The sequence below is a fragment of the Equus caballus genome, chromosome 1, assembly GCF_041296265.1.
Source record: "Equus caballus isolate H_3958 breed thoroughbred chromosome 1, TB-T2T, whole genome shotgun sequence".
Classification (NCBI taxonomy): domain Eukaryota; kingdom Metazoa; phylum Chordata; class Mammalia; order Perissodactyla; family Equidae; genus Equus; species Equus caballus.
The window spans coordinates 190,620,537-190,685,240 of record NC_091684.1 but is presented as its reverse complement, the minus strand read 5'-3'; the positions used below and the strand labels follow the sequence as shown (position 1 = coordinate 190,685,240).

The window sequence follows — 64,704 nt, the reverse complement described above, 5'->3', positions numbered from 1 at the left end:
ATAATATAAGACTTTTTAATGTTAAAGAAAATGAGAGTAGGAAATTGGAGCTGGTATTAAAGCTAGTAAACAAACGCCCAAATAAGTCCCAGGCCCTACCACATGAGGGCATAGTGTGCTAATATCGTCATTGGTACCTGACTTCTACACATCGCTTAGCTGTCACCCTTATAAGTGCAGGAACTCAAGTCTGAACTTCTCCCACACTGCGGAAACAGTAACTCAGCCCCACACCACCACGTTGGAGCACAAATGGGAAGAGAAATGCTCCCTCCTGCCATGTTTTCTCCTCGGTCCGGAGCAGCATTGCCTGTACCAAGGGACTCACGAGATCTCTCCTGAAGAACAAGTTTCTGAGGGTTTTGCTCATCCCTCCAGAAGGACTCACAGACTCAAGGCCAGTGCGAAGGCTGGATCCGGGGAGCAGACCAGCCGCTGTCGAGTCCCGTCACTGTGCTGCTGCGGTGCCCTCCCATCTGCATCTTTCCCCTTCACTCGCTCCAGGAAAATTGACCACAGTTTTTTTTCTGTAAGTTTTTTGCACTCACTGTAAAGAGGAAAACTCTGTAAGCTATGAAGTTCATAGTAGCCAAAACAAACAAACACATTTTTTTTCTTAGGAACATCACAACCGCTCTTGGCATCGAGACCAGTGAAATATTTCTCCTGTTGGTTCACGTAAAAACAACACTGCTGTGCAATGTGGTTGATATGGTCAAGAATTTCTCAGGTAAATCTCTCATAACATCTCGAAGCAGGCTGAACAGATCAAAATAAACGCGGCGTTTACATGGAAAAGTTTTTAAAATATTTCAAATGATGTTTCCTAAAGTTATGGTCTTTGGAATATTAGTATTATGTGAAATAAGGATAAGTGATTCCCGTGTGTTTGGGGATGCAGTGGAAATGAATACATTGGAGTGTGGCACACTTTATGCTTCTCTTGAAGATTTACAAAGCACGTTACTTTCTTACAAGCTCTAAGGAATACTAGAGTACAGCATTCTGTTTAACTTAGTTTAGCTCAGCATATTCCTGACATATTTCATCACAGAAATTTTTCTTTGTGTTTCTCTACTAATAATTCTGGGAATATTTATGTCCACATGAACACAATTTGAGGAATATCTGTCTATAAAATTGGATGGCAGTACATCCTACAGAAAGTTCTCCATAAATATTGTTTCGCAGAGTCACATTTTTGAAATTTCTTGAGTGGAAGCAAGTTCCAATTATAGTCTGACAAAGTCTTCAAATGTAGCTATTCAACTGAGGTTAGGATTAACTTTCCTCGTGACAACAGAGCACCCAGTGCAGACATCACCTAAGTGGAAGGGAGGTCGTCGCCTTCACACAGGAAACACAATTTGAGTATGAGATTCTTAGAAGAACATATTTTTCCTCAAATTTTTGTATTGACTGTTATTTAATTTCAAGCATGTACAGATGCAGGAGAAAGCCAGAGTTTGTCCTGGTTGGTGTTCATCCATGAGTAATCCAGTTTTACTTTCTTCATTTTTTTCTCACTAAATACTTGCAGTTCTTTGTGTCCAAACATCTCGTCACATGTACTGGGAAAATGGTAAATTAGTTTGTTCTATATATTTATATCATTTTCAAGTCAATAGGATTTCCTCTGTTTTATCTTTGATTTCTGCTTTAGTTTCTGTTCTGCGTTTTCCCCTCAGGAACAACTGTTAGGAGGCCCCCATTTTGCTGGAAGGAAATCTATCACTTATCACCTTCCCGTGCAGCCATGTTATCCCTTTGTTCTTTTCTGCTTAGTTCTAGGAAAAGGAAAACTTAAGCTTATCTTCCTCAAAACTGCTCCACAGGCACTCCAATCCTTGCAGTCTTCAGGGTAGTGTAAAGGAAATGAATGTCTCATTCTCAAAACAGAATATGGTTTTTCATATGGTCATTATGTCCCATTTCACTCTCTTTTCATCTTGCTTTGTGTTATCCTCTCATCTTCTTGAACTTGGCCTGTTACATCCTTTTGCCTGTTTCTTTTGTTCCCAAGAAATTGAGAACTCTTACCTTCTATGAGGATGCAAAAGCTTTATAATTTTTTTATCCTCATTGTTTTTTCAAGTAATTTACATAGCTACCATATTTCAGTGAATCCAAAATACCGTCAACTCAAAGACACATCTTTGTTTTTTGTATAACTAAGGGAAAAAATGTTGTCAATTAAATTATAACATAAAATTTCTTAACACTTACAAATAGAAATGGCAAGCAATAGGATATATTAGAGTACATGAGGAAGCCATTTGGTGTAAACCTAATTCGGCCTGACTTTGTGTTTTTTTTTCCCAAAAGGGCCTGACCATGGCCATTGAGCATACGTTGTATATCTGCTTTAAACATTTACTATGGCAAGAAACAAATGACCTTAAGATAAAGGGACAACTTCCCCCCACAATGACATTTCCTTAAGAATAAGCATCTTTCCTTAGGCTAAGAACTGATTGCTGTGCTCACCTTTGACCACCCAGCTCACCTGTGACCACTCAGCTCGAGACATCAGACCTGCCACCCTGCTGTGTCCACTGAGACAGCAGACCTACCTGCTGTTCCATCAATCAGAGCAGTCTCGAGACTTATAAAAGGGACATTTCAATCATATGTGAAACATCCTGTTTGGGGGTATATAACCACTCTGTGCACCCCACTTCTTTGGTGCCCTTTCTTCCTTCGGGAAGAAAGGCCCTGGGCCATGGTCCTCAGATTTCAGCTCAGAATAAACTTACCCAAATTTTCATTTATAGATTGGTCATGGATTATTTTTGTCAACAATACATTGATTGCTATCTGAATCCCGATTTCTGACATGTCAAAATGTATCAAAATTATACGAATTAGAACAAATAAAATACAATATATTATTCCTCTGAAGTTTCAAAATATTATTCCTGAGTTTTTTCCAGTTTTTTCCCCAAGACCCATGTATTATTTGTTTTTACTTATTTTGAAAAGTAAAATTTATGGTAACTGTTTGACAACAAGAGGGTATGTGGATCTCCCTTGCCTCTAATCACTGTACAATTGGTGCCAGCGCCCAGTAGGAGAGTGCTCTCACATCCTACCTCTGCATCTTCACATGAAATTAGAAACCCAATGGGGACTTCCTTGCCTCCTTCCATACATTGTTCAAATGTCACATTCTTATTATGGGCTTCCTTAAATGCCTTCTTAAAATTTCAGTATTCAATACTCCCAGAAGTCTCTAACCTTTGTCTCTGCTTATTTTTCTCCATAGCACTTCTTGCCTCCTTTACATTAGCTGTTTCCTCTAAAAGTAAGTTACATGTGTTTTGTCTGCTATGTTTAGTACTCTATCTCTGACATATAGAATAATGTCTAGCATTTATTCAACAAATAGGTTTTTTTGGAGTAAATGGATAGGTCCTATTATCATTGTTATCATTTTACAAGTGAGAAAACTAGGGCTCAGAATCATAGACAATGAGTAACAATACAGGGATTCCAACACAAGTCAGTCTGATTTCAAAGTCCATGCTCTTAGCTGCTAGTCAGCCTTGTCAATAGTAATGGTTTAGACAACTTTCTCTAACCTTTGAGTTTAGAATAACAAGTAGGTCTTGACATGTGTGTGGTTATTTTCTCAGTTGCCTAAAACTTGAGATGTGGATCAATATTCCTGGTGGGTAAGGATGTTCTACTAGCAGCAAATAACTCCCCACCCCTATTTCTCAATCCTACTTAGCACTAACTCTCCACTCGAAAATCTTCCTCTTCATATCGTCAGATGGGATCAGAGAATTTAAACGTTTTTATCACCAGAAAAAGATTATTTAAGTCTTACTTGGAAAGTCTTGGTGTCTAAATGGCCTTCATGAATTAAAAAATCCATTGGATAAAATATTATTTCAGGCTCAGTGATAGGCAGAAATAAAGATAATTTGGCACCTGCCTTTATCTCTGCACAGACACCAGGTCCTCCTTCTATTTGTAAAACTGTCTGCATGCCTTGTGCGTAGTATGATGTACTTTGACATATCAATGCCTTCTTCATGCTAAGTGATCTTTTCTAGTTTCCTATTTAAGACCATTATTTATACACACTAATGAGAGAAGCTGCCATTAAAAAAAAAAACAGGATAGTAAGATGTTTTCTTGAGAGAAAAGGAAGGTGAAAATAAATGTAAGCAGAAAATGAGAAAGGAAAAATAAACCAGGTGCTAGCTTGGAACATTGTTGCCTTTGAAATTTAACTTTTAAATCTGCTTTCTAAATTTGAGTTTTACTGTGAGTATTTGCATCTGGAGGTCATCAGAATGCTTGCTGTTTGTGGTCTGGATAGAAAGAGAATCCCCTAGGGAAGTCAACATGGTGCTGGGACTCAAAAGAATGAACGAACATAGATCATACTCAAAATGCTTTTTAGGGATACTGAAGAAGAGTTTCTACTCTCTTAGGTACGAAACCATTTAAGAACGACGCATTATGGGGCCGGCCATGTGGCTGAGTGGTTAAGATTGCACTCTGTTTCGGCAGCCGGGGGTTTCGCAGGTTTGGATCCTGGGTGCAGACATGGCACCAACCATCAGGCCATGCTGAGGTGGCGTCCCACATAGCACAACCAGAGGCACTCACAACTAGCTTATACAACTATGTACTGAGGGCCTTTGAGGAGTAGAAGAAAGAAAAGGAAGATTGGCAACAGATGTGAGCTCAGGTGCCAATCTTTAAAACACCCCAAAAAATGGTGCATTAAAACTTTTAAATATACAATTGTGCACTCTAGAAGAAAACAGAAATAGGATTACAGAAACATACTTAATTCATTATACTGAAATATTTTACTGAAATATAAGTTCAGTTGTTACTGAGGTTTATTATAAATTGTCTAAGCCCCATTCCACGCCCCCATGAAAGGTCTACGGGGGCAGGAATTTTTATCCCCTTACTATCGGATCCCCAGTTCCTAGTGCTGAGATTTGCTGTATTTGTTGAATGAGTAAATTAAAGAATTAAGAACATGGGCTTTGAGTGTGACTCACGCTAACATATTAGTTTAGAGGACTGGCTTGACGTTGAACTCCCTTGAGGTTTATATTGTCTTCGCTATCATAATTTTGAGTCAGGAATCTGGAAAGGGCCTCAGCTAGAAAATGTCTCATCTTCCTATGACATTGCCTGTGGTTTCCAAGTGACCTGGCAAGCAGCTGCTCTGGTCTTGGAAAACCAAGTTTTTTTTATTCACATGTCTGATGCCTGATGAGGGTGCCTGGACCTCTCTCTGTTTCCATATAGTTTCAAGGCCTCTCCATGGCTGACAGAATTTTTATATAGTCCAGCCGCACAACTTCCTGCTAGTGAGATTCTGGGCAAGTTGCTTAATCTTTCCAAACCCCAAATCTCCTCATTTGTAAAGTAAGGTTAATAGTTGTGTACCCACCACATTGGAATCTTGTAAGTGGTAATTTGGAAAAATGCTTGGAACAAGGTCTTGCACGTAAGTGATCACACCTATGAACAGTTATTGTTGAGCTGGACTTTATAGCACAGGGAAATTTTGCTGGGATAAAGGAGAAAGGTGTCCTGTCTCGAGTGAGTGTTTTGAGCCAAATCACTGCAATGGAAACAACATGGAAAAATACTGAGGGGGTTGTTGAAGGAAACAGAATATGGGGTGCAGTATTAAAATCATAATTTAGGGATAGGATGGGGATGGCATATGATAGTGGGTCTTGAATTAGTAAAAAGAGTACAGCTTGACTGGGATAACAATGGCAAATTTTAATTAGCACTAAAAGCATACTGGATCACTGCATAATCTGAATTCCTATGCCTGCTAATGAAGACTTTTCTTTAAATATTGACTACAAAATTGACTTCTTTCAACCGTCTCATTTTTCCCAAATATACAAACGTGTGCCGTGACCTAACAATTGACATTGTATTTATGGGTCAACGTGTAGATTCACACTTCATGGAATAATCTATTAAAATAATTACTAGGTCATTGCCTTTGACATTAACTTTCCAAAATCCTTTCTTCAAAGAGTTGCCTTTACTGGATACAGAGATTGGCTGTCTTGCTTTAAGAAAAGAACAGTTATCTAAATTTGACTCACGGATTTCATGAGTCAGTGAGATGTTCTCTATAAACCAAAGGCAATTGCTAATACTGACATTACAATTGGAATTTCATACTCCTGGAGATGGTTGCAATTTAATCAAGATGACTCTGGAGCTTTGGAAAAAATATGCTAATATGCAGCTTAACATGGGATTAGTGGTTCAAGTTTTATCCTCTAGTCTATAATTTTACCAATTCTCTCCAGTCATTAAAAACAAAACTTATTTTGTAACATTTTTTCTTTCACTGTCTACAAAATTATAGTAGCTTCTTACCTTCTTTGGTAGCTCCAAATATTGCAATTTATTTCTCTGTAATTCGTGCATTTATTCAAATCTTTATCAAACATCTACTACTTGAGCATTATCTGTACAGTGCTCAAAGTTCTGAAGAAAATGATTTGTTCCAAAATTATAATGTGTCTAAAATAGCACACTCATACACACAAACGTGTGCATAAACACACACACACACACAGACACACGACAGTAACCACTGGTCACGTTTTCACTTCTCTAAGACACAAGATTTAGTGGAAACAGTGTGCTTTTGGATTTTTCCCATAATAAAAATGTTTATATTTGAATATGGAAGTGTTCAAAGTATTTTTTAACATTTTCTTAGCAAACAAATATGGATTAAAAATAGTTACTTGTTGCATCATTCATAAACTTTCAGGTAGAATGACTGAAAGTAGTGTCTATATGATTCTCAAACAAAAAATATTGAATGTTTGGAGTAACGTAGAGTAGTCAGATTTTATAGGAAAATTATATTATATTTGAGAAATTTTATTATTGCTTATATTTTAAATGATAATAAAACATAAATCAACGTTAAAACATTATATTCCTATATTTCAGAAATTCTTTGCCTCAAGTTTCTTAATTCCCCTAATCCCATCCTATCCTTTTAACACTAAAATTGTTTATTTTTTGTCTGACATCAGAGATAATAGAGCATAAAATGCTGCAAGCCTTGACAGAGATCAGGGCTCAAATGAAAATAGATATTATTTGACATGTCAAGCTAAAACCAAGATTTAATTTTCATTTAGGTTTTGCTCAGCAGGTGCAGTCCTATGAGGAAGGTGGGAACCAGGATGAAGGAAGCACGCTGTTTATGCCTCACTGCCTGCCTAAGAGTGGTGCCTCTGGTGTGACTCAGAAAGAACTGTGATTGGGATAAATGATACCTGTGTCACGAAGGTGCCTCGTCTAAGTGAGTTTAAATCCAGGCTTTGCAACTTACTAGTTGGTGGTCTTGGGAATACTACTCAACTTCTTTTCACCTCAGTTCTGTAAGGACGCCTAACTCAAAGGGTCTCGTAAGACCTGAATGGAAGCATCCATGGAGAACTCCTAGCAGAATATCTGGCACCTAGTAAACATGGTAAATATGAACCATTATTATTAATTTATATATTATTAGCATTATCATGATGTTCAGATGATAACCAACAGAGAACAGTTTCATTAAAATAACATTTATAAGTTTGGAATTATTATTTTTATTTTGAAATAATTATTGACTCATAGGAAGTTGCAAAAGAATGTACCAGGAAGTCCCATGCACTCTTTGCCCAGTTTCCCTGCAGGACGATCTCAACACCAGGAAGTTGGCTTTGGTCCAATCCACAGAGTTTAGTCAGGTTTCATCAGTTATGTGTGCACTTGAGTTCCAAGCTAGGCTGGAAATCAGATGCATCTGTGGAGCTTCCTACATGCAGATGGTAGCTTCTCTGAGGGGGCTCAAAAAATAGCATCCAGGGGCTGGCCCCGTGGCCGAGTGGTTAAGTTTGCGCGCTCCGCTGCAGGCGGCCCAGTGTTTCGTTAGTTCAAATCCTGGGCGTGGACATGGCACTGCTCATCAGACCACGCTGAGGCAGCGTCCCACATGCCACAACTACAAGAACCCACAACGAAGAATACACAACTATGTACCGGGGGGCTTTGGGGAGAAAAAGGAAAAAATAAAATCTTTAAAAAAAAACAAATATTAAAAAAAAAAAAAAAATAGCATCCAGGGGCTGGCTCGGTGGAGTAGTGGTTAAGTTTGTGCTCCACTTTGGCAGCCCACGGTTTATGGGTTCTAAACCCGGTTGCGGACCTACACACCGCTCATCAAGGCAGGCTGTGGCAGCATCCCACATACAAAATAGAGTAAGATTGCCACAGATGTTAGCTCAGGGACAATCTTCCCCAAGCAAAAAGAGGAAGATTGTCAACAGTTGTTTGCTCAGGGCCAATCTTTCTCAGCAAAAAAGGAAAAAAAAAAAGCACTTCTGATTTCTGACCAAATTAGCAGAAAAATCCCAAAAGTAGGTAACAGATCCCCAAATATCACCTTTGTTACTCATCAAAGCAAGGTTGGAGAATGTTTTATTTTCAAAGTGTTCCTTTTCTGGAATGTTGGAATATTCTGGGTTTTTTTCCAGGTCCTGTTACAAGAGTGTGTTCAGTTTGTGAAAATTGATTGAGCAATTTACCTGTAAGTTGTGCTTACAAGATTTGTATATTATGTTATATTTCAATAAAAAGTTTAAAATGAAAAAATATAGAGAAAAGACTTTGGGTGTTGCTTTTTGGGGAGGAAGCTTTAAAGAACGAGGAGCAAGCTTGAGGGGACTATGGAGGGGTTTGCAGTGCAGAGTGTGGCCTTCCGGACTGATGCCCCACTGGCTGTGAGCGTTAACTCACATCGGTGCGTAAAGCTTCCTTTGCTGTTGGATGATGCTTGTATTTTGCTCTTAGCCGTGGAGCGACTCTTGCTGAATTGACAGCTGACTGCTGTTCAGAGGTTTGAGATAATAGGGATATTTTCACTGAAAATAGCACAAATACAAAATTTTGACCCATTTTCCCCCTCTTCCCTTCAGCGGGTTTTTAAAGATGTCTGAGCCTCTGAGAGTAAGATCTAGTCTTTAGGTTTTCAGTTATATGTTAACTGTCTCTGCAGCAATGCAGCCTACTGACCTCAAGCTTCAAAAGTTGGGAAAGCAGTCTGAAAAGTTACAAAATTGAGAAATGAGCAAAAAGAAGGATCTGGGTGAAAATACAATTACTAACATCAGCTATTACATTCAATTTTGGTAGTGTATATTTTTCAGCACATGCTACAGAGCTTTTTTTTGACAATAAAAACAAAGCCCTGGTAAAGTCAGGATATGGAGAATAATCTACAAAAAGAGGAATTTTGACACTATTCATAGATGTGTTACATGGAAGATGGCTATTTGAGGCTCTCTAAAACCTGTTGAAAAAGCTTGGTTACCTGAATAATTATTGGCTTGATACCATGTCTTGCCACAAATTTCACCCTTTTATAATTATCTTCCAAAAATCCCCATCCCTCATGGTGAGGGAGTGTGCCCATGACGATATTTAAACTCTACCTTTAAAACTCAAGACCTAGAGGCTGGCCCCATGGCCGAGTGGTTAAGTTCTCGAACTCTGCTTTGGCGGCCCAGGGTTTTGCCAGTTTGGATCCTGGGCGCGGACTGGGCACCACTCAGGCCATGCTGAGACGGTGTCCCACATGCCACAACCAGAAGGACCCACAACTAAAATATACAACTATGTACTGGGGGGAGTTGGGAGAAAAAAGCAGAAAAAAAAAGAAGAAGATTGGCAACAGTTATCAGCTCAGGGACCAATCTTTAAAAAAATAAATAAGTAAATAAATAAAACTCAAGGCCTAGATGCATATGGCTATACGCAAATGTGTGACGTTAATTTTCATACTTTGTCTTCCTTTTCTGATTGACTGTGTCATGATTATCATGCCAGTTTATCAAACACTATTTCCACTAATATTACACTCTTACAGTAGCAAATATTTCATGATAAGGTTCTTTTGCCGTCGATGGACTCAACTAGCCCAGCCTGAGTACACAGCCTTATGCGTCAAGGTCAGGAACACTTTTGATCTTATTTCTGGGACTTATTATTTTCCAATGTAGACATTTTATACTTTTATCAGAAATTTTCATCATTTTTTAATTGTTGTTTTCAAGTAAACTTTGACATCCCCAGCTTACCCTGAAATCTTTCACATTTCATTTGTGTTTATAGAAATCTTAGCCTTTCTTCAGAGTAAAGAGTAAATAGCAATTCATTCATGATACTTTCCCAGATGACTCAGATAAATATCATTTTTAAAAAATCTGTTCTCACGTAAAGTCTTTGAGCCGTAGTCATCGCTAAGTCAGGAATCAATAAGAAGGCCTCACATCATCATCCCCACCATCAGCTTTAATACTGACAACACTGTACATGTCCTTGTATACCTGTGCCTCTGCCCGTACTTCATGTGCCTTTAGAAAGTAGAATTCCAACTCATCTAGGTGTCTCCCAGTGGGCTCACACACAACCACATCTTTAAAAATTAAATTATTGCAATTAATTTGCCACATTAGATGGCTGTTACCAAAGCAATGTGTTGAGAAAATTGGATCTATGTGATTTTCCTAGGGAGAAAAGAAAAGAGAGTTACGTAGCAGAATGATGAATGAGGGATAACATAGCAGCGTGTACTGCCATGCCAAGGGTGCGGGGGGGGGCCTGAATAATCACTGAGTAATTGTGAAGGTTCTGGTTGCCTGAGGACAAGGTCACAAAGAGGTGAAGATAAAGCAGAAAATGTAAGTGGGTGGATTACTCAAAATAACTAACTTTACTTAGGCAATTTTCCTAGGGTTAGATTTCACAGGAGAAAACAAACTTGTGGTAATGTTATCAGTGCTGAACATTATTCAATATGTAATTGAATGTCATTTGTATTTTGGATAATTGAATTTTGATTTCTAAATAATTCAAGCAGAATAGAGTACAGCAGGGAAGCAAAGATCAGATCCCAGTGTATTTTCATACGTACTTTACTGCTACGATACACAAGGAGTTGTGTGGTTCTATTACATCATGGCTAGGCGGCCATATTAAATCATGTATAATTGTAAATAAGCAATTGAAAATGCAATATAAGAAATGAAAGTGCGTTAATAACATGAACTGTAGTTTTACTACCATTAGGTGAAATAGATTAGTTTTACAGCATATGAAAAATAGTGCATTAAAGGGGCTGACCCCGTGGCTGAGTGGTTAAGTTCGCGCGCTCCGCTGCAGGCGGCCCAGTGTTTCATTGGTTCGAATCCTGGGCGCGGACATGGCACTGCTCATCAGACCACGCTGAGGCGGCGTCCCACATGCCACAACTAGAAGGACCCACAACGAAGAATATACAACTATGTACCGGGGGGCTTTGGGGAGAAAAAGGAAAAAATAAAATCTTTAAAAAAAAAAAATAGTGCATTAAATATTTGGAGTCAGTGTGTATTGGCCATGTTAAAAGATCAATAAAAATTCAACCTGATCAATCATTGCTAATATTAAGTATATATGAATCAACAAAAAGCTCAAAATCTTAGGCTGGCTGTAGGTATAAACTGTATATGACCTTTAGCAAATTAATATTTTGAAATGTCTGAATCATAGAATTTAATGTTAAAGTTAATTCTGTTTCATTAGAAATTGTTTTGTAAAGAGAAGGCTCTTGCATTCCTTTTTAATATTCTCTATTTGAAAATGCGCTAGAATTAATTTTTTTAATTCAAAGCACATATCAAATTAATGTGTTTTTAAAATGCAGCCAAAATAGAAAATAGCCTTCATTCTTACATATGCAAGGGGGACTGGTTTCTATTATACCTAAGTTTTATTTTAGCACTGTGTAATCTAGTCCACATTTCAAAGGTTATTAGCATACTTCATGCCAAAAGGTCATCCGTATTAGTGGTAATTGGCTTTTATAAATATTGCTCATTATGCAAATGCATTATTTACAAGCACCATTAGGCCAAAGTGGATTTGAGAACTTGGGTAATAGGTTCCCTGCATTCATTATGAGGCAAAATATTTGACAATAGATAAATTAGGAGTTGATCTTTAGATATCAGAATACAGTTTAGAATAAAGAAAATTTGTGCTGTTTCCTGGCTGATAGGAACTAAAACAGGATCAGTTGAGAGATAGATGTGAAAATAGATTGGGTGTGTATATCTGAATTCCGGAGACTCACGGCTAACCGTCTAAGCTGGAAGCCCCCCGCAGTGCCTGTAACCAATCTAAGACGCTGCCGTATTACAGCAAGTTGGTATCAGCTAATTCTGCTGGAAGTAACACTAAAATATTTGGTTCTTGATCCACAGAGTACTGGAAGCAATATTGTTTTCAAGTTTTAGAAACGTAAATCTCACTTTCCTTCTTATAGATTGAAAAAGCCGGTTTCTGCTTAGCATTATGATTTGAAAAGTCATTCTGATATACAGCGTGATGGTTATAGTTGATAATACTGCACTGAATACTGGACACCTGCTAAGAGAGTAGATTTCAGGTGCTCTCATCTCAAAGAAAACATGATAATTATCCCAGAAGGAATGTTAGTTAGCTTGTAGCAATCTAATCATTTCACTATGTATATGTATGTCAAATCCTCATGGTGTACACCTTAAATATATACAATTTTTATTTAAAAAAATTCATTAAATAAACATAATAAAAAAGTCACTCTGCAAGAGATCATAGGGCTAAAGAAGCAAGCAGATTTCTGCCCAAACGGCGACTTTAGACCAGGGTGAAAGCTGCTATCGTAGGGCCGAATTGGGACAGGTACTCTTTGATTATTTCTTTTAAGTAGCATTTATCGAACCCTAGTACTGGCAATAGGAATAAAACCATGATTAAGACAGAGTCCTGGGCTTGTTGAAGTTTAAATTCCAGCAAGAAAGACACACATAAATTTGATCTTAGGTCATAAGCAATAGACTCTAGGAAGCGCTGTGGGAGCAGGACTCCTGGGCATTAGTTCTTCCTAGAGGGTTGGGGAGTTTGGGGAAGGACCGTCTTTGCTTAGTTCCACGCTCTCAATTTCATTTCTGTACAAGATAACAGCATCATGACTTATGTTTAGGAGAAAGAGAGAGAAAAAGAGGGAAAGAAATTTCAAGGTAAGGACCAACTGAAGAAAGTTCTCCCTGAAGACTGGAGAGGAGGAGGAGGTCTCATCAAAGGAGACAGAAAAACAATGATCAAGGAGGTGGGAAATGAACTAAAAAAGACTCCTGAGAACTAAATGTGATTGAGGCTTCAAAAGAGAAAGGCTGGTTGTGGCCAAATTCTGCAGAGATAAGGCAGGCAGGACAACCGAGAACAGGATTGCAGTCATTAGGTTGTCATTGGAGATTTTGCCCAGATAACTCCCAGGAAAACTAAATTTATAGTAGAAAATAATTTCAAGCAAGATATTTCTACAAAAAGATGTTATATCTAACTAGGTTCACACAAAGCCTTATTTTGAAAGTATTTTTTTTTTTTTTAAGGAAGATTAGCCCTGAGCTAACTGCTGCCAGTCCTCCTCTTTTTGCTGAAGAAGCCTGGCCCTGAGCTAACATCCGCGCCCATCTCCCTCTACTTTATATGTGGGAGGCTTAGCACAGCATGGCTTGCCAAGCGGTGCCATGTCCACACTCAGGATATGAACCAGCGAACCCCGGGCCTCCGAGAAGCAGAACGTGAGCATTTGATGGATGCACCACCAGGCCAGCCCCTGTAAGTATTTTTCTTTTTTTGATAATGAGAAAAGTCCAAAATCTTTTTACTTCATCTATTCAATAGACATACTAAGAGAATGCCAGAATGACACAATAATCATGTCAATAACTATCCCCAGAAAATTAAGGATAGATCTACCATATAATCCAGCTATCCCACTGCTGGGTATTTAGCCAAAGAACTTGAAAATGCAAAGGCATAAAGATACATGCACCCCTATGTTCACTGCAGCATTATACACAATAGCCAAGACTTGGAAGCAACCTAGGTGCCCATCAAGGGACAAATGGATAAAGAAGATGTGGTATATATACACAATGGAATACTACTCAGCCATAAGAAATGATGAAATCTGGGCATTTGTGACAACATGGATGGGCCTTGAGGGTATTATGCTGAGTGAAATAAGTCAGAGGGTGGAAGTCAAATACCATATGATCTCACTCATAAGTAGAAGATAAAAACGACAAACAAACACATAGCATTGCAGATTGGATTGGTGGTTACCATAGGGAAGGGGGGAGGGGGAAGGCAAAAGGGGTGATTAGGGTCACATGTGAGGGGATGCACTATAATTAGTGTTCGGGTGGTGAACATGATGTAATGTATACAGAATTCGAAATATATTATGACGTACATCCAAAACTAAACAAATAAATGAAAAAAAAACTATTCCTCTAAAGTTTGCATTCTTTTTTCCTTGATTTTGAAACAGATTTTAAAAAGACTTTTTGAATATTGACTACATGACAGATTGAACTTAATGCTTTCATGCATTGTATTTGGTTATTATAATATTCCTCTGAATTAGAGATTGTATAAGAGGAATAAGAGCCAGGAGACAAACCACTTGCCAAGGTCATACGGCCGATGAGTGAAGGAGCTGGGAGGTGAAGTCACATCTGTTAGAGCCAGTAAGTGCTCTGCTGAGGACAGAGGCTGCACGCTCCTGTGTGCCCCCGCAAACCCACAGCAGTGCAGATGGAAGCAGCATCTCATCCATCCCTACTCTCAGTGTCATAATTCACACTCTTCCTCCATCTCGCCTGTTCTTTTTCTCCTCCACTGATCTCTCTTCCCCACCTCTAATTTAACTTACAAACTGCTGCCTCCCTGATCTTTTTCAAGCATAATAGTGATCATCAAATCAAAGACAAAAGTACCCTTGCCTCTTTCTGTGCCATTGTATTTTTTTTTAACATTTTCTTTAGTATTACACCACATTTCTTCTTCTATTTGTCTTATTATCTACCTGTCTTACCCCTTGTCCTGGCTTTTATTTCCACACAACTACATTAACACTAGATTGTAAACCATTTAACTGAAAAAACTATGTGTTGTTGAACTTGATGTCCCCATTCTCCCCAGATTAAAATAAAAAGTGCTTGCAATATTCATTGGATTTGCTGAAGTTTGTGAATGGCATGTATATTTCATTAAATACCTCAGTGTCCCGCACCTTTTCCTTTCAGATTCTCAGTACATATGTACTGAATATATGACTGGACGTGTGAACAGGTGAAGGAGACATTCCTAATTGGCCACCAGAGGTATGTTGGTCAGCAGATATATATACTAGAGATTTTCTCTACCCACTCTTGACAAAACAGCAGGATAGAGGAATAACATGGTATTTTTTGTCAAATTGCAATTTTTAGAGGTCCACAGATGTCTTGAGAGTGCACTGTGTGCGTGTGTGTGTGTATGTGTGTGCCTGGGGGGGGGGGGGGAGTGTGTAGCAGAGAATGATATTAAAGAGAACAGAATACTGCAGTTTCAAACTTAGGCCCAGCACATAATTGTACTTGTTATAACTGAAGTTTTTGGTAACATGGAAGCAAAAAAGGGTCACTTCGGTCAATTTAAAGAAAGATCAGTCACTTAATTAGTTATTTTCTTAATGATTGCTGTTAATAAACACAGCTTTTGATTATCTGAATTTTCACTTTTTAATCAGTTGTATTGAAGATGTGTACGTGGTGCAAAATAGTCAACTATTTTTATTGCATCCTTACATAATCACACTAATTGTAATTAGAAATTACACCCAAAACTCTATAATACTTCAAATAGCATTTGGAGATCATTATGAATACTGATCTTCTCTCCCTACAGCTAAACAATAGACAAAGTGGCCAATAACAAATTTGGAATAAGACAATAAAATTATTGGTTGTGTTCTGAGACTGGGACCATCGTCACCTACAGAATATTTTTGCTTGGCTGAGTGCTAATGGAATTGCTCAGATCAGCAGGTGCTTCCTTTCTGTGCCAAGAAATCTCTCATTGAAATTCACTAAAGAATTAGAGCTGTGTAATGGGGAAAAAAACCTATAATACAAAGCACCTGGATCCAGATCTAGTTTGATTTCCAGGTTGGAGGAGGGTAGTTGGGGTGGATGGGTGAAAAAAGACAACAGAAGGCTGGAAATATTGAGTAGGTGTGTGTCTTGGTACCCTTTCCATACTTAGTGTACACAAAACTTTCATGAATGTAGTTAAAGATTGAAACATGAAGCATTTTCAAGATTATATTAGGATGTTACCAATATTAATTCCAAATCAATTAAATTGCCTGACTGGGCACACGTACCCTTCCAATCCTTCAAATTGTTATTCTCTTAGTTTATAAAATTCCTAGTGATCAATGACAACGAACACTTCATCTATCTGTAATTGTTATTTCATTAATTATTTTTTAAAAAAGAAGCACATCTGACACAATGTTACCAATTTTCAATTGTTGTTGTTGATTCCTAGATTCATGTTATATAACTTTCTGGACTTACTCGAAAAAATATATATGTATAAGCAAAATTATTTAAATATTTTCAAATGCTTTATTAAAAATTGTATAAACATTAAAGAAATTTGTCATTTTGATATAATAATGATATTAAGAATGTTGCAAAGCATTTTGATAATTTGAGGGAGCAGTTACACTTTTTTGTCTTCAGGCTCTCAATAGAGAGAAGTCTCCGTACACTGAAATTGCAATACCTCAAGCAAGAACCAAGACTTAGGGCCTTCGGAAGGCCCTGGCTTCCGTTCTCCTGTCTTCTTTTGCTGTACCTAAGTTTGCTTATTGGGATGCAATCTCTTTAAATCAAGTGTTCCTACACCTTGAAGGATTAGTACACATACTACTTTTAATTCATTACAAAGATACCAATTTGTTTCAGCAACTATCCTAAAATAAAATAAATGCTACCAAGCATATATCTTTGTATAATTTTCCCTTCTTAAGTTTTCCTCACCTGTCTTTCTCCAAATTCTTCCTTGGAGTATTTAATGAAAAGTCTCATGTTTTTTTTTTTAAGTTAAATATGCATATATAAATAACTAAATCTTTCTTGTTTGCTTTATCAAGCCCATTATGGAACTACACATTAGTGTAAAATTGTGTTTTTTTAAAAAATTATATACATTATAATTGACTTTCATATCATCACTTTTACTATATTAACCTGAGTAATAAGTACAAAAAAATATATATCGAGAGTAACTTTCTGCTTCCAAGGATTATCGGTTTCCATTCTCTCATGCTGTTTTGAGGTTTATAATGACAAGTCAAATGTATCAGTTAGGACTCTTTCACAGCTTTTATTAAGTAGATAAGTACTTGAATAACATGGCAGCACAAAACTCAGTATTCAGTGTGTTGGCAAGTACTGGATTACTGATTCCCATATTATCAACATTGGGAGAATTTAATCTGCATACCACATTCTATATTGTCTACTCATATATCTTATTTTGGCAAAGATGCTTCCCTTCCATTTGTTCTATGCATTGTTTCAAGGTTAATCTGTATTCTTAATCTGCTGTTTGATCTCTATTCTTCTGAATAGGAAGATGAAACAACATGGATTTAAGTTATATTGAATACACAGAAATAGAGACTTAAAGGCAAATATCTTTTAGGAAGATGATTCAGAGAATGTGTGTGATACAAGATTCCAAAGAATGTTTTTATCCACATGGTACTCCTTTGTACTTAGGACATGGTGTTTCCTCAAACATATGATCTCAGCACAGTGATGTTGCATTTATAAAAGGCAGGAGCGCTAATCGATGCCCAGCACTTGAATACAGGAAATTATTTATGAAAAGAAACAACTCTATAAGCTATTATTATCCTATCCTCAATTTTCAGATGATAAATCTAATGTACAATAAGTATTATAAATATCCAAAGCCATACAGCTGTAGGAGGCAAAGTTGGATTGGATTCTGTGTTTAAAACCAATGATCCTCCCTTCTTACTCTATCACGTAACCTGGGGGTATATTGAAAAAAAGAAAGATATTTTAAGAAACTAGAATAGAGTATTATGTTGGTGATAAGAGTAATCACATTTATATCATCAATCACATCATCTCACTTGAATCTTACAACAAATCTGTGTGACAGTAAACAAACTGACTCATCACTGCTATGGCGTACTTATTTTCATACTTCTGGTAAACAGTGGAACCAGGACTCAGACTCACGGGGCCTGTTACCTAGACACTTGCTTTCTCCTCTATATCAGAGCTGCTCACGGAGCCCATCATCCACCCCCTCACTGAAGCCATCCGCCAACATTGATGGGAAGGTACGATAGGTATTATTGACTCCATCCCGTAGAGTGACAACAGGCACAAAGAGGGTCAGTGATAGAGGTTAGTGGCAGGGCCAGAATTAGAATTCTCTAAAGTCCAGCTATCTTTCAAAAGGATAATAATCTCATATCAAATAAAATAATTATTCTTTACTTGAATTATTGCATTTCCTCTGAAGGCCATATACTAATGTTTTAGGTAGATAATCTACCATTTCCTGAACATGTATTTAATGCTTAGACTAAGATTATTATTCACACTTGATAGATAAGAAAATAAGACTATTTCTAACTTCTCTGTGTGTGTTTCAATCCCAAATCTCAGTGACTTATGATGAGAAATATTTTTTCTTCACATTATTTGATCATAAGCGTGAGCCAACCACTTATTCAAGGACTAGGTGTGAAGAAGCAGCCCCTATTTGGAAGATGCAATTCTCATTTCAGAGGAGAGAGAGCAAGTCAGCTTGTGAAACAGACTTTTAAAGCTTCTGCTTGGACTTTGCAAATGGAATATCCGCCCACATTCCATTAGTCAAAGCAAGTCACACGACCAAGTCTAGCATCAATGGGTGGAGAGTTATTCACCTCCCACAGCAGGCTCAGCAACTGCTGGGAATATAACCCTTTTACCATAAGGAAGTAAATAGTTGTGAACAACAATATCCACACGTAGTGTTTCAGTCAAATTACTAAGTGATAGAATTGGACTTGTAATCTAGGTCTGCAAACTTCACAATCATATTGTCTTTCAAAGATAGCTTATTTTATAAAATAAGATAATGAAATATGCATATTATTTGTTCTTGATTCATACTTATTTTGATGAAATGGACAGAGCTGGAATTTCAGTTATCACAGGGACATGCCCATGTTTAATTACAAATTCCAATGTTGGTTTTCTTTAATGAATCATTTGCTTTACTTTTTCTATTTTGGCAGAAATTGTATTTGCACATTTCATATGACATTAAAGAAGATGTTTAGAAAACAATAAGTGGTTAATATGACAGTTCTTTTCACAATTTCCTAATTTAACAAAGGTTCTATTTTTGTCAAAATAGCCAACTATGCCTGAGAATATTACCAAATAATTAAATTAAGGGTCTCTGTTTGTTTTCTGTGTTGTGACTGTCAAAAAGCTGTCACGCCAGATCTATAAATAGGATGTATAAAATATGAAGCTTGAACGGATTAACCACGCATTTCAAGAAGCCCATCTCTTGCTGAAGCACTGAGTGACCAAATGTATAGAAGTCATGAGGTTAGAAATTGGATACAGTCAAAGTCAATACAACAACCTTCTCTTTCATGTGTCAGGAACACACTGCAACACGGTGAAGCAAAAGTTCGTGTCCACCCTTCTTGTCCTTCCTGTCCATCTCTCTGCAGCCGTCTGGTATAATTAGGCGTAATTAGTACTCTCCCTCCACTGTGAGTGTACCTCCTCTGTCAGTCCCGGCACATCACAATTTATGTGTCTTTTGAGGATGGTCTGGGTGTTGCTGGGCAAACTCAGCTAGCTAGATGCAAAGACAGTAGGAAGGGAGCATTCAGCGTAGTGAGTTCTTCACTGTGTGGGAGGCTCAGAAACTGATTTCTTCCTTCATTTTTGTGGACAGAGAGGTACTATAGTTCAGTGGTTAAGAACATGTACTCTCAGTCCAGACTTCTCCAGGTTTGAATCCCAGTTCTGATATTTTCTAGCTGAGTGACTTTGTCTAAGTTACTCTCTGTGTCCTGAATTTTGCATTTACAAATGAGGGTATGAGGTTTGTTTTGAGATTAAATGAGTTTCTACATCTACAATAGTTTAGAATATTTCCTATACAGAGTTAGTACTATTTAAATAATAGCTAGTAGGTAATAGCCATAACTGAGAGGAGTTTAAATCAGAAGACAGTATATTAACCATCTTAATTATCTAATGCTGCATTAAAAATCGTTCTACAATTTAACGGCTGAAAGCAATAATAATAACTTATTATTCCTCAGGGCTCCTGTGGAACTTGAGACTGACTCAGCTGAGAAATTCTGCCTTGGAGTCTCCTGTGAGATCATAGTCCGAGATCAACTGCTGCTATAGTCGTCTGAAGGTTGGAATGGAGCTAGGGGATCCACTTCCAACGTGGTGCATACATGTGGGCTGGAGGTGGGGGCTGGCTGTTGGCTGGGGCCCGTTTCTCTCCATGCATGTCTCTCTTTGGTGCTGCTTGGGTGTCCTCCCAGCATGGTGGCTGATTTTCTCCAGAGAGAGGGATCCAGAAGACCAAGGTGGAAGCTGCAATGCCTTTGATGACCTATCCTTGGAAGCTATGTGCTGTCCTTTGCACTGTATTCTCTTGGTCACTCAGTTCCCCTCCATGTCAGTGTGAGAAGGCCTATAGAAAGGCAGTAATACCAGGAGGGAAGGGCCACCAGGGGCCTTTTGAGGTCTGGGTAACACCCTAACCAACCTCATAAGGGAGTGAGGCATTAGGAGATTGATTAATTTGCAACGTGAAGTATAACTGCATTTGGAAAAGAACCAATATGCTCACGTTAATGTGATCACTGCATTCTCCTTTTCACAGCATTTCTAAAGGTGAACTTTAATAATAATTAAAATTCTGCTTCACTGAATGTGCACTTAGAATAAGGAAAATTAGACAGAAGATTTGAATATTAGTTGCATGAGGCAATGATAACCTGATACATCCAACTTTTCAGTTGAGGTTATACCTTCCCAGAATTAGCTCTGTGAGCCAAAGCACAGCCAGGCACTCACAGGCTATTCCCGGCTGGGACTCGTCAGTGTGCGCTTCCTCAAACATCTCCTTTCAACAATGACTAAAACAACACAAGGGCACATCTTCTCTTCATTCAAACCTTTCCTTGGGAGGTATTCTGTCCCACTAAAGCCAACTGAATACCATTATTTGATCAACTGCCTATTGATCTTACAGTTGACTGGGCAGAGGTCAATCTCATCAAAAATGATAGCAGACATCTCATCGTCCCCTCCAGGTGCTGTATATACATCCTATGCTCGCTTCTGCTCTTTCCCATTTTTCTTGGCTTCATCTGAATTTGTACCTCAGGCTCCATTAGGATCTTTCTTCCCAAACCGAGCCTTTACTTCCTGTGATGGGAGCCTATTCATAGACTGTCACTCTTGGGCTCTCTCACCCCCTCACTCATTCCTCCTCGGGGAAGGAAGAAGGACGAAGGACTGAATCTCTCCTCTTTCTCTCGGGGGGAGCTGCATGGAGGAAGCATGTTTTCTTCCATGTTTGAAAGCACGTCAGGGGCAGGGCCTCAGGACAGGAAACTGGCTCCACTCTTTGTGGGGCTGCCAGGTTGGGGGGTAAGTGAGCCTAATTTTGGTTTTTGTTTTTTGTTTTTGTTTTTGTTTTTTTTGTATTTAGAAACCCAATTACCTTCAAATAAAAATCCTGTTCCTCATCAGTAGTAAAGGTGATGTTCGGTCCCCTTCTATCCTACTTCTTGTCTTATTTTAGAATTGATTCAACCTCAGGCAGGTGGGCATTAACTGTTGGCCTGCTAAAATTCCCTGCAGTGTTCCTTTCCCTCTTGTTTCTTCAGGAACTTTCTCTCTGCTATTGAGGTGATAGACAAACAAAGGATTACAAAGCCAAGATAGCAATTGCATTCCGACAATGGTTTTTCTCGTCAAAGTGTCTTTATCTATGATAAACACCATGTGTGCCTTTGGCCTCATGAAATCCTTTCACATGTGACTTGCTTTTCATTTTCTGTTACAGAACATTATTTATTAATGGATTTATTTATTATTTATACTTTACCTATGTCTGAAAAGGATTCCGTTGCTGTTTAAATATTATGCTAGACAAATTCTAAATGGCTTATGAACTCTTATTCTTCCTCTCCTACACTTCCACATAATCCTATTTGTAACTTCAGAGTCTTTCAACTGGCCTCCATGGCATCGCGGTATAGTATCAAGACAACGGGACTTGTAGTCAGAGACTTTAATTCCAGTCCCAGCTTGTGAGTCTGGATGACTCATTTATTCGTACATAACTGAATTTATTTATAATTGTATCTACAAAACATGGTTGTTAGTAGGATCAAATGAGATAATATATATGAAAAATTCAAAGTTACTGTGAAAAATTACAATTATAACTAAAGCGTTAATATTATGAAGTATATCTCTAATAATTGTAATTTTGAGGCATTGCCTCAAATTTGATGGTTATGGGAGAGCTTATCATATATTCCATTCTAGAAGATATTAATAGTAATTATTAAAATAATATTTTAAGCATTCAAATATCATGCAAGGAAGACAATTTGAAATCTTATTTCCAAATATGGTATACTCATCAGACTCTTGAGAGAATAACATATAGTTGTCTTTGACAAGTAACAGGCTTTAGAAAGTATAAGCAGATTCTATGATCTATTCTTGTGACTTGCTGATAACGGTTACATGCATAAAAAGTTGTTTTTTGGGTGTTTTTTGTGAGGAAGATTCACCCTGAGCTAACATCCATTGCCAATCTTCCTCTACTTTGTATGTGGGATGCCGCCACAGCATAGCTGACAAATGGAGCAGGTCTGCGCCTGGGATCCGAACCAGCAAACCTGGGCCACTGAAGTAGAGTGTGCAAACTTAACCACTATGCTACGGGGCTGCCCCCTATTATTCTTTAATATCAAAGAAATTGTTGTACTAAATAGAACAAGAGGAATGAGAATGCTAATCAAGTATGTTACTGTTGATAGCTGTAGCTCATAGTTTATGTTATTCAATTCCAAGTAAGTTGCAGATTCTTGATTATCAACATCCAGTACTTCTAATTGATTATTCCTACAGTGTTTTGCTCATTTTATTGTGATTCTATCTGTAAATGTTTTTGCCTGTCTCTGTTTTCTTCTGGAGATAACAAACTTGTGACCTAAGCACAGAATATAGCCCAGAGATAGGTTTGATTTAGGCTGCAGAGTGCTCACACTACTTAAGCCAATACTTAAAATCTGAACATTTTACAGAAAAATCCATATTACTAGATTTGATGGAAAAACTAGAAGGGCTAAAACAGAGAGCGCTCATTTCAGCATGGCCAAAATTCACGGGAGCCAATTTTCCTCCTTTGATGATCAGTTCTCTCTAATTCACCATAGCCAGCCCCCTCCCACATGTCCCACTTTCTAGCATCTCCTCCTTGTCTGCTTCACCTGTGTATTATCTGCCTGCCTCTGAAAGCATTTGCATTTTGGACCTGATAGAGTTTTCATTTATTTGTAGTCATTTTTTGGGGGGCGGGGGGAGAAGAAAGATTGGCTCTGAGCCCTGCCTGTTGACAATCTTCCTCTTTTGGCTTGAGGAAGAGTGGCCCTGAGCTAACATCTGTGCCCATCTTCCTTTATTTTGTATGTGGGACGCCTCCACAGCATGGCTTGATGAGTGGTGTAGGACTGTGCCCGGGAGCCAAACCCACGAACTGGGTTCAGAGAAGTGGAGCATGATGAACTTGACTACTATGCCACCCGTCTGGCCCTATTTATTTGTAGTCTTGATCTCTCCTTTAGGTATTTTTCTCTTTGACTTTTGTTTACTATCCTTGGAATACTTATTTTGAAGTAGTCTTTCTAATTTAAGTTTTAATTGATGAAATTTTAACACAGCTATTTTTATTCTTAACATGTAAAATTCTTCCTATTGTTATTTTATGTGTTCTTTGGCTAAATAAAGCATGCACGTGTGCACACACATGCCTATCAGATCTTCACAGCTTAAGAGAAGGAATTATGTACTGAGAAGTTTGAGGGACAGGAGTGTTCTTGAGAAAACCAAACTGAGATCATAAGCATGGAGCACTTACAATAGTGTGTTGGCTAACTTGAAATTTGCCCATCTTGTGTTACCCTTTTCAGTGTGGCTAGTCTGTCTTCTCCTGACCAAAGCTGCCTTGCAAAGTGGCTGCTGTAAAAAAAAAAAAAAAAAAGACAAAATATTATCCATGAAATGAATTCAATGGATAACATCTGGACATTTTTAAAACAAATGATCTTAAATTATAGGAGGAAATTCAACAAGTTGTGCTCAAACTATCAAGTATCTTATCTTGTCATTTCTCAGAAGAGGGTTTCTTAGGCAAATTCCTTAGAGTTCTTGAAATATTCCTACTGTTACAGCTTCTTTGTTGAGCCTACACATTTTCTCACAAACGGGCTGTGAAACATCCTGGAGTGATCTGGGTTTAAGAAATATCCCGATAAATGGCTCTAGTTTAGCTTATTGGGGTGGACTGAGCTTGTACCTAATCACCCTAACTAGGTCTAGGTTGAGGGTTCCACTGGCACCCTTCTTGTCTGGGATCATTTTTGAATGAGACTCAAGGAATGCCACCACCATCAAATGAGCACGGCTTCAGCATCTGGAAGAAGCTGTCTTGCTGCCTTCTAGAACTCCTGGCTAGTGCAAGAGAGAAACCTCTTCACATATGCACTGCATCCTTTCATCCTTGCTTCTGTCTGAGTTTGGTTAAAATAAGGAGATCTACTTATTTTTTAATTAACTAGAATTTGGTTTGGGATTCCTGAATTTTAGTTTAGGATACATATTACTCTTCCATGTGTTTCACATATAGAAATGCATTCTACCTGGCATTTCACACAGACTATTATCTATTTCCATCTGAAAATTCTTTAGTCTCGTCAAGGCTTCATTCTTTATCTGAATTTCTACCCTCTGCTTCAACTCACCATTTATTACCATGAGATCTTAAAGAAGCATTTTGCTTTTCTCGAAAATGGAACAACTGGACACATCTCCTATCATACTTTAGAGTATGCATGTTTAGGCGAGTGTTGAAAGGGAGAAAGGGCAGACTTGACACGCTGGGTACCAAGGTTTTACTTGTCGGGAAGAGGTGAAAGGAAGATACCATAACTCAGTCCTTCTGTTATCCACTATTACCTCACAGGGCAGGACTCTGAGTTGAGTGCTCATTTCCCTCAGTTATTAATGGAACACTATTGGGGCAAATTGATTCTGTTACAAAAATCTCCTGGGAATTAGTGATATGACCCTAAACATTTAAGAGTGTCTTCAGCATTTTCTGAAACTCTTTCTCTGTTCCCAGCTCACTACTATGATGCTTATTAGGACCGAGTATGAGCCACATGAACTAGGTGGTCTGGTTAAGTAATTATGCACAACAAAATGGTGTGGAATAGAATTATATTTGATTTCTCCTTAATAATAATAATAATTTATAAACTAATACCTATTTTGCTAAATTTGCAGGGAGGGCGTTATCAAATGTTAACAAGTAATCTCTAACTATTAAAGATAACATTTGTCTACAAAATCTGACCTATATGGTAAAGTTCTTGACAGGATATCACAACACTTTTACAGAACTCTATTCAGTCACTCTGTTCACAGCACACGTTCAACTGTCCTTTGTTCCGTCTCTTCTATAGCAAACCCTCAGACTCCTTGCTTTAGATGAACCTCCATTCAATAACGTAGCCAGTTTAGACATCTTATGTTCTGATTGCATCCAGCCCAGTCAGCTCGTAGAGATTTCGCCTCCAGCACCGACCGTCAGTCTCCTAACATTCTTTCAGACTGCCTGTCACCAGAGTGTTCCCATTTTTGATAACATTGCTTTCACCTCAGAAAAAGCCCCTCCAGAGCCTCGGCTGCTTTGATGTTTTCTCTCGATTAACTTCTTTTTCCAACAGCAGTGATAAACTTTCTCTTTTATCTCCAAAGAGGAGAAATATGCATTCAAAGTTGTGTATCAGGGGATTTACATTATGTTTTCTATTAGCATGTGTATATTCTTTTTAACAATACAACATATCTCTTACCGCATAAAATTAAGTTAAAACATAGTAAATATAAACAGGTTAAATATATATATAACTTCATTTAAAAAACTACTCTATATGAAACTATAGCTAATTATATTACTCCGTTATCTTATAATCTTGGTTGATATAATTTTGTATATATACATATACATATATATATATATCTCTCTCTCAACATTTTTCTTTTCTCCCTCATTCAGCCCTTATAATTTTCAGAACTCTCTGAAGGCTGTTTCACATATACTCACAGACTACTCTCAGTAATGATGTGGCAACTCTAGTTTTATTTCTATCCTCTTCCTCAACCAGCTTTGCACGGGCACAGAAAGTTACCACTGGGGCATTTTTTGGGTCCATTATATTTCCCACACACCACCAAATTTTTCAAGCAGGTTCTGTGGTCTCCTGCCTTCAGAGTTTCCAGAGTCAAATCTTTCAAGTGGGGGAAAATGCCTCGTTCTCCTTTCATGTTACTTACAATACATGGGCCTGTAGGATAGCTGGGTTGGCAGTGAAGACTTTGAGTGTCTCTAGTGTAGTTTATGTGGCTAAGTGCGGTTTCCGAGTTAGGAGAATTTCACAGTCACAATCTGTGACTTCATCAGGTAAGAGGAGGAGAAGACCAGCCATGAACTGGTGAGGTGTGGTTATCTGCTGATGAGGAGAAACTGAGAGATTTAATGACCATCTGTCAAGTCAGAGATTTGGGAACGGGAGCCGTGGTCAGAAGACAGGGGTTGTCATTAAGTAGTTGTGATTCATAAGATTGCTGGTAGGAGGCAGTGCTTTGATGGGATAGGATAAAGCTCAGAACGTGAGGCCTGTTTAACTCTGCTAAACTTTGATAATACGTCAAGCTCACGTGACTTTTTTTTGTCTTGTTTTAGACTGAGTTCTCTCTCCAGGAGTCCTAAGTAATTTATGCAAATAGGCTTCTGTTGGGCCTGCACCAGTTGTTCCCAAATATGTCTGGATTGAGCTGCAAATGAAGTTGAAACCACAGGAGAGACATCTGACACTTTTATATTGTTTGAATACATGGCATTTATTGATGTGGGTCACATAACCACCATATTTAACAGCTCTGTCAGATGTCTTTGATTACCTACACATTTCTCTATGTAGCTTTTGAATGTTATTTACAAATTTCATCTAAGTAGTAAAATATATTTTTTAGTTGCTTATTGGTGTCCTATCTCCAAAGTGGAGTGACTAGAGTAAAACTTATGATTTATTTTATAACATTTTATATTCTTCCTTCTTTCATTGAAAAAGTTTATTAAGCAATATCTAAACTCCAGGCATTCAACTATGAACTGGGTATATAGTGGTAGGCAAAATAGACATGCTCCATACATTTATGGTGTTACCTATGCCAACACAGAAAATCACTGGACAATGAGATGTACAAATAATTGTATATGGTGATAGAGCTATGAAGGGAAAAACAGGGAGAGTGCTAATTTAGTCTGGCAACCCGGAAAGTTCTCCAGTGTAAGACTTAAAGCATCAGTGTCTCTGCCCAGCAGAGAGCTGAGGGAGAAGCCTACAGTACAAGTGCGGGGTGCGTTTTAATTGAACATGGGTCGGTGCAGCAGAGGTGTGGGAAGAGGTGTAAGAGGTTATGCAGGCATACTGTGGCTTATAGGCTATTGTAAGTATTTAAAATGTTTTCCCAAGTACAGTGGGAATCAGTTGACAGGTGTCAAGCATGGAGACAGGTAACAATTTTATTTATCTTTTGAAATGATCCCTTTGACCTGTGCATGCTAAATGAATTGGGGGTGGGAAGGGGATGGAAAGCAGGGAAGCCAGTTAGCAGACATTTACAATAGCCCAGGCAGAGGGTGACAGTGAGTACGTCCATGTATGTTAGTGGGAATGGAAATTGACAAAATGCAGATATTAGAATGACATTTTGGTGGTAGAATTGATAGGGTCTAGTGATGGTGAGATGTCAAAGCTCTCTTTCATATTGATGGCTTCAGTAAATAGAGAGTAGGAAAAGTCAATACAGAAATTTGACGAATATGTGCTATCTCCTTTAAAGTTGAGAATACTTAAAGCTTGCCGATAAGTTCATTTCTTTTTTAGAATATGATTAATCAGTTGTGCATTTATTCAAAAATATTTATTAACATAGCATGCATGCCAGGCGTTTTTCTAAGTATTGAAGATATAAAAATGAATAAGGCATGGTCTTTGCTTCAGAAGCCATAATTATTCTGCAAGAGATTCACAAATAAACAATTATGTGCAAGCAAATTTTGCTCATGAATATTTATGAAATAATCCAAACAAATTATTAGCAAAACAAATCCATTGATGTACAAAAAAAGATAGCGCAACATGACCTCATTGATTTTGTCCTAGGAATTCAAAGGGCAGTTAACATTACAAAATATGTAACGTATTAAAGTAGAAAACACGTATAATCATCTCTATGGGAGCTCAAAAAAGATTGATAAATTCAATGTTTTTTCATGATTAAAATAAAAAAATTCCTTTCACTTCCTAAGAAGTATCTACCAAAACTTACAGCATATATCATTTTTTTTTTTTTTTTAAAGATTGGCACCTGGGCTAACAACTGTTGCCAATCTTTTTTTTTTTCTGCTTTATCTCCCCCAACTCCCCCTGTACACAGCTGTATATCTTAGTTCCATGTCCTTCTAGTTGTGGGACGCCACCTCAACGTAGCCTGACGAGCGGTGCCATGTCCGTGCCCAGGATCTGAACCCTGGGCCACTGCAGCAGAGCGTGCGAACTTAACCACTCGGCCACGGAGCCAGCCCCAGCATATATAATTCTTAACGAGGGAATTTTAGAAGCACTCCCTTTAGATTTAGGAAAAAAAAAAGGGTGCACATTGTCCCACTTTTTATTTCAGCATCACACTGAAGACCCTAACCAGACATCTAACAAGTACAGGAAGTCAAGAAACACATTAAATTCCACGAGAATAGGAAAGAGAAAACAAAAACAGGATTCAGTGCTAGTCTGTTTCAGGTTAGGCTAAGCTTTCTGAAGTAACATAAAAACACCAACATCCCGAGGACTTAACACAGAAAATGTTTGCTTCCTAATAGTATAATATTGGATGGGATACGTCAAGAGCTGCAAAGGGTCTGATATTTTATCCCACTTGAAAGCTAAAAATTGGTTGATACATCAAAGATAAGGGACGTTATTGCTCATGCAGCGTGCAGCTTGCACATGGTGTGTGCTTTGTTCCCATTGCCAGGTTCCTGCAGGACAACTCAGAGGACCAGGTGACATCTCACACTCAGTGGGCAGCATTACAGGAGAGGAGATGTGAGCTTAGAGAACCTGAATATTTTATACTAGAGAGTAAGCATGCATGTCTTTTGCAAGAAAGTGAAATTATCTTTGCCCTCCAATGTTGTTTGCGATACAAACCCCTGTGAAAAGAGAGTCAGGGCAAAGGCCTTCAGTGCCTCTGCTTGTAAAATGTGCAAAAACAGGAGAAACTAACAGAGGTTTGTCTCCCAACATAGTAAAACCATTCTCCTCATCCCATCCTTAAGGATTCAGACTCTTTCATCTCCCACACATGACCTTGTCACCTAGTCAGGGGAAGAAAGAATGTGGAGAAATCCTGCCATTCCCACATACTTCATTCCAGAAGTATCAAGCAATACTTTGTCTCATAGCCCACTGTGTAGACAAAACCCCTCCAAAATTGGAGTATATGGATTATTCGGTGAACATACTGTATCTACCATTTCAAAGCAATGTTCCACAAAGTTTTGAAAAAACCTGATTGGCTGATGTTAAATAATAACATAGAAAAGGAAAGGCCTAAAGACAACCAAGATACTCCTGAAGAGGAGTAAGGTGGCAGATTTGCCATATTTTATGAGATATTGCCAGACATTAATACCTATTGAAACCTAAAATAAAAGCCATCATCTATTAGCACAAAGAGCACAAAAGAGAGAGCCCGGAAGTACCCAGGCACACATAGAAACTCGAGATACGACAGACGGCTGAGGCAGGAAAGATCTGTTCATTAAATGGCACTGAGAAAATAGCCAAATGACGTTAAAAAAAAATTTGCTTCTTAATTAAAAATAAAAATGCACAAAATTTTTTAGGTGTATTAAAACCTTAACGATAAAGAAATTAGATCAAATAGAAGAAAATAATGAAGAATAACCTCATGACCTCAGGGTGGGTAAGAGTTTGTTAAGTACAAAAGGTGCTAACTATAAAAAGAGACAATGGTGAAATTAGAACACCTTAAAAATTAAAAATGCTGTTCTCCATAAAGTACCACAAAGATACTCAAAACATAGGCCACAAAGAAGGAGAAAATATCTGCAATGCGTAAAATTGATAAATGTTTGATACCAAAATATTCTAAACAACCCATAAATCAACAGAAAAGTAAATTAAACAAACCTGTAGAAAAATCAGCAAAAGACATGAAGACACATTTCACAGAAGAGGAAATAACTGCTTAGTGAACAGATGAAAAGATATTTAATCTTATTAGCATTCAGATCAATATAAATTAATACAACAGATTCCTATTCTCATTGTACGGATTGGTGAAAATTTAAAAGTCTGAAAATACAAAGTGTTGGTAATGATATAAAGTAATAGGGACTCATTTGGTGCATGTGTAAGTTGAATTAGGTCGATAATATTCGAAAACAATTAGCCATTACCTAAAGTTAAAGAAGGACCCACACTGAGACTCAGCAAATTCACCTCTTGTCATAAATGCTAGAGAAAATCTTGCATTTGAGAATATTCTGCATATAGAATATCCTATACCAAGAGACACGTATAAGAATTATGGTGGCGTCCTTGTTTATAATATCAAAAGCCAGAGGTATGAGTAAAATCTTCATTGACAAGAGGTTAGATAAATTAATCGTACTCTATCAGCACCATGAGAAAGTATACAGTAGAGAAAATAAAACAACTGCAACCATAATATTAAATGAAACAGTGTAAATAAATATGTGTGATATATCTAGAAACTTACAAAAATCTGAAAATAAACAAGATAAAGATGAACAAAATTCAAGGAGATTATCTCTTGGGGCCAGGAATGACTTAAAATAAGGGAGGAGCCATAGGTGCTTTCAAGGGATTGATAATGGTCTAGTCTGTAAGTTGGCGCTGGAGTATGACGTGTTCATTTTATTATTTTGTATTTCGTAACACTGTATGTATATATGTGTGACAGTTTGTTTTACACATACACACACATATTAAATACGCAACATGAAAAGAAGGAAAAATGATTAATTCTCCAGATTAATAATAACCAATTATTAGTTCTCTGGGTTTAGGAGTGTTGAGGAAAATTCCATAAGGGGCAACAGTTGAGAGAGAACTTGCAGAATAAGGAGGCTTTTGTCAGGTTAAAAAAGTGGAACAAGGCATTCTGGGCAGAAGGAAGAGTATTTACAAGAAGTGTTCTACAAGAAGTTGTAAAACTGCCTAGAATGTGCAGAAAAGCCAAGCATTCATGGATGGCCATGGGGTTAAGTCAGGAATTAATAATAAAAAGTCTGAAAAAGTCACTAGGGTTAGGTTTTGACCTAAACTTTTCATGCTAAATGAAGGATTTTATTGCATATGGGTAGGAGTATTAATTTAAATTTAAATCATGTGCACTTTCATATTCTGATATCAGAAGAAAACTGGGAAAATGATTGTGTTGATTAATTTTATGCATCAACTTGATTCAGCCATGGAGTGCCCAGATACTTGGTCAAATATTATTTTGGGTATTCCTGTGAGAGTGTTTCTGGATGAGATTAATATTTGAATCAATAGACGGAGTAAAGCAGATTGCTCTCCCTAACATGGCGGCCCTCACCCAATCAATTGAAAGCCTGAATAGAACAAAAAGGCTCACCCTCCTCTGATTAAGAGAGAATTCCTTCTGCCTTAGGACCTCCACACCGAGACCTTGGCTTTTTCCTGCCTTCACACTTGACCTGGCAGATCAGATCTTCCTGTGTCTCAAGCCTGCCAGCCTTCAGACTGGAACCACACCGTCAACTCTCCTGGATGTCCAGCTTGTGAGTCACTCTGAAGATCTTGAGTCTTGTCAACTAGTCAGTCTCCACAATCACGATCCAATTCTTTACAACAAATTTTGCCCACGTGCATGTGCTTTCTCTATATAGTCTATTGCTTTGTTTCTTTGAGAACCCTGACTAATACAATTATTAAAGTCATCTGTTAGATGCTATTGGAGAACTAATAAGTAATGAAGAATTGCTGGATCAGAATTAGGTGAAAGGGGGAAGACCAGAAAGTTTAACCCAGATTTGGGGGTTTCTTGATGTTGCTGGAAGGGGTAATTGAAAGGGAACAAGACTGAGGGGATTCTGAGGATTTTGAAAAACTAAGGTTACACAAATTGATGTCCAGGGCTGATCAAGGGGGGAGAAAATCCCTGGTGAACCCTCCACGCTTCAGGTGGGAAACGTAAAGACTGCAGTCTCGGAATAAGGGTCAATCAGAATAGATTTTGCATAGCCTGTAGCTCGTATTTGAAGATGAAAACCTATAAAATTAGATAAAAGTGACCCTAGATTATAGGTGCCAATAGGTACCTGGAAAAAGCACACCAAAATACTCCATGGAAGAACGTAATAGTATCCAAGTTCTCAAAGTTACTTCTACAAATGTTTTACAATAAATGTTGGACACACATACAAAAATTACCAGACCACAAAGAGAAAAGGGGGCAGGGACCAAAAACCAAAAAAAAAAAAAAAAAAAACAGCACAGAAAATAGCAGAAAACAATAGACTTTAAGCAGAAAACAATAATTGAAACAGACAAGGGAAGAGATATTGGATACCTCACATACACTTAAAATAGTGGTATTTACTGTGTTCAATGAAATAAAAGACAAGAATGAGAACTTCATAAGAAAACTGGAAAATGTAAAAAAAATACATAAAAATCCTAGACTTAGATTCAGTAACCAAATCAAGAATTGAATCAGTAGATTAAATAAAAGATTGGATAAATGGAGAGGAATTAAGTCAGAAGAAAATATATTGAGTGAAGCAGAGGGGGGAGAAAGATGTAAAAATTAGAAGGAAAAACACAAGAGTTATAGGGGATACAAGGGAAAAGTCTACTACGTGCTATTCAGAGTACCGGAAAGAAAAATGGAGGAAGAACGTGCGATGGAACAATATGTGAGAAAATAATGTGTCATCATTTTCCTAAACCCCTGAAAGATATTGTGTCTCAGATTGAGGAACCTCGTAAAACCCCAAGCAGTAAGATTCTAAAGAATACCCAACCTAGGAACATCACACTGTATGCCACACCATGGCGTGACAAATTACCGCAGCTTAAAATAGCACCCATTTGCTAACTCACAGTTCTGTAGGGCTGATGTCTGGCAGGCTTAGCTAGGTTCTCCCGGCATCATAGGACTGAAATCAGGGTGTCAGCTGGGCGGAGTTTCTATCTGAGGGTTCTGAGGGAAGTATGCTTCCAAGCTCATTCTTTTTGTTGCTTTTCTTGCGCTTGTAGGACTGAAGTATTTGTTTCCTTGCTGGCTATCAGTTGGGGATCTCTCTAGAGGTCCCCTCCATTTTCAAGCCACCACTGGAGCATCAAACCTTCCTGGCACTTCAACTCTCTGACTTACCTCTTCTGCTACTAGCTGGAGACTGCTCTCTGCTTTTAAAGGATTCCTGGGATCAGATCCGGCTCACCTGGATGAACTCCCTACCTTGAGATCAACTAATGAGACCTTAATTATATTTGTAAAATTCCTTATAGGAGTACCTAGTGTAGTGTTTAATTAAACAACTGAGAAATTTGTGTGTATATAGTGTGTATACCTCAGAGAGGTGCATAGCCTCAGGATTCATGGGGTCATCTTAGGAGTCTGCTTGCCACATACACAAAAACTGTTGAGGAAAAAAAAAATTAACAGAAAAAGGAGTATTAAAAGCAGCCAAAGAAGGGAAAAAATTCAAATTATCTTCAAAACCAGCTCAACCTAGAATTCTATACTATGTAAAAATATCTCTTGGGAATTGGTTGAAATAAAGATAATTTCGGACAAGTAAAAACTGAGAAAACTTATTCCAATCAGATATGTGATACAAAAAATACTAAATGGCGTTCTTCAGGAAGAAGAAACATGACCATAGATAAAAGTTCAGTAATTTGGGAAGGAATGAAATAAAATATGTAAATCTGAATGAATATTAAATAAACAATAATAAAATATCTTGAGTGTTAAACATTCACAGAATTGAAATACATGAAAATAATGTCAAACAATTCAAAAGCAGATAAATTGAGTTAAACTGTCTTAATGTCCCTTGCATTATCTGGAAAGAGAGTAAAGAAAAGTACCAATTCATATTAGATTTTGATAAGTCAAGGATGTGGGTTGTAATGGCAAAGATAATCAATAAAAGAAATTGTAAAAAGTGCATACCAAGCTAATATTTGAAAAAATGAATGAAAAAAATAACATAAAAGATTACAAGAAAAAAGAGAAACTTAAGATAGGTGGGACAAAAAGAAAGCAAATAATAAGATGTTAGATTTAAACCTAAATACATCTGTGATCAAACTGCATAGAAATTGGTTAAAGAGGCCTTAAGGGACAAACTTTATCAAATTGGCTTTTTGAAATCCCCAATATGTGCTACCTACATGAGACACATCTAACTTATGTTTACAGAAAATTTGAAAGCAAAGGTGAGAAAAAATCTACCACATAAAAACTAACAAAAGAGAGCTAGTGTAACTATATTAGTGACAAACAATTTAGAATTTAGAAGACAAAGAGGACACATCACAGAAATATAATAATAATCAAACTACCAGGAAATATAAAAATTCTAAATGTGTCTTCAGCTAATGACATACGCTCAAAATTTATAAAGTAAAAGTTAACCAAACTACAAAGAGAAGTGAACAAATTCACAATATCGCTGCAGGAAATTTTTAATAGATCTCTCGCAGTTGAGAAGTAAATAAGTAAGGAAGTAAAAGTCGACTGTATGAGCAGTGTGTTTAGGCTAGCAATATATCTAAAAAGGAGGAAATTAGAATGGATTTAACAATCTTGTATTTTATTACATTAACAGAAAAAAGAAGAAAAATCAGTTTTGTCTCAACAGATTAAGAAAAAAATGGTACAATTCAAATTCATTTAAAACACTTTGCAAATTAGGAATGCATGGGACTTTTATACATCTTATAAAAGGTATCTACAAAAAATTGTAGAGTGCACGTCATGCTGAAAGAAATTTTTAAAGTGTTCCTTTAGAGGTCAGAAGCAAGACAAGGGGGCCGGCCCCATGGCAGAGTGGTTAAGTTCATGTGCTCGGCTTCAGCAGCCCTGGGTTCGCCAGTTTGGATCCTGGCACGGGACCTACACATCACTCATCAGGCCATGCTGTGGCACCATCCCACACAGAAGAACTAGAATGACCTAAAGCTAGGATGTATAACTATGTACTGGGGCTTGGAGGAGGAAAAAAAAAGGGCAAGATTGGCAACAGATGTTAGCTCAGGGCCAATCTTTCTCACCAAAAAGCATGCTTAAAAAAAAGAAATTCTAAAAAAAATAAAGAATCAACACAAGGATACCTGCTCTCACCCTTTACACCCTTTACACTTAAAGGACACTGGAGGTCCTCTTGGCAAGTCATTAAAGCAATAAAAAACAAAACAAAACAAACAGAACTACATGTTACAAGCATTGGAAGGAAGGAATAAGACTATTCTTATTTTATGGTTACATACATAGAAGATCAAAAGAATATTCAGATATAATATCAGAACTAATAAGTGAGTTCATCCTAACCAATTGGATGCACTCGTGTTAAATATAGTAGATTCCTTATTCAATATGCCTAAAGCAGTAATATGAGTTTCTCCATTATTCCCCACTATCTTGGCATTTGACGTCATAAGTGAGGTTGACTTTTAAAAACTGTCCTTTTTCTGATTATAAGACAATATATATTTTTAGAGAGAAAAGATTAGTGCCCATGAGTTTTCTCAAACCCTCAGATGCATCATTTAAAATATTTTTGGAACACTAATTATACGAATTAAAATCTTTTTACTTTAATTATAAAAAAGATTTTAGTCAAACCAGTTAAGAAATTAATTTAATATTTGGTGATTAATTTGGTGATTATTTTGGTGATTTGTCTTTATTAAGACAAACATTAAAATTGATATATTTGACTAATTTAGATTTTTTATTTATTTTTTTAAATCTTAAAATTTGCATTCCTCTTACCTTTTAATGCTTTCTAATAAATTTGACAGAAATAGGGACCATAAAAAAAGGGAGTTTAGCAATTTTGCTGGATACAAAGTTTTTGTGTAAACTGCAAGTCCATATAACATGAGCATAAACAGGAAATGAAATTTTTACAAAAAGAAGCTCTTTCTAATAGGTACAGAAAATACCAAACAACTAAGAATAAGCCTAAGAAATTTCATGTAAAATCTCTAAACAGAAAACGTAAAACAGAATTGAGAGATATTAATGGAAACCAGAATAATTGGGAGGCTATGCCCAGCTCGTGATCTATACTGACAAATAGAAATGGCAAGCAATAGGATATATTGGAGAATATGAGGAAGCCATTTGGTATAAACCTAATTCAGCCTGACCTTGTCTTTCCAAAAGGGGCTGACCGTGGCGATTGAGCATGCATTGTATATCTGCTTTAGATATTCCCTATGGCAAGAACAAAGGCCCATGAGATAAAGGTGCAATTTCCCTCCCCCTCCCAACATTGGCATCTCCTTAGGGATTAAGCATCTTTCCTTAGGCTAGAAACTGATTGCTGCGCTCAGCTCACCTGTGACCGCCCAGCTCGAGACAATAGACTTGCCTCCTGCTACACCCTCTGAGATAGCAGACCCACTACCTGCTGTGTCGATCAAGTGCTGTGCTGACAGGGCAATCTTGTGACTATTGTGGGAGGGACATTTCAATCATATGTGAAACCTCCTGTATGAGGGTATATAACCACTCTGCGTACCTCACTTCTTTGGTGCCCTTTCTTCCTTTGGGAAGAAAGGCCCCGGGCCATGGTCCTCAGATTTCTGCTCAGAATAAACTCACCCAAATTTTCATTTATAGATTGGTTATGGATTATTTTCATCCACAATACAATACTCATTATGATTAAAGATGTCTATTCTCCCCAAATTGATCTACATATTCGATGCCATCTCAGTTAAAATTCCAACAGAAATTTCAATATTGGCAAGCATTCTCTAAAATGACAATTTCCAGAAGAGCCAAGGCATTCTTGAAAAAGGGAAGCAAAGGAAAAACTTTCATTATTGGCTAACATAACTTATTACAAAAGTTTGCTAATTAGACAGTGTGTTATTTATGCAAGGATGGACTAATAGAATGGAAAAGAAAAGTGAGCCCAAAATATACCCATGGCTGTCTGGACGCTTGATTTAGGAAAATTGTGCTGTCATAGGGCAGTGGGGACAGGAAATGGTGTTGGAGCAATTGGCTCTACATGTGGAAAAAAATTAAAATGACCCTAAATCACACCATCCCTCAAAGAAATTGTTTCCAGGGTGAAAAACAGTAAATTTCCTGGAGTATAATATAGAATGCACATAATGACCTTGATATAGGGAAAAAATAATATAACACTATAAAAAAGACTAACCACAAATAGTTTTATAAATTGGACTTAGATTGAAGCAAGAACTTCTGTGTCTCAGAAGATACCATTTATAAATTGAAAATTTAGGCCACACTGTGGGAAATTACATTTGAAACACATATTAAGAACTTCTAAATTTAATGAGAGAAAGTCAAAATCACAAAAGAAAAATAATGGCAAGAAGTTTAAATAAGCATAAAAGAAGACATCCAAGTAATTAATAAACATAAGAAAACGCATTAAGCCTCATTAGCAATCAAGGAAATGCAAATTAAAATCACAGTGTGAAATCACTATAAGCCCACCAAAATGTTTCAGATTTAACAAGGACAATGTGCAGTTTTAGTGAGTAAATGGAGCTACAGGAACTCTCACACACTGCTGATAGAAGAGAAAATTGTACAGGTGCATGGGAAGGGAATGCATGGGTGAGAAATTTGAAATCCCAAATTCCCTTGAACCATTCTTGCAAATTGAAGAATCAACATACCTTCCCCGCCTCCCCCCGGAAGATTTCAGCTATGGCTGTTGTCTCACAGGAGGATGCCAATTTTCCTTAAAACTAATCTTTATCTCCTCCAGGTTCATGAGAGTCAAATCCCAGCATAGACAAAGGCAAAGTACCCAGAATTGTATGGGAAAATCTAGCCTATAAACCAAAAGAGGTGTGGGACTCTGCCAATTCCTATAGGTAGGAGGTTGGAGAGTGTTATGGGTTGAATTGCGTCCCCCTAACCCCCAGTACGTCAAAATGTGACCTTATTTGGAATTAGAGTCTTTACAGTGGTAATCAAGTTAAAATGAGGTCATTAGGGTAGGTACTAATCCAATGTGACTGGTATCCTTATGAAAAAAGAAATTTGTACACAGAAGCAGACAGAGGAAAGGTGATGCGATGACCCACAGGGAGAAGATGCCCATATTACTGGTATGATGCATCTACAACCCAAGGAACACCAAGAATTGCAGGTAAATACCAGAAGCTAGAAGAGACAGGAAGGACTATCCCCTAGAGCTATCAGAGAGTATGGCTCTATTGACATCTTGACTCTGAGCTTTTAGCCTCAAGACTGTGAAACGATAAATTTCTGTTGTTTTAATCCCCCTAGTTTCTGGTGGCCTTTCTATAACAGCCCTAGGAAACTAATACAGGCGGTGTATATGGGGTGGATTCTGCAGTCATTAGATGAGGGAAATTGGAATATAAGATTAGATGGCGTCAAATTCATGGGTACACTCACTTGGGATTCAGGATTTAACACAATAGTTTGTGCATTTGGGGTGGTATTAATAATCCACTAAACTAGTTAATTCATGCTTGGACTCATTGGTGGCCTTATATTTAATGAAGGTGAAATGCCAGAATTTCTCTAGAATGCCGTAAAAGGAGCCTGAATGCTTAGGAAGATGACAATTTTGGAATGAATTATGCGCAAATTGCTCAACCATTCCCTCATCACACTCTTCAGTAGGGCCCAGAGGATATGCTCTTTGCCAAGATATGAAATGCAATCATGAAGGGGCCTTGATGTGTTCTGTGGTGGCTGTCAGGGGAAGCCAGAGTTGACTGATAGATTCCCTGACCTTCCGGAAATAATGAGGCCCATAGGGATAGAATAAATGGGGGCACAATTATCAAAGTAAGCCAGGAATAGAATAATAAGTAGACTATTTTGACCTGTTGGGATTTTTGGCAATGGCAAATTAATCATGAGATCTCTAAAAGGGAATAGATAATTCCTAACATACATAGCAGTATATTAATTATCTTTTGCTTCATAACAAATTGTCCCAACATTTAGCAGCTTAGAACAATGCATACTTATTAACTCACAATTTCTGAGAATCAGGAATTTTGGAGTGGCTTAGCTTGTTGGTTCTGGTGGCAGGGTTTCTCCTGAGGTTGTATTTAATATGTCGGCCAGGGCTTCATTCATCTGAAAGCTTGACTGGGGCTGGAGAATCCACTCACATGGCTGTTGGCAGAAGGTCTAAGGTCCTTGCTGACTAATGGCAGGAGGGCTCAGTTCCTTGCCATGAAGAACTCTCCATAAGGCTGATTAAGTTTCTTTCATGACATGGCAGCTGACTTCCCCAGGAAGAGTGATCCAAGAAAATGAGCAAGGAGGAACCCAGATCTTTTTATGATCTAGTCACAGCAGTTATGCAGTATCATTTCTGCCATATTCTTTTCATTAGAACTTGAGTCACTAAATACTGCCCACACCTAAGGGGAGGAGAATTAAGCTTCACCTTTTGATGGGAATCCTTGTACATTTGTTTGATAGGCAGATTTCTAACTTGAATCACCATAGTGTGAATTCAAAGGTTTTTGCTGAGTTTTGTACACAGACTTGAGGCCTTTCAAGTGGTAGGGAGGTCAGAGTCCTTTGAGTAAGGACCCTGAAACATAGCCCAAAGCATATGCTGCAACTTTTTTCTCAAGTCTTTTCCACTTACTAGGGTGACTGTGGACTGGAGAAAGGGAAATGCTAGACTTTCTGGAAGACAGCAGGTGATGGTTCTGAACTACTGCTAACGCCTGGAAACACCAAATGCCATCAGGGCCTACTGTTCCAAGAGCTGGCAAAGGAAGTCTGGTGATGCTAGAACTTGTGTTCCAATTCTCCCTCTTAGTAGGAGCCTGGCAGGGCAGTGGATACATTGCTCATGCATTTTTCACTGTGGAGGTTGGTATTTTCATTCAGACAAATGACAAGAATAGGTGCTGACAGGCAAAAAATGTTAGACTCTGCTAGATATTCCCTGATTGTCTCTCCACATGCACACTTTACCCTGTCTCACCCTGATTTGTGCCTCAGAAAGCTCAGCTTTAGAGACTGCATCAACAGAGTACCTAGTTTCATACATCCCAATTAGGTTTAGCCAATGGTAAGCACTGGCAGAAAATCAGAGGGTAGGAGGAGAGTGAAGTTTAGGTATTTATTCCCCTGAATGAATGTTTATTCTTCTTTCTCCTTCATTTTCCTCAGCTAGGCAGTGGCTGCTTTCTCTATTGAAGGCCATGACTACCATAGTGACAGCTTTCTGCCTGAGTAGCTATGGTAACTATTCCCTTTGGATAATTATTCCCATTGGGATATGTTGAATTTGAAATGTGACTGTATCAAGCGGGTAGTTGGATATATGGTTTTAAATCTCAGGTATGAAATAAGCATTAAAGGAACAGATATGAGCATCATCAGTTTAATCATGGTAGCTAATGTCATGGAGGGTGATGGAGGATACAGACACAGAAAGTGTGAACAGTGATAAAAGAAGAAGGCTGATGAGTTTTCTTGGGGTGGGGGGTGGGGGGACTCATGGGGTGTTTAAGTGATATTCTCAGGAAGAAGGGCTTGCAAAGGAGATAAAAAAGACATGGCCAGAAGAGAATGAGAAGAACCAATGTCAACAGGTGCCAAAGAACATTTCTAAACTAACATTATAAAATGATATGAGATCAAGTATGGTAAGAACTCAAAGACATTCAATGAATTTAGAAGTAAGAAAAAACTAGTGAACTTGGGAGAACAGTTTCAATGACTTAGTCATGGCAGAATACAGATTCCAGTAGTTTGGGGTCAGGAGCAAATAGGTGGTGAAGAAGTAAAAACTGGGAGCGTTTGTTTTGTGAATCTAGTTTGTGAAGGAGAGAAGAGAGGATTGGAAGATTTACTGGGGGTGGAGGGAGGAAAACTAATTTTCCCTCTACCTTTCTAGGTTCTTGACTGAGATTCCTCTGTAATAAAAGATAGATTAATAAAACAAAAATAGAAATTTAATATCATGTTTACATCCTGTATACATTAGAGATACCTAGGAAAAACGGAGTAACTCCTCGAAATGGCCTAAGCTATCACCTTAAATACTGTTTCTAGCTAAAGACCAAAGAGCAGCTGGCCCCGTGGCCTAGTGGTTAAGTTCACAGGCTCAGCTTCAGCAGCCCAGGGTTTGACTGGTTCGGATCCTGGCTGCGGACATGGCACTGCTCATCAGGCCATGCTGAGGTGGTGTCACACATGCCACATCTAGAAGGACCTACAACTAGAATCTACAACTATGCACTGGGGGGGCTTTGGGGAGAAGAAGGAAAAAAAGATTGGCAACAGATGTTAGCTTGGGGAGGGGGAACCAAAGAAGACCAAAGAAAATGTTGGAGGGTAGGGTAGCCAGTTATAGGAGGCTATTAGGAAAAACACAGTAAACAAGGGTAAGGTTGCTATGCAGATCTAAATCATTGCCGTCTCCATCTATAAGAGTTTCCAGAGATTTAGTCATCTTTGTCTTCCTGGTACGGACAGGGAGACACCCTTACAAATGGAGATTTCCCTTATAAATGTAAATGTCACTTACAAAAGGGTAACTTCTACTCAGTTTTCAGAGCTTTTCCCATGTCTGCTGTTTCTCAAAAATAATCAGCCTAAAATAATCTTTATGCCAACTTGGCATATTTTGGAGTGGTAAATTCTGCTCCCCTCAAATGCATATGTCTGAAAGATAGATGAAAAGAACTACAGAGAAAAATTTCTGAGATACAAGACATGGAGCTGTTAACTGACTTTCCTATCCTCCACTTTGAAGAAACGTACATGTTAGATTCTGTTTGGACCTTCGATTCACAGTACATACATCAGGTAATGGTGGTTTTTTTGTAGGCTGTTGGTCTATATCTTGAATTTCAACTTCCTTCCCTATTCTTTACTATCCCTTAATTACCTAGGACTTCCTGTCCCTTAATCACCTAGGCCTTCAGTCTTGCTTCATAATTCTATGCTAAATCAGTTTAATGATGTATATATCTCTAAGTTTTTGGTGAAGTTGTCCTCAATTCCCATTCCAAGCCAGAAAGGTGGGAGAAGAGAGAGATTCTATAACCCTTCTACAAATTCTGTCACTTATAACGGTGGAAACCAGTGTCTCCTTTTCTCACCTGAACTCTAAGTGACACGTGTAATCCAATTATTCATTACAGCAGAAACCAGGCATCCATGGTGTTAAAGAGAAAATGATTCTGACACTTGTTACAATGGTAAAGAAGACTTTTCTCAAGACTCTTGCCATAGGGGTCATCTCTACTGCAGCAATGAAGATACATTGCACTCACCTTCAAATACAGCAGAGACAGCTGGCGATTTATGGCCAAGAGCAGAGGAAGAGGATCAGTGGATGGAAAATAACTTAGAGCAGACTTCAAGGGTGGGAGGTTTCTTACAGAACTGACAACAGGATTCTTGCTGAAGTCAGGCCAAGGTGATGAAATATGGAGGGTGGGGGGATTCTTGCTAAACTGACTTAGCAGTATTCTTTGCTGAAGGCAGGCCAAGGTCGAAGCCTGGATGAGAAGTGGGCTCAGAGGAGCTTAACTAAAGTTTGGTCAAGGAGGAAGTTTTACCAATGAGTATGGTGAGATAAACTAGTTGGATTGACTTGAATTTGATTAAAAACATATTTGCTAATGGAAGCCAGGCAATTTCATGTAGTTTAATATTTTATGATTGAACAATGCAAAAAATTATCTTATTGTATTGAGAACTATAGCATTGTACTGGAAGCAGTTCATGCTACCAAAGAAACAAGGAAATAAAAATAATGTAACATCCAGTGTAATTACCTTTTATTATTTACTAGATTAAACAGAACTATGTAAAAGTCATTAAGAAACACACTGCCTCCCATAAGAAATTTCCTCCTTCGTACTAGCTATATAAATAAGCTCTTTGTACATGATCTTATTCAGGGAAATATTTAGTGGAAGCTAGAACTTTCTTTTCCTTGTTTGTCTACTGTTGACTATTGTGAGCAATAAAGTAGAAATAAGCTAAGAGAGTAAGTCACAAAAGAAAGAAGTGCAAAGCTCCAGTCAACTAACATGAACTTTTCTGGTGAGCTTAGGATGTTCTTTCTTTCCAATATATTATTGGAAATAATGGTGGTATGGTATATGCAAATCAGCTCTTTATATATTGTCATATTGACTGAGCATATCCTACCGCTTAGAATCAATGAGAAAAAGGCCTCAAAAGCAAAGTAGTAACAGTACTTAGTAGTTTTTACTATTGTTCTGTTTCTGTTAGACTTAAGACTATGTACCCTTCAATAACGTATTTACTTCCTGTCAAATGCTAAAAGCACAAAAAGGAGTTTTAGTGTTTTATCAAAGCATTGCAAGGTAGACAACATTGTTCTTAAAATGTTTTTCACATGATATTCATTAACTGCTTTCAAATGGGAAGATAAAAAGAACATAATTAATCTTTTCCAACTCCAATTAAAGAAATACCGATTCATTAAAGTCAAATTAGTTCTAACATCTTTGAGTATTTTGCTACTTGCTTATATATTCAAACATTTAAGTACTTCAAGCAAACCAGTTAGTGAAAAATAATGAGGGATCTTTCATAGAGAACTCTGCAAAATGTCAACTTTTCATATTTTCCAAGTTAAAGGAAAAAAAACCCCTCTGGAACTTTCCATGTCTTTTTTTCATGGAGACCACATTACATTTCACAGAATTAAACCAGATGGCTAGTAAAAGGAATTTATCACCCAGTTTAACTAGTGCATTTCATAGAAGTCTTTCAATCTATACATGGAAATTTTATGAAGTGTTTCTTCTCCAGACACTTATGTAAATTAGCACAGGCCCTGAGGCCCAAAATTTGAAAAAAGTTAGGCCAGCCTTGCAAAGCACCCCGTGTGGAGAGAGAAGGAGCGACGAGTGGAGCCATGGCACTCATCCACAGTGGGGCCTTCAGCTGGCATTCACTGTCCTGGCTCACATTCTGGTCGTGATCATGCACAGAAGCAGTCAGAGAAGGCTGTCGACTGAGAGGAGATGAAAAATAATCTTATCTGAATAACTAGCCTAAAGCCTTCATATCCTTGATTGTCATTGCTTTTTCATGTAAATAGATAATTTAGGTAGTTAGCATATTTAGCTCGTTCCCCAGACCTGGCCTTTTATCTCCATCGGTAGTCGCTGACTTTTTCTCTTCCTCCAGGTTTCCTTGGAATGAATATTGATAGCCTCGATAGTATGAGTGTTCAGATGAGATTCAGCTATTTTCAATCTGCATTTGGTTGCAGGTGCCGCTTTCAAGGGTGAGGAGTGGATCAGGTTAGGGTTTACTCTGCCAAGAATTTCTATTCACAGACTTTAGTATATGAGAAGGATATTAATAATGAAATGCATTGTCCCTTTGTATCTAAGGAGGATACTGTAACTGGTATTCTCCTCCTAGGTTTTTGGGTGTGGCTGAAAACCCTGAGCCAACTAGCAGCTTTTTCTGTGTTGTTAGAATGTTAAAGAGGGCCCTTTGGTCTGCAACTCCTGATACAATTCACTAAGCCTGATGCAGCCTGGGACTGTTTCCCATTTCTTTTTCAGGAATTAATTCAGAACATAGAAGGCTTTCAGGATGAGCATGTGTCAGCAGAGCACACGTGGAAATAATCTATCAGTGAAAAGCCTCTGGTGGTGAGTAACAGAATATGACTCAGGCTAAATTAAAATGAATGTATTATCAGGACACTAGGGATCACAAAAATTTTTCTTTTAGGTCTGAAATACCTATATAGTGATGAGGAGAACTCAGATTGAAAGTTAGGAACTGATAACTAGTCTCTTCCACATTGATATTGGAAAGACAGGTGAATGACCTGCTGGCTTTTTCCATTGATGCTTGAGATTCAAATTCTAGGGAGAGAGAGAAATCGATCGGCTGTTTGGAATCGTAGTGATTGACAACTCCACCAGAAGACCTTGGAATTGTGAAGGGTGTATACTCAGGGTTAATTGATATTGAAAGGAAATAGGTTAGTGGTCTTATTATTACACTACTGCTGCCGGTCTTTGGATAATATGGTCAATTTAAGATTCGTTTTTGGATTCTGGTTCTCGAGGGCTTTCCAAAACACATCAGACATTGGACCTACTGCCACCAAAAATACTACTAAATCTGAAAAAGAGCAGTATCCTATATGGGTAAGGGAATAAAATACATGTAAGAATTAATACAGAGAACAAGCATCTCCATTATAAACTGTTGCCAGTTTGGGATAAAAATATGATATAAGAAAACAAAAAGTAGTTTTGAGGGCTTCTATTAAACGTTCCCAAATATACTGATGCTTAATATATATCATATTCAAAATGCTTAAACATTTGTGGGGAAAATAAATTATTTAATTAGGAAAATTTTTACAGATAAAGCTGTATGAATTTTGACATTTCCCATTTAAAATTGGGAAGTGGTACACCATGAGCATCTGTGTCATTGTGGTGAAAATGGTGTATCTTTCCACTGTGACTCATTGTATTTTTCAGCGATGAGAACATATGTAGTGCATGCTGCTGAATTAAAAGATTTCCTCTTATGTTTATATATACCAAATGTCCATAAAGAATCTTCTTAAATGCTCTGATAAACATACAAATAAGAATAATAACAATAATGGCTAACATGTTCAATGTCGGGTATATGCCAAACTTGAAAAGTATTATCTCATTTAATCTTCACAGCATCAAATTAAGTAAATCAGGTTTCCCAACCTCTGCACTATTGACCTTTTGGACCAGATCATTCTTTGCTGGGTGAGGGGAGAGGAGGCTATCTGGTGCATTAAGATGTTTTACCATATCCATGGCCTCTGCCCACTAGATGCCATAGATGCTGGTGGCGCCTCATCCCCCAAGTTGTGGCAACAAAAAGAGTCTCCAGACAGTATCAGATGTGCCATTTGCGAACCACTGAAAGAAATACCATTGTAGTAGTCTGCTCCTGGAAAAATCTATAGATCAAGAAAAGCTTACTTCGTTAAATTTACTGCAACAAGGGAGAATGTCACTTTGACTGTAGTATCTCAGCAGATAGAAGTATAGGCAAATTTATTTTCAGAATTTTCCTGACTGGGTTCAAAAAGTTAAGGTGAGACTTTTAAAGTAGAGAATTGACTAGGACCAGATAAAGTTCACATAAAACAGTTCAGGACTGGAGGACACAAGAAGGAGAAGGCGTTAAGATGAGTCTTGATGAGTAAATTGCTTTATTAACAAGAGAGCTGTTTCCTGAGATGAGCAAAGTGTTTGCCCAGGTATATTGATTTTCAATAATTTCCTAACATGCACAGTAAAGTTAATTATAGGTTTGAAGTCTCATCTTCTTGGGCAAGAAATTCCTGGTACAAATCGTTAACTTATATTGATATAGGTAGTTTCAGTTGTCAGTACCACTAGTTTAGTTATGTTAATACAAAAGACCTCAGTTTGCAGGCCTTCATTTTAATCCTTCCCTGCTCTGAGCTGGAGGATAGATAATTGCCAGATGGGACATGATTAGTCCAGATCTGTACTCTCGTTTGAGACATTATCATCATGTATCATGTTTTGTAAGTGGTTGTTTTAATGTCTATTATCAAGTATTTCCATTCTCTTTCCTTCTCTCTGTCTCAAGGATCATTTGATGGAATAATTTCTGTGCAACATTTTGATCACTTTAACTATGATGGATTGAATATCTGTGTCCTCTCAAAATTCGTATGTTGAAGCCCTAACACCCCCCACCCCCTGACCCCACTACTCCCCTCCCCCACCATCCCCTGCCTTTGGGGAACCTCATGATGAGGTTAGTGGATCTTCCAGCACCTTCTTCTTGGACTACTCAGTCTTCAGAACAGGGAAATAAATGTTTCAGCTAAGCTACCCAGTCTATGGTATTTGTTATAGCAGCCTGACCTGACTAAGACAGTAACATCGACAAATTCTAAGAGAAGGATCATGATTATAGTTTGTTGTGTTCTTTCAATTAGCAGACTGACATGCCCAAATTAGTCCAAGACAATGGATCCAACTCCCATTTTGAACAGCCTAGAGGAAATTACTTTGGGGATGTTAGTCAAATTACCTATTTTCCTGATTTCTTTATTGGTTTTCTGGATCTTTTTAGTAATACTAAAGATACTAGAGTGCCTCTAGGAATTAGGTACAACATTCTTTGCCTAAGATTACACATATTTTACCTTGAGAGAACAGTGTTATATTTAGGACTCCTCTCTTTTGAAACATGACCTGTCCAATCTCATGAATTTCAAGGGCAAGAAAATTTATGGTCTTAGTGGTATTGCCTATATTCCATGCAATTCTCACACAGGATTTTTTCCCTGCAATTTACAGACCTCTTGTAAGCATTAATGGATCTAGAAGACGGAAGAAATTGACACCAAATTCCTTTGCAATGGCTATGATTTTTAGTCTCAAAATGAGACCAAATTTTTTCCCTTTCTTTAATTAAGATCTTTTTTGCTAAGAAGGAAAGTTGATAGGCCGAAGTGGGCTTTAGGTGAAATCAGAAATTGAACTGAAGGCACACATCAGCTTACTGAGAAAACAAATCACTGACTTCATTGTAGAGTTTATCCAATAGGCTTTGATGGTGTGGTGGTTGAGTTCACGCACTCTGTTTCAGTGGCCTGGGGTTCATGGATTCAGATACAAGGCATGGACCTATACACTGCTCATCAAGCCATGCTGTGGTGGCTCAGGGACAATCTTCCTCACCAAAAGAAAAAAAAAGTTTCCTAGTTTGAGTACTAAAATACATGTTCATTCTCTTTCTCTCTCATTTAAATAGTTCCCAATCTACTGTCTGGTTCTCTGCATCTTTATCACAGCAACTCAGATCTAAGCCACCAACACCTTTTGTGCAGATCACTGAAATAAAGTCCTGTTTAGTTACTTTGCTGCTCCTGCCACCTCCACCCCTCAACATATGCTCCATCCCACTCCACAGTGAGGAATACCTTATATCTTCTATATCCAAAGAGATCTTTTCAGATTACAAATCTGGTTAAGGACCTACCTATCTCCTCTGGTTTATGTGAAAACCTCTCCCTGTATTTATGCTAGCATTGTCTGAACTGGCATTCTTTCCTTTTATCAAGAGTCTAGTGCTCTCTTCCGTAATAGAGTATTTTCACATTCTCTCCCTTTTCCTCTTGCTGTGATTAACATCTCATCCATCAGGTCTAAGATCAAGGGTCATTCCCACAGGGAAATTTTCTCTTACCTGTGATTCACTGAAAAATATTCCCCCAAATATGTCCACATCCTAATCTCCAGAACCTGCAAATGTTACCTTAAATGATAAAAGGGACTTTGTAAATATGAATAAATTGAAGATCATGAAATGGGGAGATCATCCTGGATTATTCATGTGAGTCTCATATAATAAAAATGGTCTTTCTAAGAGGAACAAAGGAGGAGCTAGAATCATGGGGAAGGCGATGTGATGACAAAAGCAGAGACGGCAGTGACTGGCTTTGAAGATGGAAGGAGTCAAAATCAAGGAAGACAGGAGGCCTTCAGGAAACTGAAAAAGGCAGAGAAATGAATTCTCCCCTTAAAGTCTCTAGTAGGCAACAACTCTGCTGAAACTTTGAAATTGACTTTGGACTTCTGACCTCCAGAACCATAAGAGAATAAATTTTTATTGTTGTAAGCCACTAAGTTTGTGATTTGTTATAGCAGCAAAACACCTCCATACATTTGATCATGTTATTAGAAGTTCTAATGGCATCACCTGATTCTCCTTTGTAACTGTAAGGGATCAGAATTTGCCACCCCAAAGTGTGTCTCTTTACCTTGATTATTTTTAAGAACAAAAGATTCACAAAGAAACTTTGACCTTCCGCCTAACTGCCTAAATAATTTAAGATAGAAAGTCTGTTCCAGAAAGGAGTTATCACCATAGATGTCTAGAGTATCATAAGAACTAGGTGTGGTAGACAGGGAGGAACCTAGCAAGGCCCATTTGATCAGAGTCGTCTATATGCTCCATTGTCTCTGCATGGCATGGCACACATTTGTTCACCAAACATTTGCTTTTCCATCTCTGTGTGAATTTCCTTTCTCCCCTTTGAATTCCCAAACTACTACCCTCAACATCCTCCTTTGTCTTTGGTTGAAGATGGTATTTAAGAGGCTTCAGCTTTTTTAGTGAGTTACTCAGTTTTCCTGAGTTTCTCCCATGTATACATGTTATTAAATTTGTTTGATTTCCTCCTCTTATTCTGTCCATGTCAATTTCATTTTTAGACCAGCCAGAAGAACTTAGAGGGGAGAGGAATAGTGCTTCTTCCACAACATAACACTCATAAAATCACCAATTTTACATTTGATTGTTTAAGTATTTATTTTTAAATAGTCTGTTTCATAAACTATAAACTATATAAACTATAAGCTCCAAGAAGATAGCACTTTCAAAAACTTGCTTTTGTATCTTCAGTGTCCAGAAAACCTCCTGGCATATAACAGACGTACAATAAATATTTTTGTTGTGAATGGATGAATTGATAAATTTGACTTTTTAGAAATTTATTTAATGTATAAAGGTAATGGAAAGTCTCGTTGTAACAGTAAACATCTCGCTTATTCTATGTCTTTTTCTTCTGCCTTATTATGCGATGGTTGTTTCCCTATAGACAGACGTAGAAGCACAACTATTTCCATCCATCAGAATTTCTCTCCTCCCCTCCACCTTCAGTTTGTAACCAAGTTTATGGAAACTTTCCTACCAAACAAAGATTTCTATTGGTTTTTCCTGAATCATATATGTAAGGACCATTAGTAAATTTTTTATGCATGAAGCTTCTCTCTGTTTTTGAATGATTAAAAGAGAGATCAGAAGTATTAACTATATGGAAGTTATTTTTATTTATTTTTTTCCAAAGATTGGCACCTGGGCTAACAACTGTTGCCAATCTTTTTTTTTTTTCTCTGCTTTATCTCCCCAAACCCCGCCCCCCCGCCGCCCCCCGTACACAGTTGTATATCTTAGTTGCACGTCATTCTAGTTGTGGGACGTTGGAAGTTATTTTTTTTTAAATTCCTGTCACACACCATTGACTATGCTGTTTAACATATATTTAATATATTTCCTTTGAATGGGCTTCTCAAACTTTGTCACCTTATTTAATTTGAGTAACTGCTTGAATGATTCAAAAATTTATCTAGAGTTTAATATATGCCATTCTCTTAAAGAGTAAACTTCTCATTTCCTCCCAAAAAAGTATTTCCATTAGTTCATTTGGCATTATTTCTAAACTCTTTTCCAATTTCTCAACAAAATGTCATCAAGATTTTCTCACACTAATAATGTAAAAAACTAGCAAATGTTTTTAGGTTTGATTATTGTACAGCTGACTATTCTCTACATGTACATGTAAAAATGTGTTAAGAATAACATAAATATTTTGTAGCTGAAGTGGAGCAGAATTTGCCACCTCAAAATATGCCTCTTCAGCATAAAGATTATATCGAGCTGGATATTTTTGAGAAGCAGTAGACATCGGAGGAGCTCTGAAAACTGAGTGGAGGTTACCCTTTTGTAAGAAATACTTATATTGCTAATGGAAATCTCCATTTGCAATGGTTTCTCCCTCTTTGTGCCAGGAAAAGGAGGATGACCAAATCTCTAGAAACATCTGTCAATGGAGAAGTCCTGATTTAAATCTCCATAACAACCTTACTGTACTTTTCCTGGTAACCTGACATAACTGGCCTCCCCAAATCCCAAGATCTTTTGTCTTTATGTGAAGATGGCATTTAAGGTGGTGGCTTGGGTCATTTTGGGGAAGTTATTCAGTTTTCCTGGTATATCCCATGTATACAGGAGGTGTACATGTTATTAAACTTCTGTTTGATTTTCTCCTGTTATTTTTATTACAGGGGGCTCTCAGATAAGACCCTGGAAGGGTAGAGGGAAAATTATTTTCATTCCCCATCATAACTTTTATTGACTTTGAATCTGTGGAAAGGAACCACACATGAGCTAAGATGAATGAGCTCAGCAAGAAACCCTGTTACTTCTAGCGAGACCTCCAGAAACGTCACCTAAAGACACTAAGGTGTAGGAACAGTCTCCTGACAGATCAGATAGCAATGAACTCTGTCACCTTGGGAATAGTGTTTTGAATCTTATTCCCTTAGATTTTTATCTTAAAGATTTATAGACATTTTTTAAATTGAGTGAACTGAATGTTTGTTCCCTGCCATTGAGAATAGAATCACGAGTAAATTTCTATATTGATAGTTTTAATGACATAACATCCTAAGTATCATATCTATGCTCTCATGGCTATTTTGTACGAAGTTTTAGCTTTAAATGGACAAAGAAAAGGAGTTAATGATGAGGACTGGAGTATTAGAGTAGAGTTTTCATGCAGTAGGGCTGGCTGTGCATTTTTTGTTTGGTAAAGACTCATGATCCTCAGGAAAATACGCATAGGACAGGTGAATGTTTCTTCCAAATTTATTGCTTTCTGTATTGTGGGGGATTGGAATTGGCCATCCCAAGATATGTGTCTTTGTCATGAGGATTATTTTGGGCTGGTTACTTTTAAAAACTGCAGACATGACAGAAACTCTGAAAAGTAGAAATTACCCTTTGTAAAGAGACATTTACATTTGTAAAGGAAATCTCCATCTATGAAGGTGTCTCCCTCTGTACCAGGAAGAAGGAGGGATGACCTTATCTCTAAACACTCTTATCAATGTGGAAGGTAAGGACTTAAATCTGTGCCATAACCTTACTCTTGTTTACTGTCCTTTTCTGGTAACCTCCCATAACTGACTCCCCCCATCCCCAACATCCTCCTTTTTAACTAAAGATGACATTTAAGATGAGAACCTCCACCATTTTGGCCAGTTGCTCAGTTTTCCTGAGTCTCTCCCATGTATAAATGTTATAAATCTTTGTTTAATTTTCTCCTGTTATGCTGTCTCATGTGAATTTAATTCCTAGCCTGGCCAAAAAGACCTTAGAACGGGTAGAGGAAATGTTTTCCTCCCCTACAGTTTCATGAATTAGATGGGATAAAATTTCACTGGTTGGACACTGCTCACTCCTGGACTACTGCAGCTGAGAGATCCTGGACCCCTGACAAAAGCCAGCAGAAGATAAGAGTTACCATATCTGTCTCCTGGATCTCTGCCTGTAGGGTCCAATGGAAGGGAGAGTGGTGAGTTTTTTCACTTTTCTAAATTTAGATTAGCAGGAGAATATATTGGTAAGGCTAACTTCTTGGACTCAGCTACTCTAGGATTTGGTTGAGTAGTCATTGGTTGTAGATCTTTTTCCTCCCAGAGATTTTTTTGTCATTTGCCATAAGACACAGCCATCTCTGTAAGCTTGTTATCTGGGCCTTTTGTCTTGTTCTCTGTCTTGAGAGCTTGGTTTTGTGAACTTTCTGGTCTCTGCCATTGGAGGATACATGTGCCACTATGCATCTTGGTGGCCAGTGGAGTAGACTAGTGTTCTGGGACACACTCTCCTTGTCCAGCTGTGTCAGCTCTCAGGGGAGTTTGTCATAAGGGGTCCCAATTGCTTTCATAAGGAGCCTTTGTTGTCCAACCTTCTTCACTTGCTGTGCAATAAAGGCCTTTATTTTCTCAGACTATTTGTGGAAGTGAACTTTCTGGATCTCTTCAGGGGTTACCTCTTGCATCCATTGTTAAGCTTATTTATTTGAGTCACTGTTAAGATCCTACTTGTCAATGTGGCTGGATGATGGGTCATTTAAATTGGGAAAACTTCTAAATTGGGGGAAAAAATTTGTGAGAGCTTTCATCATAATTTGTATTGGTACCTATGAAAAGGCCAAGTTAAAAAGGAAATACAAAAATAAATAAATAAAATAAAGACTAGCCTTAAGACCCTGACTCAGGTTACAATTGAATTGAGAAAGTATAAAAGTGTAAGTGTTGATAAGATTACAAATGTTGGAATGCTTGAGCTGATTTTTTTTTTTATGAAGAGGTTATATCAACTTTGCCTGAGTATGTTTTAAAATGTCTACTTAGAAATACTTCCCCTATCCAATATTAGTAGAACAAGACCTATTGATAAAGTCCTAATGAAAACTATGACTAGAGGTATAAGAGCTGATGAAATTCAGATGAAATTTGTAGAAAATTGACATAATTACAGACTATGTGTAAAGTGATTCCACCTGTTTTTGCTTGATTGTACTATAGATTGTATTGTGCAGATAGACATTGTCTTACTGGGGAATGTTTCCCCTGCCTGACTGTAAGCCTTTTAAAGGTGTGATACATTTTCCTGAAACTTAGAACATACAAATCTTTTTGATTCATCTCTTAAGTTAAAAATTTCCCAGATATAAAGAAGCAATTGGAAGGGTGTAGCTGGAGGGTGAGTCATCCTTTTTTTTTTTTTTTTTTTTTTTTTTTTTTGCCATTCAAGCTGTAATCCAGTTCTTTGGGGAATTGTAAGCAACCATCTTTGTCTTGCAAATCTCTGCAAGGCTAGAGGCATGGTTCTCACAGGCAGTTCAAAGTTCAACTGTCTTTTGCCAACCTTAGGACCTACCCTCTTCCTCAAAATGCTCCTAGATACTAATTGAGACAAAAGATGAAGACATTAGGAAAATATAAGGCAAATATGCCCCAGAAAACTCCATCTTGAAGAAAAATTGACTGCTTTCTGTGTCTTTATGATGTAAATTTTCTGCTCCCATCTTCTCTAGGACCTGAGAGCCATTCTTAGAAATGCAAGTGTTTCTCAGAAATGAGTGCATTTTGTATTGCACCTGATTCATAACAAAAATTTAACATCTCTGTGTCTACCTGTGTGTTTATGTGTGTCTATATGTATGTTATATATGTGTATATATACCTGGATGGTATGGCCCAAATCAAGAGCTCTATTTAATTGACTTAAAGTAAGTGCTTACATGTCTTTCAAGTTAACGTGTTAAGAAATAATCTTTGGTGAATGAAAGCTTGTTTAAGATCGTTGCTTTGATTAAAATGGACATGTCCTCAAAATTATCAGCATTGGATATGATGCAGACATGCAGCCTGGGTCTACTAGTTAAAAAAAAAAAACAAAAAACTCATGGTATCCCTGTTACACATTTGTCAGCATAACAACTTAGAATGATAGCTAATTTTGTTTAATGTCTCATGAAGTTTTTGTGGGTATTATAAACGTATAGCAATGATTATAGTTTACGGTGTGTGTATTTAAAGGAACTTCCAAAATCTAAAGTAATAGAAGAAAAAAAAGAAAAGAAAAAAAAAAACATGGGACAAATTCTAATGGTAAAATGAAAATTGTAGGAGGTTTGTGAAGGAGAAATTCTGAAAGGAGTTTTCTACTGGTCAAGTTGACTAAGATTAGTAAATCCAATTGAGTGAATTACTTTTAATGAAAAAAAATGAGCTGATGTAAAAATTAAAATTTGGTTTTCTCTCTCAAAAGGGATAGTTTTCTTGAATTTTGGCCTATCCTAAGTCTACCTACAAGACAGAAAATTTATGTTTTGCTAAAATAATTTTCTATGTTCAGAAATAGGTCTCTCTTAAGATTTTTTGACTGTTTTAACTACTCTTGAATGTTTCCGGTGTCACTTTGAATAGATATCTGAGCATTGTTTCTCAGATGAGCGTTGTTTCCTCTCTGAACACATGTTTTAAAACCTTTTGATATTTTTGACAAGCTCTACCCCCCAAAAATATTCAAGTCCTGAATAAAGGCTTCCTTTTGACCTGGAAGAAGGAAGAAAATTTCTCTGAGGATTTTCAGAGGATCAAAGAAATCTGATCTCTCTTTTTATAAGGAGAATACTAAACTAAGTAGGCTTATTTGATATGTTAAATTACATGGAAAGCATTGTCAAATGAGTGGTGATAAACTTTCTTTAGTGGTATTATGTGGGTTAATGTTATTGACATAATTTCTTTATCTTGCATTCCTAAAATTCCTAAAATTCCGATCTGTCCTGGTTGTCAGCCATAATTCTACATATTATCTTAAAGTGTTGTATGTCACAGAAACAACTAAGTTTCTTTGCCAATTGTTATTTTTAAGTCTTTTGTCATTTATGGACAGTTTATTGTTTTACTGTGAAGCTTTTGCAAATATGTTTCATCTTCAGAGAGATTCATGGAAAGGACTCTGACATTTACTCTGGAATGCAGGTTTCTAATAAACTTTCAGATCGTAAAACTGAACTGGTTAAAAAATTACAGAATTCTAACAGGGAAACTAATGACTCCATAAAACTGCTAAAGAAGATTAAGATAAAAAAATTAGTTACACAAGACTGAATGAACTGATGAGGATGATTATAATATTATGATTTTTTGTTTAAAATATTGATGATTTTTTAAAATGTTTTGTTCAGATTTAAAAAATTTTTTTCTCTTAATCTAACTATGGCATAGAAATTTGGTAAATTATATTTTTGTAAACAAAATTGGAACATATAACTTTTTCTCCCTACCTGATCCCTCAAGAATTTGGAAATTCTTAGTTAGTTTTGTTATTTTCATAGAAATATAATTATTTGCACAAGTTCAATAAAAATCTCTTCTTATAACAGGACACAACTGGAAACATTGGTTATCTTACCAAAGCTTTGACTGGAATGTCATATTTGAGAGAAACGGGCATAGACTCAGATACGACCAGACAGCTTTTGAGAAACAAAGATTGGACTTTATGGAATAAAGTCACTTGGAAATATTGGCCTGGTACATTGTTTCCTAGCAACCTTATGGGTAAGTAATGAAGGTCACTTATCTGGCAGGTGCAAGGAACATCAATACTTCGGGGAACCTCAAGAGAAGTGAGGAATTCACCCAAATCTAAGGTGTTTCAGCTGAGGCCTGATGACAAATACTTGGCTTGGCTTTCCTGACCTTGAGAGGCCTTTACAGTTCAATATGAGATTCCTTATAAAAAGTTCCAGCAAAGCAGATTTAAAAGAGCCTATATGATCAATGGCTATTCTTGCTGTACTTATGTACACAATTGGGCCATGTTTATTAAAATTAAACTTATTTTACAAACCAATGAGTCTGAATTTGGCAATCTTTGGCAAAAATGAGGATGATGTTAGAGAGAAAAATTATGTTTCAGTAAAAAACTATAATACACATTTGTGGATATTAGATCCTAATTCTGCTAATTGTCTTTGAGGTTTTTCCTACCTGTGAACTGGACTGGATCCTGAATTCTTCTAGTCTCCTGAAATACCTGGCTAAAAATCTCCAAATTAGCATTTTTAATTTTTTCCCTCATTTTCATTTGGAATCATTGAGAATTGAACCTGCACTTTTTCCTGAAGCCTTGCAAACTGAAGCTGAACAACTTGATATAAACTTAAGAGAGATACATGTCTGTTGCTGTGTAAGCTGTAAGCCACTCAGAAAGATACTTAAATGCGTGATGACATCATCAGAGACATCTCAAGCTGCAAAAGATGCTTTGACCCTGACATCTAGAAATCTTGACTGGCTGCCCCCTGGGCTTAAGAACTGTTTTATAATTTGCTCCAACAGTTAACCTTTTTTTTTTCCCCTTTTATTTCCAGAGAAATACTTCTTATTAAATACCTGATTGCTTGCTTCCACAATATAGGGCTGACTTTGAGAATGCACCTGCATCCACACCTTCTAAAATAAATCTAACTGGACTCATCTGTTATCATGACTAGCAAATGTGTTCAGTGAGATGAAACAATCTACCACTCAGATTCTGGACTATGAAACTTCATAAAGTTTCAAAGGACTATGAAACTTCATAAAGTTTCAAAGGACTATGAAACTTACAAGTTTCAAAGGCGGGACTGTGGGGGATTGGAATTGGCCATCCCAAGATATGTCTGTTTGACATAAGGATTATTTGGGGTTGGTTACTTTTAAAAACTGCAGACATGACAGAAACTCTGAAAAGTAGAAATTACCCTTTGTAAAGAGACATTTACATTTGTAAAGGAAATCTCCATCTATGAAGGTGTCTCCCTCTGTACCAGGAAGAAAGAGGGATGACCTTATCTCTAGAAACTTTTATCAATGCAGAAGGAAAGGACTTTTAAATCTACATAATAACCTTACTCTTGTTTACTCTCCATTTCTGGTAATCTGCCCTAACTCATTCCCGCCCACTCCTAACATCCTCTTTTGTAACTGAAGATGGTATTTAAGATGAGAACCTCTGCCATTTTTGCTAGTTGCTCAGTTTTCCTGAGTCTCTCCCATGTATATATGCCATAAAGCTTTGTTTCATTTTCTCCTGTTATTCCATCTCATGTGAATTTAATGTGTAGCCAGACCAGAAGGGCCTTCGAGTGGGTAGAGGAAATGTCTTCCTCCCCTACAGTATCTGCTATTTTATTTCAGAACATATGTACATATGCATCAAGTATTAAAATTTCCTCTAATGATCTTATGGATGTTCTGTATTTAATAGTAAGGTTGTGACTTTGCTTTTCTCTATCTTAAATCATGGATGCTTCACAGTTGGCTCAAGAACCCTTAAAGATTTGATGCTCTATCTCCTCAAACTTTCATCAGTTTTTCACATCAGGCGTGACTGTGTATTACTGCCTCTCATAACCACTTGTCTAATTGAATTTTCATTATTTGCTTGCTTTTCTGTCTATGGTCTTCTTGGGGCCAACTCTACCTAGAATATCTTTTAGTCCCTGTCCCTCACTCCACTTTCAAGTCATCTTAACAACACACACAGTAACTGCAATCAAGTAGCAAGATCATTTCTTCCAGTTCCTGTCTACATTTGTTTTTTCTTTCCCATTCTCAGGAAACCATCTTTGATCAGACAAAGAAAAGATACATATACTGTATTAAAGTATGCATCAAATTCGGATGTGGTCCATCTTAGCAAGCAAGAGATTTATGTGTCTTGGAATTATTTTACCCAGAAGAATGAGAAAGACTAACACCCTTCGCATTAACAGAGCCAAGTTGAACCTACATTCTGAGAGCTAGGCTCTAGCGAGTTGAGTGGGGATGTGTGAAATGAACAAATAATTTCATGGAGAGAGAGAAAAAGACCAGAGCACTGGCCACTGAAGGGTGACTTAATAGAAAATGTAAGGAACAGACATGGAACAGTTGCTCTACGTCAAGTGTATTTTTAAAAAGCAACTTAATGATAATACTGTTTGGTAATGAAATTTTCCATCTCATCCTTCTAGATATTACAGACAAAATTAATAGGTCACATAAAGAAGGCACTTCTTACATTTTTGTATAATAAAAAAATTGGTTTTACTTTTAGAAAACTACACGCGAATGTGCTTTACTTGTCACAAAATATATACTCCCAAAAAAAGGAGTTTGTCAATAAGATACCTGTTAACAAGTAATTCTTCGTTTAAGAAATCCTATGGAGTTCTTTTCTAAGAGCAAATATTCATGCTTTTTCTGTTTTGCAAATACTATTATTGTTCTTGATGGCTTCTTTTTAAAAATATTCTATGCTTAACATGCACATAAACTATAGATGAGAACAAGAAGTTTAAGAGCATTTGCTTATGAAAAGATGCTTGTTCTCTACATGTTTTAGGAGTAGTATTATTTTACAAAGCCATCTCTTCTAATGCATTTAAAATTATGTGCTTGACTCTAAAAACTTAACTTATACAATTTTATAAAAAGCACATTTTGCATACAAAGAATAAATATTTTATTCTTATTTGTTAATATTTTATTTTACTGGATATTTTCACCTGTTTATATGAATATGTTTTTCACTATTCACTGACCTGTAATTTCACCATAATCTTTAATGGATTCATTATGGCAAAGAAAAATCTCAGATTATTATTTTATGTAATACTGAAGGGGAATGGGTAGGGCTATCTATCTTTTATTTTTTGAATTACAATATTTGACATATTACAGAAACACCAAAATAGCCTAATAATGATACTTACAGGGTTCATGAAAGCCTAAAAACTATGGTTCATGCAATTGCAATTTTCAATTTTTCTCTGAGAAACTGAGGTTGGCTCAACTATGTGTATTGAATTGAATCTTTTCTCTGTTTGTTATCAAATATATCTAATTTTTGTTTTTAGGATACGCCTCCTGGCTAAATTATTATTAAACATAAATGTATGGCAAGGGATCCATTTGAAGACTTAAAATGAGGGTCCTTGTGTTAAATCACAATTATAAAAGAAGAAAGGACTCACTTTCTAATCTGAGCAAATGAAGTCCTCGTTTTCTTCTATGTGTTAATTTTTCTGGTTTGCCTTTCAAGGCAGTTCCACTTTATAACTTGTCAACCAGAAGCTTGGCAATATGGCTAGACTATGATATTTACTAAATCAAGAGGAAATACTAACATCTGATACTCACATTAATGATCCCCTCACCAGAGTTGCTCATTAGTACCGGGGTTTTATTTTTAAGGTCATCATCAAAATTAGAAACTGTGGTCATATTATTTCCTATCTTTCAAAATCACTTCAGCAAAATATGACTGCCAGTAAATCACAGCATCTGGCCCAGGGTTACATTAATATAAAAGGAGAATTTGATTTTTATATTGTTTGCACAATTGATGCTCATTCTTTATACAAATCAATTCTATTATTCTCTTAAACTTTGATATGAAGGTACATATATGATTTGGAGGATAATCAACATAAGAACTGGACCACTGTGCTTTATGATCGTACCACATTATTTGTGTCGTTGAATTTTATATCATGTTATTTTTGGAGGCGTTTATACATTCTTAAATTTATCATCTTCTCATAGTATATAATAACTCGTTAACTATTTAAATGTGTTAAAGATAAGAAAGCAGGCCCAAAATAGAGTTGCTTACATTAAGCCTCACATCACTGAGACTTAATTACAGTTCTGGCTCTCCCAGAAATGGGATCTTAAACCAGTCAGTCAGGAATCGCCTGATCAGGCTTGATTAGGTAGTCTGCCTGATAAACTCCTGCCATCACCTGTAAGGAAAGCGACTTTGCTGTAACCAACTTGCTTTTTTGTCATGTACAGCTTCCTTGTTCCTGTTCCCTTCTGCCTATAAAATCTCTCACCTTTACAGCTCTTTGCAGCTCCTTTCTATCTGCTAGATGGGATGCTGCCTGCTTCCTGAATTACTGAATAAAGCCAATAAGATCTTTCAAATTTACTGTTGAATTTTGTTTTTGAACAAATGGAAGACAGTTAAGTCTAAGAGAGGATTACGACAGACATTTATAGCAAAGTTTCTTATTTTGGGCTTGATTGATCTTTCATAAAGGTAATTTGGGCAGTTTGTGTAGCCTTTGAAACTGTCTGGAGATTTTCATGTGCATTGCATTTTTCTGAAGAATTCGTAATCCCAAAATGTTAAGAATAGTGTTCTCTAAGTTAGCGATCTTTAAAGCCAAAGAGAAAATAAGGAAGTTAGGTAACTGCAGAGGTAATGTAAAAAAATATGTATATTGGTTTCCATTAATAGTAGAGAAACCATAGTTTTATTTACTATGCTAAGTCATTTTATCTAAGAGATATGTTGAAGTTGAAGAAAAGTGGAATCTTTTAATAAGAATCACAATTTAGCCTGATGGGCTGAATGAATTCAATGCCTCGAATAGTAAATGTTACATTTTTATTAGTATGAATGGGTTTAGCTGATCAGAAGGATGTGGGCAAATGTAGAACCTTGCTTTCTCGGCTTCCCGTCTTGCCAACACCCCGTCTAGTCTATTTGTCACACAGCAGTTGGAGAGAATTCGTAAAACCCTCGAGCAGATCATGACCCACCCCTACTTAAAGGCCTCTAGTTGCTTCCCATTCCAGTTAGAATAAAATCTAGATCTGTAAGTACGGCTTGCAAAGCTGTATGTGTCCCCTAATTTCTCTAATTGTGTCAAGTACAGATTGCCCTGTTGTCCTGGATGCTTCAGTGGGAGGAGCCTTTGCCAGGTTCCAGAGCTGGCTCTCCTTTGAGCCTTTGCACAATCGTTTACCTCTGCCTGAAATATTCCTTCTCCAGATCTCTGCATGGTTCACTCTAGGCGTTCAGGCTCTCTGAAAGTCACTACCTAGGAGAGGCTGTTGTTGACTATCAAATGCAAAGTTGTCTCCTCCTCTTCTCTGTCACTTCTCTTGATTTATTTTCTTCCTGGCACTTATAATTTGTTATAGAAAGCTCATGGACTGGCCGGCTGGTGGCATAGTGGTTAAGTTCATGGGCTCCTCTCTGGTGGACCGGGGTTTGCAGGTTCAGACCTGGGAGTGGACCTACACACGGCTCATCAAGCCATGCTTTGGAGGGTCCCATGTATAAAGCAGAGGAAGATTGACATAGATGTCAGCTCAGGGCCAACCTTCCTCACACACACAAAAAAGCTCACGCGTTTCTTTGTTTGCTCAGAGTCTGCTGTGGACACTTGAACGTAAACTCCAGGAGAGCAGGAGTGTTGTCTTCTGCAGCTTGCCTCTGCATCTTCTGTGCATGGACAGTGCCCGGAACCTCAGAGTAACTCAATAAGTATTTCTGAAGTGAACAAATAAAATAAAATTTCAATGGAGAAAGGATTGTATTTATCTCCACTTGGGATGGTTCCAGAAGATCAGTGACAGGGAATAAGAAACGGTTAAGCCTGTGACAATAAAGTGCTCAGCTATGGTCGTATCAGAGGGACATTCACACATGAGAACTGCTCGGCAGTTGTTGCCCATATCCTACATCTTTATCTTTCTCTCCAATCTGATGTCTGTAATAAAACAAAAACAAGTATGAGCCACATAAGGAGAGGAACAAACTATCTACTTTTCCCTGAATGACTTTGAAAATGGCACTGATATTTGACACTTAGTCTCCTCCTGCTCTCCCTCTCTTCCTCTCTCTGTATCTGGAGGTGTGCCTGGTATTCCAATTTGATACTTAATAAATGATTGAAAATTTTGTAATTTGATTGATAAGAGATAAAACATGTCTGGATTTGAAGACTGATATTTTTGTACTTACTGTACAAAGGCTGATAAACTTTAAACATAAATATTTCAAACTACTAATGAAAGACAACCTCAGTTCCTAAGAAGATAGTTATCAAAACATGAAACCTTTTTGATAACAATGATAAGCTACCTAGTTTACAAGAAAACCCACTCTAGTTTCTAAATATCTTTAATTTGTTAAGAGTTTACCCCAACACTGTGAGTAAAGTGGCTTTTCTTTAGATTTGATTAATTGAAAATTGATGTTAAGTTCTTGCTAAATTGTAAATGATTTACATTTTTTATTCTTTCACTTAGCAAACGTTTATTGAGCCTCTTAATGTTGGTAATGTGGCTATAGCATTTAAAAAATTGACAAAAATTTTGGGGTCAGTCAGGGAACTTATGTTTTAATAATGACACACACATTTCCCTTCAAGAGAACCTGGGTTTTACTTCCAGTAATAGTGAACTATTTAATTAATCAAACTTTCACTAAAAAAACTTTAAAATATAGAAGGAATAATTATTTTATAAAAACGTCAAAGAGCTAATGAGACAGAGAAGCATTATTGGCCGAAGTTCCGGGAGAAGGTGGAAATCCAGAGAGGTGAACATTGCATTTGAGGCCACTTTTGCCTTGAGAGAATTTGCTTATCTATAAAAGTGCCTTGGGACCTTAGCACAGCTTTGAGAGCCTTATGGGACAAGGAAATTGAAGATGGAGTCCGAGTGCCACCAAGAGTAGGGGCTATGCCTAGTTACTCCATCTTTGGGCTGAGACCTGGGAGGAAGATATGTAGGAATAAAACAGGACGTGCAGAGTAGTCACAGAGACCGTAGCCCAGCCTGGCTGTGTGTTTTCTGAGTGGCCCAGAGCATCTCAGGACCTGTACTTGGATTACTGTTATCCCAGGTTCTCAGTGCTTCCAGGTGGCACTCAGAACAAAAATTCTCTTTGAAGAAAATAACTCCATTCTAGACTTCAAATTATTTTGACAAATGTGTGTGTATGAATAAATATATATCCCAGCACACAGTTAATAATAATCAGGCAATATAGAAAAGATAGAAGATGACATAAAAGAGAAAGGACAGACAACAGAAACACATTCATTTGTTTTCCAGAGACTAGAATTATCAAATTAAACTGTAAAACTACTAGGCCTAGGGGTTCAAGTGGATAAAAGGTAAACTAAAAAATTTCAGCAAAGAACTGGAATCTATAAAAAAGTGACAGCAGATTGGAAAAAAAAACAAATGGAAATTCTAAAACTGGAAATTAAAATGACTCGTATTTGGAATTAATAGGATGGGCTGCACAGAGATAGGTGTCAAATTCCAGCCTTGATAGAGAACTCCAAACTGTTTTCCAAGGCAGTTGTACCAAATTACCCTCCTGACAGCAATATGCCTAGGTTTATACCCACAAAAATGTGTGTGCACGCCTACTAAGAGGCACTTACGAGGATGTTTACGGTAGTGTCATTTGTAATAGCTAAAAACTGTGAAAATTGCAAATGTTGATTAAGAGAAGAGATAATTAACGGTAGTGTCATTATTATAGTACAATATTAGATAACAATGACGGATACGAACTATAACATAAACAACAGCATGGATGAATCTCACAAATGTAAGTTTGAGTGAAAGATACCAGACATGAGATAGTTCAACCACTATGATTCAAAAAGAAGGCAGAACTTACTGGCATATTTAGGAATGAATATTTCTTGGAAAACTAAGAAGAAAATAGGAAAGTGTTAACCATAAATGTCAGTATGATGGTTAAATGTAAGTAAAAGAAGGGTGCTGTGATTTTAAAGGCGCATGCAAGGGTATTTGGGGGTTGTGATCATATTCTATTTCTTGACCTGAATTGTGGTTACAGAGATTCTCATTTTATAGCAATTTTTTAATTTGTGCATTGTATTTTATACAGTTTTTCTCTTTGTCTTTGGTATTTCAAAATTAAAAAAACAAAATCTTGAGCACTGAAAAAATATTTGATATAATATTATATATACGCTACAATATAATATAAATACTTA

General features: G+C 37.3%; 1 long non-coding RNA gene across 1 annotated transcript; it reads left to right on the top strand.

Annotated features, from left to right (window-relative positions):
- Positions 1-7,200: 7,200 nt before the first annotated feature.
- Positions 7,201-21,392, top strand: LOC138917901 (uncharacterized). Its single transcript, XR_011426568.1, has 4 exons — positions 7,201-7,504; positions 13,488-13,716; positions 15,192-15,269; positions 20,318-21,392. It is a non-coding gene; the product is annotated as an uncharacterized lncRNA (long non-coding RNA).
- Positions 21,393-64,704: the final 43,312 nt, after the last annotated feature.